Raw genomic sequence first — 72,089 nt, 5'->3', positions numbered from 1 at the left:
TTAAGTATGTAAAACAGAATTAATGAAAGAAAAAAATGTTTAACTTCTTCTGAAAACATTCAGTATTTACCATGAGCAAGATGAAACAATACAAGCCTAACCATTTGCTCCAGACAAAATGAGGATCCAAGTGCAACGGCTCCCTGGCCCATTGTAATCGAATTAACCCACAGCGCCCTCTGCAGTTCAGAGACGGAACTGCACACAGAGAACAATGAAACAGCAATCAGAAAATCCTTATTCTAGCCACACTACTCACTTCAATATGAATACAATATGTTAAACTACACTGACATCAGAATAACTAACGCCATCTCAGTCTCAGGACAGGGCCTGTAATTGCTGAGGGACTTTGGAAGAGTCCCTGGTCTGTGGGGGGTGTCTGACAGTTTTACAGAGCCCTAGGAGGGGGATCAGTGTGTGTGCCAACCACTGATGTGATGTGATTGAAGCCGTGTTTTCTCCAGACAGCTTGAATAGATGGCACCCTGAGGCGTCTGCGAGAGGTGAGGAGCGCTGGGAGAGAGTGAGAGCGACGGGGTGAGCAGGTTAAATACAGGTCTGGAAGTGTCACTGTGAGAAAAAACACACAGACAAATCCACAGGTAAACACGGGATAACGTGTATCCCTGTCCCATAGGTACTTATGCAGGTCTGACAGGATTGCACCAGTGTATGTGGTCCAAAACGGGGCTTGTCGGAGGGGAAAGCATAGCTACAACCATATTGTTTATACCTGTCCAGTTCTTTCACCTCTAGGCTACGTGATTTGTCTATCTTGGGGGAGGCCAGGGGTAGTTCCCGACTGGACCAGACCTATGACACTCCAACACATGAATCATAGCAGCATCAACTTTCATTATGCCCCTGAAGACAGAGCCCCAGATGTTCAGGGCTAGCTAATGATAGTCATCAGACACACAGCCAGCCTCCCCTCTCTGTGACCATGGAGTCAGATGGTTAAAATCACACACAACAGAACACATAGCCAACATGTACACTCTGTGTGTCCCAAATGGCACCCTATTCCCTATATAGTGCACTACTATGGGCCCTGGTCAAAAGTAGTGCACTATACATTAAAGGGAACAGGCATTGACATGACCACCCCATTTCTCAGAAAAACATATGAAGAACAGACAGAGACAGACACGGGTTCCTCTGTCCAGACGGTCACTTTGGTGTCATGTTAGAACCCCCAACCCCCACCTCCCATGTCCTTACATTCACCACGAGACGAGTGCTTCAGACGAACAGCTAATTACATCATCTAGTGAATGTTCACCTCCAGCCTCACTCTCCCACCAAAAAGACAGTTATTTAATAACTACAGCCTTAATTACCGTTCCAATCAACGGGACAGAAACAGAACAAGAGTAGTGTCGTCTGACTGCGGCTCTGAGGCTAAACTGGGTTAGTTAGAAGAGCCTGGTCTTCATTTCCCTGCTCTCCCTCTAGACCTAGATGGTGTTAACTGTGTCTGCTCGGATTAGGGTCTTGAAGGGACGCTAAAATCTACTTGTCTCCTTGTCTGGGAAAGAGGAGCAGAGGGTTCTTTCATCCCCAACAAGTGTCTATAAGGTTGAACAATTGATGTCTTTTTTCTCATGAGGTGAAGAGTTCACTGCGTTCTCTTAGGGATGTGATTCTCCTGCGTCTCTGTTGACTAGCCTCGCATCTTTTTAACTCACATTTTTTCCTTCATTATATTCAGATTACAAGTATCGTTACATGTCATCTTAACATCTCAAATAAGGCCCTTTTTGAATGAATTGTAGGGCTGAATGGCTTGCCTCAGTCAGTGTTCAGTGTCTGTAGGGCTGAATGGCTTGCCTCAGTCAGTGTTCAGTGTCTGTAGGGCTGAATGGCTTGCCTCAGTCAGTGTTCAGTGTCTGTAGGGCTGAATGGCTTGCCTCAGTCAGTGTTCAGTGTCTGTAGGGCTGAATGGCTTGCCTCAGTCAATGTTCAGTGTCTGTAGGGCTGAATGGCTTGCCTCAGTCAGTGTTCAGTGTCTGTAGGGCTGAATGGCTTGCCTCAGTCAGTGTTCAGTGTCTGTAGTACACTGTAAGGTAGAAAGAGCTGTGACAGATATCTGGCCGGAGCGCACAGCACCATTTAGTTCTGCTTCATTGTGTCAGGTAACAGCTTCTAATGAAGACTGAACAACTGTGGCTGAGTTACAGCAGACAGGGAGGGAGAGGGTGGGGGGAGGGAAGAAGAGAGGGGTAGACGGAGAGCACGAGAGAGAGAGAGAATGAGAGAGAGAGTGAGAGAGAGATTGAGAGAATGAGAGAGAGAGAATGAGAGACAGCGGGAGAGAGAGAGAATGAGAGAGAGAATGAGAGAGAGCGGGAGTGAGAGAGAATGAGAGAGAGCGGGAGTGAGAGAGAATGAGAGAGAGCGGGAGTGAGAGAGAATGAGAGAGAGCGGGAGTGAGAGAGAATGAGAGAGAGCGGGAGAGAGAGAGAATGAGAGAGAGAGAATGAGAGACAGCGGGAGAGAGAGAGAATGAGAGAGAGAATGAGAGAGAGCGGGAGTGAGAGAGAATGAGAGAGAGCGGGAGTGAGAGAGAATGAGAGAGAGCGGGAGTGAGAGAGTGGAGAAAAGAGAGATATATTATTATTATTGTATTATTACAATGTATATTGTTTACATTGTTGCTTTGGCAATATTGACGCAATGTTTTTCATGCCAATTAAGCAGCTTGAATTTGAATGATAATTTAGATAGAGAGAGATGGAGAAGTCAACAGCAGCATTAACCCTGTTCAGGCGGACAGAGTCAGACGTCTGATGAAGCGGTGTCTCTTACGACTCTCTCCCCGCTCTCGCTGCACAGTGGATCCAACATCATTAGCAGCGAGGGAGACAGTATGTTTCGGCCTGTTCTCCTGGTAATGAGCCCTCTCTCCTCATCCTTCACAGTAATTAGTGCCCAGACTGAGACCCAGTGCGCGTCCCAAATGGCAAACCCACTCAACGCTAATGGAGTGAGCCAGGCAGAAAAAGAGCACTATTATGTTGGGCCATGTAGCCACCATATCACAGTGAATGTCCTAACCTAAAACCTCCTTTCTTCATCATTTAGCTCTACTTCTGTCTCCCCACCTCCCTGTCTGTCTCCCCGCCTCCCTGTCTGTCTCCCCGCCTCCCTGTCTGTCTCCCCGCCTCCCTGTCTGTCTCCCCGCCTCCCTGTCTGTCTCCCCGCCTCCCTGTCTGTCTCCCCGCCTCCCTGTCTGTCTCCCCGCCTCCCTGTCTGTCTCCCCGCCTCCCTGTCTGTCTCCCGCCTCCCTGTCTGTCTCCCCGCCTCCCTGTCTGTCTCCCCGCCTCCCTGTCTGTCTCCCCGCCTCCCTGTCTGTCTCCCCGCCTCCCTGTCTGTCTCCCCGCCTCCCTGTCTGTCTCCCCGCCTCCCTGTCTGTCTCCCCACCTCCCTGTCTGTCTCCCCACCTCCCTGTCTGTCTCCCCGCCTCCCTGTCTGTATCCCCGCCTCCCCACCTCCCTGTCTGTCTCCCCACCTCCCCGCCTCCCTGTCTGTCTCCCCGCCTCCCTGTCTGTCTCCCCGCTTCCCTGTCTGTCTCCCCGCTTCCCTGTCTGTCTCCCCGCTTCCCTGTCTGTCTCCCCTCCTCCCTGTCTGTCTCCCCGCCTCCCTGTCTGTCTGTATTTTGTAGGACCAGTGTATTGTCTTAGAATTCCGATCAAAGCTGCACAAACCGGATGATTCCCAGCAAGATATCTTGTCTCTTCAGCTTCAAGAGAGAGGCTTCAAAAAGAGCTAGCGAGGCTGGTCTGTCTGTCTGTGCACTAGAACATTCCCAATGAGATGGTTTAATGGTGCGTTTTCAAGTGGACCTTTACAACATTCTATTGTGTGAATTTCAAATGTTATAACAATCCATGTTAATACCTTCATACTTAAGACACTGTTTATTTTAATTTATGATTGTGAGCGTGTGTCTGTGTGAGCGTGTGTCTGTTTGTATGAGCATGTCTGTATGAGCGTGTGTCTGTGTGAGCGTGTGTCTGTTTGAGCATGTGTCTGTGTGAGCATGTGTCTCTGTGAGCGTGTGTCTATGTGAGCGTGTCTGTGTGAGCATGTGTCTGTGTGTCTGTATGAGCGAGTGTGTGTCTGTGTGAGCGTGTGTCTGTGTGAGCATGTGTCTGTGTGTCTGTGTGATCGTGTGTCTGTGTGAGCGTGTGTCTGTATGAACGTGTGTCTGTGTGAGCGTGTGTCTGTGTGAGCGTGTGTCTGTGTGAGCGTGTGTCTGTGTGAGCGTGTGTCTGTGTGAGCGTGTGTCTGTGTGAGCGTGTGTCTGTGTGTCTGTGTGAGCGTGTGTCTGTGTGTCTGTGTGAGCGTGTGTCTGTCTGAGCGTGTGTCTGTGTGAGCGTGTGTCTGTGTCTGTGTGAGCATGTGTCTGTGTGTCTATGTGAGCGTGTGTCTGTATGAGCGTGTGTCTGTGTGTCTGTATGAGTGTGTGTCTGTGTGTCTGTGTGTCTGTGTGAGCGTGTGTCTGTTTGTCTGTATGAGCGTGTGTCTGTATGAGCGTGTGTCTGTGTGTCTGTGTTAGCGTGTGTCTGTGTGTCTGTGTGAGCGTGTGTCTGTATGAGCGTGTGTCTGTGTGAGCGTGTGTCTGTATGAGCGTGTGTCTGTGTGAGCGTGTGTCTGTATGAGCGTGTGTCTGTGTGTCTGTGTGAGCGTGTGTCTGTGTGAGCATCTGTCTGTGTGAGCGTGTGTCTGTGAGTCTGTGTGTCTGTGTGAGCGTGTGCAATGTATGAGCAACTGTCTGTGTGAGCGTGTGCTTGTATGTGTGGGAGGATTGAAGATGTCTCCTCTACGTGATACGTGACAGAGGGCGTGGAGATGTAATGACATGACTGGTCAAGGTCACCAAGGTGATTGGGTCCATGATCCCTCCATGATGACATCACATCAGGGTGTCAAGGTTACGGTGGATGAGGGTTCTGATGATGCAGAGATGTGTGTGTGATGCAGAGACGGGTGGGAGGACATATAGGGGATTGAGGTGAGTATAATATGAAGCTGTATCCTATGTAGGCTGCTATAGTAACCTTGTTAAACACAGTGCAGGCTAAGGAACCATTTAAAGAGACTGTTTCTGTGTCATATCTGGGATGAATTTAAACACGATTCAGTGTTCCCTGTCTCGTTCAAAAACATACAGTAGTATTTCTCTCACACTGCCCCAGTAGGGACCAATATGGACCATCTGAACATGATGTAACGATGTCACTATACAGTAGTATTTCTCTCACACTGCCCCAGTAGGGACCAATATGGGCCGTCTGAACATGATGTAACGATGTCACTATACAGTAGCTCCATGTGATGTCACACAGGTAACACATGACCTGTGATGTCATGAGGAGAGAAGACAAACTATTTTACAATTATTAAAGACAGACGACACTTTGTATTACAGTGTCAAAGTGAAAATGGTGGGTTGTCAAATGGTGGGTTGTGGTGTCCTAGGTTAACGGCATGGGTTGTCTGTCTCCCAGGAGTCAAATGGTGGGTTGTGGTGTCCTGGGTTAACGGCATGGGTTGTCTGTCTCCCAGGAGTCAAATGGTGGGTTGTGGTGTCCTGGGTTAACGGCATGGGTTGTCTGTCTCCCAGGAGTCAAATGGTGGGTTGTGGTGTCCTGGGTTAACGGCATGGGTTGTCTGTCTCCCAGGAGTCAAATGGTGGGTTGTGGTGTCCTGGGCTAACGGCATGGGTTGTCTGTCTCCCAGGAGTCAAATGGTGGGTTGTGGTGTCCTGGGTTAACGGCATGGGTTGTCTGTCTCCCAGGAGTCAAATGGTGGGTTGTCGTGTCCTGGGCTACCTGCATGGGTTGTCTGTCTCCCAGGAGTCAAATGGTGGGTTGTGGTGTCCTGGGCTAACAGCATGGGTTGTCTGTCTCCCAGGAGTCAAATGGTGGGTTGTGGTGTCCTGGGCTAACAGCATGGGTTGTCTGTCTCCCAGGAGTCAAATGGTGGGTTGTGGTGTCCTGGGCTAACGGCATGGGTTGTCTGTCTCCCAGGAGTCAAATGGTGGGTTGTGGTGTCCTGGGCTAACGGCATGGGTTGTCTGTCTCCCAGGAGTCAAATGGTGGGTTGTGGTGTCCTGGGCTAACGGCATGGGTTGTCTGTCTCCCAGGAGTCAAATGGTGGGTTGTGGTGTCCTGGGCTAACGGCATGGGTTGTCTGTCTCCCAGGAGTCAAATGGTGGGTTGTGGTGTCCTGGGTTAACGGCATGGGTTGTCTGTCTCCCAGGAGTCAAATGGTGGGTTGTGGTGTCCTGGGCTAACGGCATGGGTTGTCTGTCTCCCAGGAGTCAAATGGTGGGTTGTGGTGTCCTGGGCTAACGGCATGGGTTGTCTGTCTCCCAGGAGTCAAATGGTGGGTTGTGGTGTCCTGGGCTAACAGCATGGGTTGTCTGTCTCCCAGGAGTCAAATGGTGGGTTGTGGTGTCCTGGGTTAATGGCATGGGTTGTCTGTCTCCCAGGAGTCAAATGGTGGGTTGTGGTGTCCTGGGTTAACGGCATGGGTTGTCTGTCTCCCAGGAGTCAAATGGTGGGTTGTGGTGTCCTGGGCTAACGGCATGGGTTGTCTGTCTCCCAGGAGTCAAATGGTGGGTTGTCGTGTCCTGGGCTACCAGCATGGGTTGTCTGTCTCCCAGGAGTCAAATGGTGGGTTGTGGTGTCCTGGGCTAACAGCATGGGTTGTCTGTCTCCCAGGAGTCAAATGGTGGGTTGTGGTGTCCTGGGCTAACAGCATGGGTTGTCTATTTTCCTGGAGTATACTGCTACCTTGGGCTGGGGAAGAAAAGACACTCTGCCTCAGAGGGAGGGGAGGAGGAAGCTATGTAGATAATTACCACGAGCTTCTGTTTTGGACAGCCATAAAAATATACATTCAAATGAACTCCGTCCCAGCCGTCCCACCCCTGCCCATGAAGGCCGCCGCGGCCCTGTGATTTCCCAAAGTGCCCTGCTGGAGCTGTGACCTTCGCTGGACGGACGCCAATTAGTGTGGCCTGACGCAGTGTAATTGAGGAGTGGAACATCTGGGGTTTAACGGCGTCTTCATCTGGTTCAGAAATACAAACGGTCTCACAACAAAAGGTCTGGTTGCCCTGTGTATGACCCAGGACCCAGTCAAGCCTACTAACCTTCACTGATAGCCTTTTACAGGTATTTAAAAGAGCTGGACTCTCTCTCTCTGTCTCTCTGTGTGTGTGTGTCTCTCTCTCTCTCTCTGTCTCTCTGTGTGTGTCTCTCTCTGTCACTCTCTCTGTCACTCTCTGTCTCTCTCTCTCTCTCTCTCTCTCTCTGTCTCTCTCTCTCTGTCTCTCTCTCTGTCTCTCTCTCTGTCACTCTGTCTCTCTCTCTCTCTCTCTGTCACTCTCTCTCTCTCTCTCTCTCTCTCTCTCTCTCTCTGTCTCTGTCTCTGTCTCTGTCTCTGTCTCTGTCTCTGTCTCTCTGTCTCTGTCTGTCAATTCAATTCAATTCACTTTATTGGCATGACGTAACAATATACATATTGCCAAAGCTTATTTTGGATATTTACAAAATAAAAATAAATAAAAATGAGAGAATCAAAATTGTCAACGGGACAACAGTAACAACAATAACCAAGGGTCAAAATAACCAGACATTCAACAATAACAATAAGCATACAGTAGAGGACATGTGCAGGTTGATTGGTCTGTCAGACACTGTCCCTCATCTTATGGCAGGCAGCAATGTAGTGCGCTGCCAACCTACAGCTCTCTGCTTCCTCCCCCAACAGGATGGGTAGACTATTCTCATCAGAGAGGTCTTTGAAACCTTGAATAAGGTTTTCAAATGTGAGAAAATGACACTCTCTAATTGTTTTATATTTTTGACATTTTGTCAGGAAATGCAGCTCTGTCTCAGGTTCTGCTGTTGTGCAGTGGTTGCACAACCTTTCCTCTACAGGAAGCCAGGTTTTCCTGTGTCTACCCTTCTCAATGGCAAGGCTGTGCTCACTGAGCCTGTCAAGGTTTTTCTAAGGTTTTGATCAGTAACCATGGTCAAATATTTAGCCACGGTGTACTGTCTATTTAGGGCCAGATAGCACTGCATTTAGCTTTGTGCTTGTGTTTGTGTTTCCCAATAAGCAATATAGTTTTGTTTTGACTGTGTTGTAAGTTGGTTTATCCTGATTGGTTGGATGTTCTGGTCCTGAGGCTTCAGTGTGTTAGTAGAACAGGTTTGTGAATTCAGGACCAGCTGGATGAGGGGACTGAGGCTTCAGTATGTTAGTAGAACAGGTTTGTGAACTCAGGACCAGCTGGAAGAGGGGACTGAGGCTTCAGTGTGTTAGTAGAACAGGTTTGTGAACTCAGGACCAGCTGGATGAGGGGACTCTTTTCTTTGCTCAGCTCTTGACATTGCAGGGCTTGGTAGTGATATGAGAGGGGGTCACTGTATTTTAGATGTTTCCAAAACTTAATTGCTCTTTTTTGAGTTTTTATTATTAGTGGATATTGGTCTAATTCTGCCCTGCATTGTTTGTAGTTTTCCTCTGGACATGTAGGAGAATCTTACAGAATTCTGCATGCAGGGTTTCAATGGTTTCAATTGTCCCATTTAATGAAATCTTGTTTTGCAAGTGGACCCCACACCTCGCTGCCATAGAGGACAATTGGTTCAATGACATATTCAATTAGTTTTAGCCAAATTTTAATAGGTATTTCAATTTGAATGAGCTTTTTAATGGCGTAGAATGCCCTGCGTGCTTTCTCTCTCAGTTCATTCACTGCCTCATTAAGGTGTCCAGTTGAGCTTATTTTTTAAACCTAAGTAATTGTAGTAATTGTATTTTGAGAACGTTGGTCTAATTCCCTGAGATCTTCTCTGGAAAATCATTATTTTAGTCTTTTTGGGGTTTTACTGCCAGGGCCCAGGTCTGGCAGTACTGCTCTAGCAGGTCCAGGCTCTGCTGTAGGCCATGTGCTCTGGGTGACAGCAGGCCTAGGTCATCTGCGAAGAGTAGGCATTTAACTTCTGAATTGTGGAGACTAACACCAGGGACTGAGGATTTTTCTAGAATAGTAGCCAATTCGTTAATGTAAATATTGAAGAGTGCAGGGCTCAGATTACAACCCTGATGAAGGCCCCGCCCCTGTTTAAAGAATTCTGTTATTTTCTCACCACTTTTAATGCGTATTGCCAGTATACATTGATTTAATTATGTCACATCTCTCTCTCTCTCTCTCTCTCTCGCTCTCTGTGTGCAGGGTCTGTGGTCTCTATATTCTGGTGTCCATCCTAGCCCTACTTGTCCCTACTTGTCCAACTAAACCACTGTGATGAATGCCTGTCTACTCAACACGCTAAAGGCCCTTTAGGCAGATTTCTGGGATACGTCAAAAAGTGTCCCTTGCAGCAATGAATGTATATTTTTATATGCAGTTGAGTTTCTTTTAATTTCCTACCGTAAACATGATTTTGTTATAGAGTCTTCTTTTCAGTGTGTATGACCCAGGGCAAGGTAAATGATCCCAGTGGATGAGACCAGGCACCCCAGGACTATGGTAATGATATGTCATAGGAGAGAGCAGAGGATGGTAATAGGACTATCACTGAGGGGAAAGGAGAGTAGGGGACCTTCATCCCACTCAACATCTGAAATTCAATTCCATCCCAGACCTGCATGGCTGTCCCCAAGGAGAGAAAGCAAGCAAGCAATCATCCTCATTAACACATTTAATGTGACAAACAACCTAGTTGAATCAAGGAAAAAAGGACATACAGTATCTTAGAGTTAGAGGATCCCATAGTAATGAAACGTAGGCTAGATAGTGAGTATTACGCTGCTGTCGCTGAAGGTTTACATTGTCCCAGAGACCTCATGTGTTGTCCCAGAGACCTTGTGTGTTGTCCCACAGACCTCATGTTGTCCCAGAGACCTCATGTGTTGTCCCAGAGACCTCGTGTGTTGTCCCAGAGACCTCGTGTGTTGTCCCAGAGACCTCGTGTGTTGTCCCAGAGACCTCGTGTGTTGTCCCAGAGACCTCGTGTGTTGTCCCAGAGACCTCGTGTGTTGTCCCAGAGACTTCGTGTGTTGTCCCAGAGACCTCGTGTGTTGTCCCAGAGACCTCATGTTGTCCCAGAGACCTCGTGTGTTGTCCCAGAGACCTCGTGTGTTGTCCCAGAGACCTCATGTTGTCCCAGAGACCTCGTGTGTTGTCCCAGAGACCTCGTGTGTTGTCCCAGAGACCTCGTGTGTTGTCCCAGAGACCTCGTGTGTTGTCCCAGGAATATGATACACTAGAGGACATGGTTGTAAAAGTGTCTCAATGGAGTTTGACTTTTCATAACAGCAATTACGATCACAGCAGGAAGGAACAGAACTCTCAACTGCTGCCGAGAGAGTTTGTTAAATACCAGAATCTGTCTGTTCATTAATCTCTCATAAATTGATGCACTAAAAAGTCAGACTAATTAACAAATAATTAGCAAATGATCGACAATTGCTGGAAATTCTCCTTATTAGCATACCATGAATTGCTTTGTTTTATAATACCCAGCTGGCTAATTGTTCTTTTTTCCACTCCATAATTATTCTGGAATTGAGGTAAGCAGTTCTCTCCTCCCCGCCAACACGATGGAGTGTGTGACTACACTTGCTGTGACACACACACACACACACACACACACACACACACACACACACACACACACACACACACACACACACACACACACACACACACACACACAAAGAGATAAAGAGAGAGTGATAAACAGAGAGAGACACACAGGGAGGTTGTGGACCTGTAGAGGGAGGGCTAATGTCCTTGGACTGGAGGCCATAACAACAACAGGTGAGTGTTACAACCAATCAATTTCTGTCCCCAGACCTCTGATCTGTCATCAAACCAGCAGTAACAATACTGTCCCCAGACCTCTGATCTGTCATCAAACCAGCAGTAACAATACTGTCCCCAACCAAATAATACTAACAATCCACATAATACTAACCAACCATATAATACTAACCAACCAGATAGTACTAACCAACCACATAATACTAACCAACCAGATAGTACTAACCAACCACATAATACTAACCAACCACATAATACTAACCAACCACATAATACTAACCAACCAGATAATACTAACCAACCAGATAATACTAACCAACCAGATAATACTAACCAACCAGATAATACTAACCAACTAGATAATACTAACCAACCAGATAATACTAACCAACTAGATAATACTAACCAACCACATAATACTAACCAACTAGATAATACTAACCAACTAGATAATACTAACCAACCAGATAATACTAACCAACTAGATAATACTAACCAACCACATAATACTAACCAACTAGATAATACTAACCAACTAGATAATACTAACCAACCAGATAATACTAACCAACCAGATAATACTAACCAACTAGATAATACTAACCAACTAGATAATACTAACCAACCAGATAATACTAACCAACCAGATAATACTAACCAACCAGATAATACTAACCAACCAGATAATACTAACCACCTAGAGAATACTAACCAACCAGATAATACTAACCAACCAGATAATACTAACCACCTAGAGAATACTAACCAACCACATAATACTAACCAACCAGATAATACTAACCACCTAGAGAATACTAACCAACCACATAATACTAACCAACCACATAATACTAACCAACCAGATAATACTAACCAACCAGATAATACTAACCAACCAGATAATACTAACCAACCACATAATACTAACCAACCACATAATACTAACCAACTAGATAATACTAACCAACCAGATAATACTAACCAACCAGATAATACTAACCAACCAGATAATACTAACCAACCACATAATACTAACCAACCACATAATACTAACCAACTAGATAATACTAACCAACTAGATAATACTAACCAACTAGATAATACTAACCAACTAGATAATACTAACCAACCACATAATACTAACCAACCACATAATACTAACCAACTAGATAATACTAACCAACTAGATAATACTAACCAACCACATAATACTAACCAACCACATAATACTAACCAACCAGATAATACTAACCAACCACATAATACTAACCAACCACATAATACTAACCAACTAGATAATACTAGTCAACCACATAATACTAACCAACCACATAATACTAACCAACCACATAATACTAACCAACAGATAATACTAACCAACCACATAATACTAACCAACCACATAATACTAACCACCTAGAGAATACTAACCAACCACATAATACTAACCAACCACATAATACTAACCACCTAGAGAATACTAACCAACCACATAATACTAACCAACCACATAATACTAACCAACTAGATAATACTAACATGCCACATAGTACTAACCAACCAGATAGTACTAACCAACTAGATAATACTAACCAACCAGATAGTACTAACCAACCAGATAATACTAACCAACCACATAATACTAACCAACCACATAATACTAACCAACCAGATAGTACTAACCAACCACATAATACTAACCAACCAGATAATACTAACCAACCACATAATACTAACCAACCAGATAGTACTAACCAACCAGATAATACTAACCAACAGATAATACTAACCAACCACATAATACTAACCAACTAGATAATACTAACCAACCAGATAGTACTAACCAACTAGATAATACTAACCAACCAGATAATACTAACCAACTAGATAATACTAACCAACTAGATAATACTAACCAACCAGATAATACTAACCAACTAGATAATACTAACCAACCAGATAATACTAACCAACTAGATAATACTAACCAACCAGATAGTACTAACCAACCAGATAATACTAACCAACCAGATAATACTAACCAACCACATAATACTAACCAACCAGATAGTACTAACCAACCAGATAATACTAACCAACCAGATAATACTAACCAACTAGATAATACTAACCAACCAGCTCAAATTGGCCTAGCTTCCTGAGTTTGTCTCAAATGTCATCAGCATAACGTTTCAACTATAAATCTATGTATATGGTATACATCTATTTTATTACAATAGAACAGTGGAATACAGGAAAGATCTCAAACATTATTTGAAGGTTTCATGGTTATAAAGTGGATGCTGCCTTGAAAAAGAGTATTGGAACTTTGTGATAGTTTGTGATAGTATGTGACAGGCAGTGAGGTGGAGGGGGGACCCCCCTGAGCCTGTGTCCCCCTCCAGAGCTCCTAGCTGTCACTCTGTCCCAGTACAGGGCCCCAGTAGACCAGGGGATCGCAAAGCAAATGAGCCTGTCAGAGCATCACTCCCCCTGGGCTACAGAGGAAGGCTGGTGCTGGGGTTGGGAATAGGAATGGAGCTGGGAATGGGGCTGGGACCTGAGCTGAACATTTTCTAGGTCATATCAGCATTTCTTCCCACCTCTGGCTGAGGACTGGGTGGAAAGACTGGATACATCACCATAAAAAGGAACACTGGGTCAGGGGTTGAGAGAGAAAGTATGGGTGTATGGAGAACTGGGCCCTCAAGCCAAGAGACAGGGACATAAATAGGAATTGCAAAATAATGGTTAAAAGTCTCCAAGAGTCGACAGTGGTCTTGATTTTATTACTGCCATGACCACAGGGTTGAATCACCCTTGACTCTGTCATCACAAAACACAGAAATTAAAGAATGATTAATCTAATCAAATAATGCTTCATTATCATCGCCACAAAATTGCGGAGAGAAATCCAGTGTTATGGAAATGAAGCATGAAGGAGGAGAAGATGGGCAAAATCAAAAAAATAAGTCTGTCTGAGATACAGATCAGCTGATAACAACACTAGTAACCATCACACTGTGAGCAATTAACCAAATACAATGCTGTCTTTCCGCATTTGCTAATTATCTGTGCATTAAGACATTGTGAATGTGTTATTCTGGATAAATGCACGTCGTGGTTCACCTCAGTCATACTACAGTAAATAGATCCCAAAGGGAACACCACTGGAGTAAAAAACAGCTTGGTCGTCACATAAAAGACTGCTTAAGGGCCTGTTGTTGGGTGAGAAGGCGGTGGTCCACACACATGAATCATTCAATTAGATGTTGGTTTAAGCTACAAGGAGCAGGAAAGGTGACAGTGTTTGTCACGCTCTGTAAACACACCTGGCAGGAGGACAGATGGGACGGAGAAGAAGAAGAGAGAGATAAAGAGAGAAAATGAGAGAGCGATGGGATGGGACAGTGAGAGAAAGACAGACAGAAAGGGAAGGTAGAGGATGACAATAAAGACCGGGACAAGAGAGAGTGTGGAGTGTGTAGACCCAGACACCCAAAAGACAGAGGGGTACAGATGCATGGTTAGGGTTATGCTGTGGTGGACAATGGGGATCTGGTTTCCCATTGACTAATACTTGATTAAAGATGGCCAGTGAACGGGGGTAGTTGGTCCTTGGGGAGCTAGTAGAGGCTTGCTGGAGCTGGGAAGTGGGTCAGCCGCTTGGCAGGGCAGGCTGGCTTGTTAGCGCTAACTGGGTGTAAACAGTAACACAGGGCGACCTGGGACAAGGTGCTGCTACATTGCACAGTGTCTCTCTGCCTGAAGCCCCCTGGCTGTAACTGGCAACAATGACAATTACACAGGCTAATTAACAGACTCTTATGGCACAGAAGCCACGCAAACCCAACGATGGCTGAGGAAAGGGAGAGAGTGAGAGAGAGAGAGAGAGAGAGAGAGAGAGAGAGTGAGAGACAGAGAGAGAAGAAGAGAGAGAAAGGAAGACTGACAGGAAATACAAGGCACCGTTGCTGTGCTTTTTCATCATTACGGTTAGCAGCTAACATTTGAGAGGAATCACTCCATCGTTGCACGGTCTCGTGGTTCTGGGGATGGTTAATGATGATTTGTCTCAGGACAGGGGAGAGAGGGGAGCCCGGGGCTCGGATGCGACTGGGTGTATTTTGGGGGGGTTGTGAGTCTCAGTACGCCCCCCCTCCCACTGCAGCTCAGAGCCCCCAGTTTAAACAACTCAGCGCTCATCAACAAGGCTAATTAGCTTCTAATGGGCAAAATAGAATCTCATGAAATTATACTGCTGGGATCCATTTGGACTCAAATCAAAACACTTATTTCCATCTTAAATGTTTACACTGCGATAACAATGATTTATTCTACATACTTTATATCTGGTCTCATACAAGATAAACAGCTACTTTTGTCATTATGATCATAACATGATCGACTGTTACCGTTATACTGTTGTCATGATATTTACAGTCATAGACTGGTAGTAAATGTATCGTCCATCATATCTAAGAAGTAGGAATGTAAATCACATCCCCTGAAAGTCCCTATCTGTAGACCTCCCCAAATGTTGCCGACGTCTATCTCTTGTATTTGACATTTACTTATTTTTCTTCTTGCTTTTCTCTTCTTTCCCTGTCTTCTTCCCAGTGCCCCGCTTGTCTTTGTCCTTGCCAGACTCTCCCTCCTCCTCGATGGCCTTGGCCGCCCGTGCCCTCTTCTTACCCAAAGGTGTCCTGCCGTACCACATCTGAAACACATTCACAGCCATCAATCCACGGTCGGAGGAAATAAAACCTGTTATACAGTGGCATTTCCTTCCCAACTGTAGGAACGCAGCACCCTCATGTGGTGATTGTTGGAGCACGACTCTCAAATGTATATATGGAGCTCATCGGATAATACTGAATTGATATCTGATTATAATACTGAATTGATATCTGATTGTAATACTGAATTGATATCTGATTATAATACTGAATTGATATCTGATTATAATACTGAAATGATATCTGATTATAATACTGAATTCATATCGGATTATAATACTGAATTGATATCTGATTATAATACTGAATTGATATCTGATTATAATACTGAATTCATATCGGATTATAATACTGAATTGATATCTGATTATAATACTGAATTCATATCAGATTAAAGTACTGAATTGATATCTGATTATAATACTGAATTGATATCTGATTATAATACTGAATTGATATCTGATTGTAATACTGAATTGATATCTGATTGTAATACTGAATTGATATCTGATTGTAATACTGAATTGATATCTGATTGTAATACTGAATTCATAATACAATAATGTTAATAGTAATAATACTGAATTCATATCTGATTATGATAATAGATGTAGACCAATCAGCACAACAAAGGCAAAAACATGTTTTAATATAATAATATACCATTTAGCAGATGCTTTCAACCATAGCCACTTACATATTATTGTTTTACATGTGTGTGGTCCCGGGAATCAAACCCACTATCCTAAGATGCAAGCATCACCTACTGTACCACCTACTGAGATACAGAGGACCATTTTAACTGTTATAATGGCAAAATAACCCCTTCCTTCCTCCTACATAGGAGCTTTCCAATTGTCGCCTCTGATTTCTGTGGGAGTAAGGCTATCCTGAGCACTTTGGTGATAAACATATGTAAAAAAATATTTATGCAAATCAAAGGTGATTAATTGATTGATGCTACTGAACCTTAAAGGCCTCCTCCTCCTCTTTGTAGACGGGGTCCTGTCTGGCCAGTGGAGGGATGAACTCTTCAGCAGTCAGTGGTCTGGTAGTCTGCTGGGCCAGCCTGCGAGGGGTCAGCACCTGCCTCACAGCCTGCAGGATGTGGCCCTGGGTGTAGCCATCTGTCACCTTGGCCAGGGAGCTCAGGTCCAGGCTGGGGGTGAGGCGAGCACCGCCGCCACACAGCAGCTCCCTCCACAGCACTGGAGAACACATCACAGACAGGGATAGAAAGGTTAGAGTTCAAACCAGAAGCGGGCAATGAATACAACATTTTTTTTAAAGATGTGTGTTTACTGGTGGGCCTATCATATGAATTCATTCCACCAGTATTTTTCATGTCAACTCATTTCTGGTGGCTTTAGGGAATAAAACCTCCACAGATTCTGTCTGTCCATAGCCAACAGGTTGGCCTAGATATAGACCACTATAAAGCAATATAGACCACTATACATCACTAGAAACCACTAGAAACCACTATGGACCACTATAAACCAATATCAACCACTGTAAACCAATATAAACCACTATAAACCAATATAGACCAGTATATACCACTATAAACCAATATAAACCACTATAGACCACTATAGACCTCTATAAACCACTATAAACCAATATAGACAAATATAGACCACTATAAACCAATATAGACAAATATAGACCACTATAGACCACTATAGACAACTATAAACTACTATAAACCAATATAGACCACTATAAACCACTATAAACCAATATTAACCAATATAGACCACTGTAGACTACTATAAACCAATATAGACCACTATAAACCACTATGGACAATTATAAACCAATATAGACCACTATAAACCAACATAAACCACTATAGATCACTATAAACCAATATAGAACACTATAGACACTATAAACCACTATAAACCACTATAGACCACTAAAGACCACTATAAACCAATATAGACCACTATAGACTCCTATAAACCAATATAGACCAATATAGACCACCATAAACCAATATAGACAAATATAGACCACTATAAACCAACATAAACCACTATAGATCACTATAAACCAATATAGAACACTATAGACACTATAAACCACTATAAACCACTATAGACCACTAAAGACTCCTATAAACCAATATAGACCACCATAGACTCCTATAAACCAATATAGACCAATATAGACCACCATAAACCAATATAGACAAATATAGACCACTATAGACCACTATAGACAACTATAAACCAATATAGACCAATATAGACCACTATAAACCACTATAAACTAATATAAACCGATATAGACCACTATAAATCAATTTATAGCACTATAAACCAATATAGACCACTATAGACCACTATAGACCACTATAAACCAATATAAACCAACATAGACCAATGCAGACCACTATAGAACACTATAAACCAATATAAACCGATATAGACTACTATAGATAACCCACCCAGTCTGGAGGCATAGTCAGGTCTGGGGATGAGGATGATCTTCCTATAGACTTTACAGAAGGGCTTGAGGTCTGCGTCAAAGGGCCTCCGGGACGTCCCTACGACCAGAACACGATCCTCAGGCTTCACAGACTTCAGCACCTTTACTAGGTCCTTCTTCAGACGCTTAGGCTCCATCTAGAGAGGGAGAGAGGGAGGAGAGAGAGAGGAGAGGGAGATGGAGAGGAAGTGAGGAGAGAGAGAGGGAGGAGAGGAAGAGTAAGTGAGGAGAGAGAGATGGAGATAGAGGGAGATGGAGAGGGGTATGGAGATAGAGAGAGAGAGAGGGAGATGGAGAGGAAGTGAGGAGAGAGAGAGAGAGAGCGAGGGAGGAGAGGAAGAGTAAGTGAGGAGAGAGAGATGGAGGGGTATGGAGATAGAGGGAGATGGAGAGGGGTATGGAGATAGAGGGGTATGGAGATAGAGAGAGACCACTATAAACCACTATAAACCAATATTAACCAATATAGACCACTGTAGACTACTATAAACCAATATAGACCAATATAGACCACTATATATATGTATAGTATATATATAATATGACATTTGTAATGTCTTTATTGTTTTGAAACTTCTGTATGTGTAATGTTTACTGTTAATTTTTATTGTTTATTTCACTTTATATATTCACTTTATATATTATCTACCTCACTTGCTTTGGCAATGTTAACACATGTTTCCCATGCCAATAAAGCCATTGAATTGAATTGAATTGAATTGAATTGAGAGAGGAAGGAGAGGGTATGGAGATAGAGAGAGAGCGGGAGGAGAGGGAGAACAAGGAAGAGGGGGTAGAGTTATGACCGGCCACATGAGGGCAGCATAAACTTATTTGTAAATTCAAGATGTCCCCATTTTCAACTGCTCACAGCTGTCATCTCATATAACCCATGTTACCCAACAATGGATGTGAGTCCCACTTTAGTTCATTCACAAACAATACAATAATGGAGAAGGTTACTTGACAATCTGCTATGTAAACATTCTTGTCAAAACAAGTCCCTTGATTACACTGTTTGTCAATGTGCACTGTAGTGTCTTTATTTATTTCACCTTTATTTAACCAGGTAGGCTAGTTGAGAACACCTTTATTTAACCAGGTAGGCTAGTTGAGAACACCTTTATTTAACCAGGTAGGCTAGTTGAGAACACCTTTATTTAACCAGGTAGGCTAGTTGAGAACACCTTTATTTAACCAGGTAGGCTAGTTGAGAACAAGTTCTCACTTACAACTGCGACCTGGCCAAGATAAAGCATAGCAGTGTGAACAGACAACACAGAGTTACACATGGAATAAACAAAACACACAGTCAATAATACAGTAGAACAAAAGAAAACAAAAAGTCTATATACAGTGAGTGCAAATGAGGTAAGATGAGAGAGTTAAGACAATAAATAGGCCATGGTGGCGAAATAATTACAATATAGCAATTAAAACACTGGAATGGTAGATGTGCAGAAGATGAATGTGCAAGTAGAGATGAGGTAAATAGATGGGCTGTTTACAGATGGGCTAAGTACAGGTGCAGGGATCTGTAAACTGTTCTGACAGCTGGTGCTTAAAGTTAGTGAAGGAGATGTGAGTCTCCAGCTTCAGAGATTTTGCAGTTCGTTCCAGTCATTGGCAGCAGAAAACTGGAAGGAAAGACGACCAAAGGAGGAATTGGCTTTGGGGGTGACTAGTGAGATATAACTGCTGGAGCGCGTGCTACGAGTGGGTGCTGCTATGGTGACCAGTGAGATATAACTGCTGGAGCGCGTGCTACGAGTGGGTGCTGCTATGGTGACCAGTGAGATATAACTGCTGGAGCGCGTGCTACGAGTGGGTGCTGCTATGGTGACCAGTGAGATATACCTGCTGGAGCGCGTGCTACGAGTGTGTGCTGCTATGGTGACCAGTGAGCTGAGATAAGGCGGGGCTTTACCTAGCAGAGACTTGTAGATAACCTGTAGCCAGTGGGTTTGGCGACGAGTATGAAGCGAGGGCCAACCAACGAGAGCGTACAGGTCGCAATAGTGGGTAGTATATGGGGCTTTGGTGACAAAAAGGATGGCACTGTGATAGACTGCATCCAGTTTGTTGAGTCGAGTGTCGAGGGCTGGTATTGAACAGTACTAATAACTGGACTCTTTTTTTACATTCAGTCTAGTCTTAGTCATTTTGACTAAAATATCATTAAGTTTTAGTCAAGTTTTTGTCGATTGAATAATGATTTAGTCTAGTTATTGTCAAAATGACAAAAACAGTGAGCCATTTTAGTCAACTAAATGCCCTTTAATTTTAGTCACATTTTAGTCACATCACATTTGCATTGCCTCATTAACCTATAGTAAACATACATCACTGACTTCTATGTGACCAAACAGCCTTATCCTACCAACACATATATATAAGAATATATAACAATTATCTGGCCGTATGAATTCTTAGTTCAGACTACATAGATATTACATACAGAGCATTCAGACCCCTTCCCCTTTTCCACATTTTGTTACCTTACAGCCTTATTCTAAATGGATTAAATAAATGTTTTTCCTCACCAATCTACACACAATACCCATAACGACAAAGTGAACATAAAACTGAAATGCCTTATATTTAGAAGTATTCAGACCCTTTGCTATGAGACTCAACATTGTGCTCAGGTGCAGAAGATAGCTGTAGAAGATAGCTGTACAGTGACACTCCCCATCCAACCGGACAGAGCTTGAGAGGATCAGCAGAGAAGAATGGGAGAAACTCCCCAAATACAAGTATGCCAAGCTTGTAGCGTCATACCCAAAAAGACTCAAGGCTGTAATCACTGCCAAAGGTGCTTCAACAAAGTACTGAGTAAAGGGTCTGAATAGTTATGTAAATGTCATATTTCAGTGTTTTATCTTTAATAAATTAGCAAAATGTCTAAACAGTTTTTGCTTTGTCATTATGGGGTATTGTGTGTAGATTGATGAGGAAAAACATATTTTAGAATAAGGCTGTAACGTAACAAAATGTGGGAAAAGTCTCGGGGTCTCAATACTTTCTGAATGCACTGTACACATCAAACAGGCACACACAAGCGCAGAGAGAGAGAGAAAGAGAGAGAGAGAGAGACAAAGAGACATAGACAGAGAGAGTCAGAGACAAAGAGAGTCAGAGAGAGAGACAGAAAGACAGATAGATAGATAGAGAGAGAGAGCGAGCGCGCGAGAGACAAGGAGAGAGAGAGAGAGACAGAGAGAGAGAGAGACAGAGAGAGAGAGACACAGAGAGAGAGAGAGACAGAGAGAGAGAGACACAGAGAGAGAGACAGAGAGAGAGAGAGAGACAGACAGAGAGAGAGAGAGACAGAGAGAGAGAGACAGAGAGAGAGAGACAGAGAGAGAGAGAGACAGAGAGAGAGAGAGACAGAGAGAGAGAGAGACAGAGAGAGAGAGAGACAGAGAGAGAGAGAGACAGAGAGAGAGAGAGACAGAGAGAGAGAGAGAGAGAGAGAGAGACAGAGAGAGAGAGACACAGAGACAGAGAGAGAGAGACAGAGAGAGAGAGACAGAGAGAGACACAGAGAGAGAGAGAGAGAGACAGAGAGAGAGACAGAGAGAGAGAAGAGAGAGACAGAGAGAGAGTGATGTAAAGTATTGGTAAAGTAGTGTTGCACCTCCGTCACTCTGAGGTGTCATCGTTATCATCGTTCCACAGACACACTCAGGTCCAGAAGTAGTACAATACGAGGGATAATGACTCTGAATGGGAGCTAATGACTGTTTCACCCAGTGATGTAGCCGATCCACTTAACTTCGAGTCCGCAAGTAGCCTAGTTGTGGAACGGCCCGCCACGACAGAAAGAAAACAAATGTAGTGCTGGTATTATGAGTCATATCTTTTGAAAGGTAATGGCTACAATAGAGCCATTTTCTCTGAGGAGAAGGGGGAGACTTGGCTAGAAGTCGGAGACAGAACCTGGCTATGAAATGCAGTGGGGAAAGTGTGAGTGTTGAGCGAGACTACAAATTCAAAAGCGTTTCTATACTCAAGAGAGAGAAAAACATAGCTAGACTGTTGTTTTACTATTAAACTTAATGTTGCTTTGTTTTTATTTTGTAAAGCACCTTGTGTTTGTTAACCTGGCAAAAGGTGGTATCTAACTAGAAGGCTGGTGGTGACTGGTTAGCTACGAGGAAGCAACAGAGTCGCCTGCACAATGTGTTTGATCGGAGGCGGAGCCGGAGTGGAGCCTGTCTGCCCAGACTCTTGAACAGAACTGGACTGGGCATCTGTTCTGCTAATATTAACAGTACGTATCACTGAATAGCGATCAATCTGTCTAAAAACTCTTGTTCAGTTCAACAGATTTTAGTCACAGAGATAATTTAGTGTCTTCTTTTTTGTTTAGTTACAGTTTTTTCTGGGTCTATTTAGTCAGTTATAGTCTCGTTAATTGCCACTGAAAAATACATGTTTGCCGAATATTCTATTCACTATTTCTGTTGACGAGATGAACAGTGGTATTGAGATATGCTGCCGTTGTGTAGAGAACATACCTCTTTCTCCAGCTTCGGGACTTTCTTATAAAAGGTTTTCTCTGCATCTCCGATCCATATTACAGAGGGCTGCAGCTGGCGAGCCACCTACCACAGCAGAACAACACAAAGAAACACACCTCTTTATTTCACACATCAAGGCCAATGTTCAAACAACTGTCTCCCATATGGGAAGATTAGTAACCTCAACAAAACAAACAGTCTAACCAGCAGAAACATCAGTCTCACACAAACACACAAACAAAATAACACCCACACGCACAAGTCACACATTAACTGGACTATCAGTAACATTTAAACTACAGTGTATCTCATAACCTTAACCATAACCCTAAACCTAACCTTAACCATAACCCTAAACCTAACCTTAGCCCAAACCATAACCCTAAACCTAACCTTAACCATAACCCTAAACCTAACCTTAACCATAACCCTAAACCTAACCTTAGCCCAAACCATAACCCTAAACCTAACCTTAACCATAACCCTAAACCTAACCTTAACCATAACCCTAAACCTAACCTTAGCCCAAACCATAACCCTAAACCTAACCTTAACCATAACCCTAAACCTAACCTTAGCCCAAACCATAACCCTAACCCTAACCATAACCCTAAACCTAACCTTAGCCCAAACCATAACCTTAACCCTAACCATAACCCTAAACCTAACCTTAGCCCAAACCATAACCCTAACCCTAACCATAACCCTAAACCTAACCTTAGCCCAAACCATAACCCTAACCCTAACCATAACCATAACCCTAAACCTAACCTTAGCCCAAACCATAACCCTAACCCTAACCATAACCATAACCCTAAACCTAACCCCTAGCCCAAACCATAACCCTAACCCTAACCATAACCCTAACCCTAGCCCAAACCATAACCCTAACTCTAAACCTAACCCTAACCATAACCCTAAACCTAACCCTAGCACAAACCATAATCCTAACCCTAACCCTAACCCTAACCATAACCCTTATCCCAAAAAGGTGGACTCTACCAGGGAGAAGAAGAATTCCTGGTGCAGAACTGTGACAGAGGAGCTGGCCAAGATGAACATCTCGTATCACGAGGCACAACACGTGGCCAAGGACCAAGAGTGTTGGAAGGAGCTCATTGTTGCCTTATGTCCCATAGGGGAGGAGAGCTAGTAAGTCTTTAGTTAATGACACCACAGGCTTATGGAGAAACAGTATTGTGGACTTGCAGTGTTTCCATGGCTGGCATTGACAAAAACAACTTGGGGTGAGGGAGGCAGCCACACCCAAATGTTACAAGCCTTTTAGAAACCAACACTGTCTTAGCAAGCAGGAAGTGCTGTCAGGACACGCTCCTGATCCCAGAATGCACTTAGAGAGGGTGCCGACCAATGAGGTGCTGACAGGCGATGTCACTAGTGGCTATGGCTCCTGACTTGTTTGCCTCTCAAGACAGCTGCATAGAGAGGTGTCCAAGCGAGACAAATATCTCTCTCCCCCCGCCCCCTCTCTCTCTCCCCCGCCCCCTCTCTCTCTCCCCCCGCTCCCTCTCTCTCTCTCCCGCTCCTCCCGCCCCTCTCTCTCTCCCCCCCGCCCCCTCTCTCTCTCCCCCCGCTCCCTCTCTCTCCCCCTCCGCCCCCTCTCTCTCTCCCCCCGCCCCCTCTCTCTCTCCCCCCGCCCCCTCTCTCTCTCTCCCCCCGCCCCCTCTCTCTCTCCCCCCGCCCCCTCTCTCTCTCCCCCCCCCACCCCCTCTCTCTCTCCCCCCGCCCCCTCTCTCTCTCCCCCCACCCCCTCTCTCTCTCCCTCCGCCCCCTCTCTCTCTCCCCCCCACCCCCTCTCTCTCTCCCTCCATGTCTCTCTCTTCTCTCATGTCCCTCGTCCCCCCTCCATGTCTCAGATGAGTCAGTGGTGCAGAATGTCACAGGGGAACCGTGAACAGTAACTGTGTTAACCGATAGACAACTATGTTGATCTGATAAACATCGAGCTGACAGAGCAACACATAGCAACATCAAGCTGACAGAGCAACACATAGCAACATCAAGCTGACAGAGCAACACATAGCAACATCAAGCTGACAGAGCAACACATAGCAACATCAAGCTGACAGAGCAACACATAGAAACATCAAGCTGACAGAGCAACACATAGAAACATCAAGCTGACAGAGCAACACATAGCAACATCAAGCTGACAGAGCAACACATAGCAACATCAAGCTGACAGAGAAACACATAGCAACATCAAGCTGACAGAGCAACACATAGCAACATCAACCAGACAGAGCAACATCAAGCTGACAGAGCAACACATAGAAACATCAAGCTGACAGAGCAACACATAGCAACATCAAGCTGACAGAGCAACACATAGCAACATCAAGCTGACAGAGCAACACATAGCAACATCAAGCTGACAGAGCAACACAAAGCAACATCAAGCTGACAGAGCAACACATAGCAACATCAAGCTGACAGAGCAACACATAGCAACATCAAGCTGACAGAGCAACACATAGAAACATCAAGCTGACAGAGCAACACATCAAGCTGACAGAGCAACACATAGCAACATCAAGCTGACAGAGCAACACATAGAAACATCAAGCTGACAGAGCAACACATAGAAACATCAAGCTGACAGAGCAACACATAGAAACATCAAGCTGACAGAGCAACACATAGCAACATCAAGCTGACAGAGCAACACATAGCAACATCAAGCTGACAGAGCAACACATAGCAACATCAAGCTGACAGAGCAACACATAGCAACATCAAGCTGACAGAGCAACACATAGCAACATCAACCAGACAGAGCAACATCAAGCTGACAGAGCAACACATAGAAACATCAAGCTGACAGAGCAACACATAGAAACATCAAGCTGACAGAACAACACATAGAAACATCAAGCTGACAGAGCAACATCAAGCTGACAGAGCAACACATAGAAACATCAAGCTGACAGAGCAACACAGAGCAACATCAAGCTGACAGAGCAACACATAGCAACATCAAGCTGACAGAGCAACACATAGAAACATCAAGCTGACAGAGCAACACATAGCAACATCAAGCTGACAGAGCAACACATAGCAACATCAAGCTGACAGAGCAACACATAGCAACATCAAGCTGACAGAGCAACACAAAGCAACATCAAGCTGACAGAGCAACACATAGAAACATCAAGCTGACAGAGCAACACATAGCAACATCAAGCTGACAGAGCAACACATAGAACATCAAGCTGACAGAGCAACACATAGAAACATCAAGCTGACAGAGCAACACATAGAAACATCAAGCTGACAGAGCAACACATAGCAACATCAAGCTGACAGAGCAACACATAGCAACATCAAGCTGACAGAGAAACACATAGCAACATCAAGCTGACAGAGCAACACATAGCAACATCAACCAGACAGAGCAACATCAAGCTGACAGAGCAACACATAGAAACATCAAGCTGACAGAGCAACACATAGAAACATCAAGCTGACAGAGCAACATCAAGCTGACAGAGCAACACATAGCAACATCAAGCTGACAGAGCAACACATAGCAACATCAAGCTGACAGAGCAACACATAGAAACATCAAGCTGACAGAGCAACACATAGAAACATCAAGCTGACAGAGCAACACATAGAAACATCAAGCTGACAGAGCAACACATAGCAACATCAAGCTGACAGAGCAACACATAGAAACATCAAGCTGACAGAGCAACACATAGCAACATCAAGCTGACAGAGCAACACATAGAAACATCAAGCTGACAGAGCAACACATAGAAACATCAAGCTGACAGAGCAACACATAGAAACATCAAGCTGACAGAGCAACACATAGCAACATCAAGCTGACAGAGCAACACATAGAAACATCAAGCTGACAGAGCAACACATAGAAACATCAAGCTGACAGAGCAACACATAGCAACATCAAGCTGACAGAGCAACACATAGAAACATCAAGCTGACAGAGCAACACATAGAAACATCAAGCTGACAGAACAACACATAGCAACATCAAGCTGACAGAGCAACACATAGAAACATCAAGCTGACAGAACAACACATAGCAACATCAAGCTGACAGAGCAACACATAGAAACATCAAGCTGACAGAGCAACACATAGAAACATCAAGCTGACAGAGCAACACATAGCAACATCAAGCTGACAGAGCAACACATAGCAACATCAAGCTGACAGAACAACACATAGCAACATCAAGCTGACAGAGCAACACATAGCAACATCAAGCTGACAGAGCAACACATAGAAACATCAAGCTGACAGAGCAACACATCAAGCTGACAGAGCAACACATAGCAACATCAAGCTGACAGAGCAACACATAGAAACATCAAGCTGACAGAGCAACACATAGAAACATCAAGCTGACAGAGCAACACATAGAAACATCAAGCTGACAGAGCAACACATAGCAACATCAAGCTGACAGAGCAACACATAGCAACATCAAGCTGACAGAGCAACACATAGCAACATCAAGCTGACAGAGCAACACATAGCAACATCAAGCTGACAGAGCAACACATAGCAACATCAACCAGACAGAGCAACATCAAGCTGACAGAGCAACACATAGAAACATCAAGCTGACAGAGCAACACATAGAAACATCAAGCTGACAGAACAACACATAGAAACATCAAGATGACAGAGCAACATCAAGCTGACAGAGCAACACATAGAAACATCAAGCTGACAGAGCAACACAGAGCAACATCAAGCTGACAGAGCAACACATAGCAACATCAAGCTGACAGAGCAACACATAGAAACATCAAGCTGACAGAGCAACACATAGCAACATCAAGCTGACAGAGCAACACATAGCAACATCAAGCTGACAGAGCAACACATAGCAACATCAAGCTGACAGAGCAACACAAAGCAACATCAAGCTGACAGAGCAACACATAGAAACATCAAGCTGACAGAGCAACACATAGCAACATCAAGCTGACAGAGCAACACATAGAAACATCAAGCTGACAGAGCAACACATAGAAACATCAAGCTGACAGAGCAACACATAGAAACATCAAGCTGACAGAGCAACACATAGCAACATCAAGCTGACAGAGCAACACATAGCAACATCAAGCTGACAGAGAAACACATAGCAACATCAAGCTGACAGAGCAACACATAGCAACATCAACCAGACAGAGCAACATCAAGCTGACAGAGCAACACATAGAAACATCAAGCTGACAGAGCAACACATAGAAACATCAAGCTGACAGAGCAACATCAAGCTGACAGAGCAACACATAGCAACATCAAGCTGACAGAGCAACACATAGCAACATCAAGCTGACAGAGCAACACATAGAAACATCAAGCTGACAGAGCAACACATAGAAACATCAAGCTGACAGAGCAACACATAGAAACATCAAGCTGACAGAGCAACACATAGCAACATCAAGCTGACAGAGCAACACATAGAAACATCAAGCTGACAGAGCAACACATAGCAACATCAAGCTGACAGAGCAACACATAGAAACATCAAGCTGACAGAGCAACACATAGAAACATCAAGCTGACAGAGCAACACATAGAAACATCAAGCTGACAGAGCAACACATAGCAACATCAAGCTGACAGAGCAACACATAGAAACATCAAGCTGACAGAGCAACACATAGAAACATCAAGCTGACAGAGCAACACATAGCAACATCAAGCTGACAGAGCAACACATAGAAACATCAAGCTGACAGAGCAACACATAGAAACATCAAGCTGACAGAACAACACATAGCAACATCAAGCTGACAGAGCAAACACATAGAAACATCAAGCTGACAGAACAACACATAGCAACATCAAGCTGACAGAGCAACACATAGAAACATCAAGCTGACAGAGCAACACATAGCAACATCAAGCTGACAGAGCAACACATAGCAACATCAAGCTGACAGAACAACACATAGCAACATCAAGCTGACAGAGCAACACATAGCAACATCAAGCTGACAGAGCAACACATAGAAACATCAAGCTGACAGAGCAACACATCAAGCTGACAGAGCAACACATAGCAACATCAAGCTGACAGAGCAACACATAGAAACATCAAGCTGACAGAGCAACACATAGAAACATCAAGCTGACAGAGCAACACATAGAAACATCAAGCTGACAGAGCAACACATAGCAACATCAAGCTGACAGAGCAACACATAGCAACATCAAGCTGACAGAGCAACACATAGCAACATCAAGCTGACAGAGCAACACATAGCAACATCAAGCTGACAGAGCAACACATAGCAACATCAACCAGACAGAGCAACATCAAGCTGACAGAGCAACACATAGAAACATCAAGCTGACAGAGCAACACATAGAAACATCAAGCTGACAGAACAACACATAGAAACATCAAGCTGACAGAGCAACATCAAGCTGACAGAGCAACACATAGAAACATCAAGCTGTCAGAGCAACACAGAGCAACATCAAGCTGACAGAGCAACACATAGCAACATCAAGCTGACAGAGCAACACATAGAAACATCAAGCTGACAGAGCAACACATAGCAACATCAAGCTGACAGAGCAACACATAGCAACATCAAGCTGACAGAGCAACACATAGCAACATCAAGCTGACAGAGCAACACAAAGCAACATCAAGCTGACAGAGCAACACAAAGCAACATCAAGCTGACAGAGCAACACATAGAAACATCAAGCTGACAGAGCAACACATAGCAACATCAAGCTGACAGAGCAACACATAGAAACATCAAGCTGACAGAGCAACACATAGAAACATCAAGCTGACAGAGCAACACATAGAAACATCAAGCTGACAGAGCAACACATAGCAACATCAAGCTGACAGAGCAACACATAGCAACATCAAGCTGACAGAGAAACACATAGCAACATCAAGCTGACAGAGCAACACATAGCAACATCAACCAGACAGAGCAACATCAAGCTGACAGAGCAACACATAGAAACATCAAGCTGACAGAGCAACACATAGAAACATCAAGCTGACAGAGCAACATCAAGCTGACAGAGCAACACATAGCAACATCAAGCTGACAGAGCAACACATAGCAACATCAAGCTGACAGAGCAACACATAGAAACATCAAGCTGACAGAGCAACACATAGAAACATCAAGCTGACAGAGCAACACATAGAAACATCAAGCTGACAGAGCAACACATAGCAACATCAAGCTGACAGAGCAACACATAGAAACATCAAGCTGACAGAGCAACACATAGCAACATCAAGCTGACAGAGCAACACATAGAAACATCAAGCTGACAGAGCAACACATAGAAACATCAAGCTGACAGAGCAACACATAGAAACATCAAGCTGACAGAGCAACACATAGCAACATCAAGCTGACAGAGCAACACATAGAAACATCAAGCTGACAGAGCAACACATAGAAACATCAAGCTGACAGAGCAACACATAGCAACATCAAGCTGACAGAGCAACACATAGAAACATCAAGCTGACAGAGCAACACATAGAAACATCAAGCTGACAGAACAACACATAGCAACATCAAGCTGACAGAGCAACACATAGAAACATCAAGCTGACAGAACAACACATAGCAACATCAAGCTGACAGAGAAACACATAGAAACATCAAGCTGACAGAGCAACACATAGCAACATCAAGCTGACAGAGCAACACATAGCAACATCAAGCTGACAGAACAACACATAGCAACATCAAGCTGACAGAGCAACACATAGAAACATCAAGCTGACAGAGCAACACATAGAAACATCAAGCTGACAGAGCAACACATAGCAACATCAAGCTGACAGAGCAACACATAGCAACATCAAGCTGACAGAGCAACACATAGCAACATCAAGCTGACAGAGCAACATCAAGCTGACAGAGCAACACATGGAGCAGCTCATAGTGCAGCTTATTCCTGACTTCACCAGCAGGCATTTCATTCACAACACTGATACCTATGTACACTGCCAAAGTGTTTTTGTGGGGCATACAGTATGTGTGCATATACTATCTGAATCAAACCAGACAATGACCTCTACCCTCGTACATGGCACCATTTTGCTGCCTTCCTCACTATGTACAGTAGCAGATTGACAAAAACCTTGAAGACCATGTGCAGTAGGTACTGGAGGCAGCTCCTGCCGGGGTACTTCCCAGCCAGGTTTCTGGGGGACAGGTTGAAGAGGTTGGCCCCGGTCTCAGTGCACAGAGCATGGACCAGCATCCTCTTCCCTACGCCTCCAGGACCAGCCAGCAGCAGAGTCTTCATCAGGGGAGCCTTCTGATGGACGGACTGGGAACCTGGGAGGGAGAGAGAAAGAGAGTGAGAGAGAGAGAGAGAGAGATATGATAATAACAGGATAATAACATGTAGATGGTGATGGTTAGGTGGTAGTAAATTTCAATCACAACATAATGCTAAACTGTTAAAGCTGATCTTCCGCCATGCAGATTGAACAGAGCCGTAAGGTCACTATAGGTGTTTGTAGCCCCTGTGAGGTCTCTGAGGGACTCAGCAGCAGCAGTGCTGCTTAACTGGTATTAACTGATTCAGCCAGGTTAACCTCCTACCATAGGGAAAATTGTTGAATTACCCAGCTGGATGATACTGGGGTTAGGCTGGGCTGAGGCTGGGGTTAGGCTGGGATGAGCCTGGACTGAGGCTGGACTGAGGGCGGGGTGAGGGTGGGCTGAGGCTGGGGTGAGGGTGTGCTGAGGCTACAGTGAGGGTGCGCTGAGGCTACAGTGAGGTTGCAGTGAGGCTGGGCTGAGGGTGCAGCATTGTGTGCTCTCTGATACTAACTGTGATTAAAAGTCCAGGCTGGACAGAGGCCAGGACACAGAACGTGAGAGTAAACACATCCAATCACAACACCCCTCCATTAACCTCTAGACCCAGAGACCCAGAGCAGGTGCAGCCGTGTAACCCTTATCCCCAGGAATCCCCTCCTGTCCCTGGGGTAGGTCCAGCCAAGAAGTCCCGCTCCTGCTGCTCTGACCGGAACTCATTAAAACTACAATAGCTGGCAACAGGCTCTGGCCTCTGTTCTCTCTCTCTCTATGCTGCAGGCTGTTTATAGGGTCAGTTCACTCTCTGTTAGATCAGGTCACAGTGTTAGTTCATTAGGTACACTATGAGCACTGATTAGAAGACTACTCCTCCCATTAAGGTCTAATGATGATCTCCTTCCTGCCTCTAACCCATCTGGGACAGATTAGCCGATCAATTGACTAGTGCAACGTGCACTTGTCCTTTTCCATAGGAAAGGAAATGTAGAAGCTTGAACAATAAGGTCAAACACAGGTTAAAAGAAGGAACACTATCATTTTCAAATGTTGTCACTTTCTTGTGAAAATAACAGACACCACTGAGAATGAGATAGCAGCCAGTCTGGATAATTGGCTGTGAATCGCTAACAAAGGGAGTACACAGAGATATCTCTCTACCAAGGACACGATCTAGCCAGCCTCCCTCCAATATACAATGCTTATACTTCAGAAAATCAAACCAGTCTCTAAGGAATCTCTGAATCATCACAGAGTAACTGAAACTGAGCCAACTCTTGGTGAGAATGACAATAAAGTTCCGGGAACAACAAAACAAAACAATGTCCTGTTGTGATTCATTTCATAAAAAGAGGTGGAAGCTTAGGCAGTGTTGTGTGTTCACAGTGCAGGTATAAATAAATTGTAGTATGTGACGATGGAGGTGATGGTAGTGGTGGTGATGGTAGTGGTGATGGTAGTGGTGGTGGTAGTGGTGGTGATGGTAGTGGTGGTGGTGATGGTAATGGTGGTGGTGGTGGTGATGGTAGTAGTGGTGGTAGTGGTAGTGGTGGTGGTAGTGAGGGATGATGGTGGTGGTGGTGGTAGTAGTGATGATGGTAGAGGTAGTGGTGGTGGTGGTAGTGGAGGTGGTGGTAGAGGTGGTGATGGTGATGGTAGAAGTGGTGGTGGTAGTGAGGGATGATGGTGGTGGTGGTAGTAGTGATGATGGTAGAGGTAGTGGTGGTGGTGGTAGTGGAGGTGGTGGTAGAGGTGGTGATGGTAGAAGTGGTGGTGGTAGTGAGGGATGATGGTGGTGGTGGTAGTAGTGATGATGCTAGAGGTGGTGGTAGTGGTGGTGATGGTAGTGGTGGTGGTGGTAGAGGTGGTGATGGTAGTGGTGGTGGTGTTAGTGAGGGATGATGGTGATGATGGTAGAGGTGGTAGTGGTGGTGATGGTGGTGGTAGTTGTGGTAGAGGTGGTAGTGGTGGTGGTGGAGGTGATGGTGGTAGTGGTGGTGGTGGTGATGGCAGTGGCGGTGTAATTGGTGGTGGGAGTGGTGGTGATGGTGGAGGTGATGGTGGTAGTAGTGGTGGTGGTTGTGGTGGTAGTGGTAGTAGTGGTGGTGGTAGTAGTGATGATGGTAGAGGTGGTGGTGGTGGTAGTGGTGGTGGTGGTGGTAGTGATGGTAGTGATGGTAGAGGTGGTAGTGATGGTAATGGTGGTGGTAGTAGTGGTAGTGGTGGTGATAGTGATGTGGTGGTGATGCTGGAGGTGATGGTGTTGGTGTTGGTGGTAGTGGTGATGATGGTGGCGGTGGTGATGGTAGTGGTGGTGATGGTAGTGGTGGTGATGGTAGTGTTGGTAGTGATGGTAGTGTTAGTGACGGTGGTGGTGGTGTTGGTGATGGTTGTGATGGTGGTGTTAGTGATGGTAGTGGTGGTGGTGGTGATGGTAGTGGTTTTAGTGGTGGTGGTGATGGTGATGGTAGGGGTGCTAGTGGTGGTAGTGGTGGTGATGATAATAGTGATGGTGGTGAGGGGGCGGTGTTGCAGGTGACGAAGGTGGTGGTGGTAGTGATGATGGTGGTGATGGACATCCACACCAGCCCATCCAGGCCTCTGGTAGTCATATTGCCTTTGATTAGGTCTGAGGTGCTGAAAGACATCATCTTCTTCTCCAGGGTGGGTGGCCTGTTTGTTCAGTAACCCTCCCCTCTTCGGGAGCTACGTCTGGGGGTCCACGACGCTGGCGTAGGGGGATGGGATGGAAATGGGTCTTAACGCCAGGTGACATGAGACGTGTTGGGGAGAAAGATCACGTCCCTTCAGGGTTGGGGTGAACTTCAGTGAGCTGTATTCTATTACCATTAGGATCCCTGGTTTAGCATCAGCCCACTAGCTGCTTCTAGATGATCTAGTGGTGTGGAATATTCTATTCTGTTCTGTATTTCTGTTCTGTATTCTGTATTTCTGTTCTATTCTGTTCTATTCTATTCTGTTCTACTTTCCTCTAGTATTCTATGTTCTTCCCTGTGCTGTTCTATTCTATTCTGTGTTCTGGACCACTGTTACCCGACTCCCCTGTGTTCTGGACCACTGTTACCCGACTCCCCTGTGTTCTGGACCACTGTTACCCGACTCCCCTGTGTTCTGGACCACTGTTACCCGACTCCCCTGTGTTCTGGACCACTGTTACCCGACTCCCCTGTGTTCTGGACCACTGTTACCCGACTCCCCTGTGTTCTGGACCACTGTTACCCGACTCCCCTGTGTTCTGGACCACTGTTACCCGACTCCCCTGTGTTCTGGACCACTGTTACCCGACTCCCCTGTGTTCTGGACCACTGTTACCCGACTCCCCTGTGTTCTGGACCACTGTTACCCGACTCCCCTGTGTTCTGGACCACTGTTACCCGACTCCCCTGTGTTCTGGACCACTGTTACCCGACTCCCCTGTGTTCTGGACCACTGTTACCCGACTCCCCTGTGTTCTGGACCACTGTTACCCGACTCCCCTGTGTTCTGGACCACTGTTACCCGACTCCCCTGTGTTCTGGACCACTGTTACCCGACTCCCCTGTGTTCTGGACCACTGTTACCCGACTCCCCTGTGTTCTGCAGCTGCAGCATAGTGGTGGCAGAGACAGTGACAGAAAAGCTCAGCCAGGAGAGAGTGGCTGAAGGATCAAAGCCCCCCCCCCACACACACACTCTGGGAGCTGTTGTGCCCACTCTTAATCCTGCTAAAGCAGGGAGACATGGGCAGGGAGTGAGGTGGATTATGAGGTGGTCATGGTCAATTTCTTGTACCTATCCTCGCAGTCAAATTGCTTCATAGGGAAGCAGTCCTGAACTGACTTTCATACAGACATCACAAATGAACCCGAACTGTTATCATGGGCCACATGGCATCAAAGGAAGGTGGCTTTAAAAGAGAACTGATCCAGCTCACACATCCAGATATTACTGAGTAATGTTATACTGTATAGTATGTAGGGTGTGTGTGTGTGTGTGTGTGTGTGTGTGTGTGTGTGTGTGTGTGTGTGTGTGTGTGTGTGTGTGTGTGTGTGTGTGTGTGTGTGTGTGTGTGTTGCAAGTACAATAAGTATGAATCAGACTAGCCAGGTTGTGGGGTGATGTGATCACAGTCACAATGATGAGTGGATGGGATGGGCTCTCTCTCACTCACCCAGAGGCAGGATCCCATAAAGGGCAATGAGCTGTCTGACGTCTGACAGAGAGGGCATGGGCTCAATGTCTGCCTGGCGCAGGGTCGTACCCAGGTAGCTGAACTCACCTGGAGGGAGGGAGGGGGAGGGAGAGAAAGAAGGGGGAAGGGGGAGGGAGAGAAGTCAGACATCCATCAGACAATAGTCTTGTTCTTTGAGGTATGGAATTTGCTCTTTGTACATTGGCTGATGCATATCTTCAGACATAAATCAACTCAGCAGAAACCTGTACTAATGCAACTTAGACATTAATTTGCTGTAATTCAGGAGCCTCTAGGCATCAAGGCATCTAGCTATACTGTGGCTAGAACTGAAATAAGGGAAGGTATTTAGGCCACTATCATAGACAAGACATCAACATCTATTTCTCTGTCCCTCTTGCCGGACTCTCCTCCTCAACCATTCCAAACTCCCTCCCAACATCAAAGGCACTGTATGTGGATATAATTGAAACCAACAGTAACTGGTTTTGGGGAGCCAGGCGTGTGTGTCTGTCTGTTCAACATGATAGAGTGTGGTGTCATCCTGACCCTTATTGCAACATGGCCGCAGCGAGACATCTAGGGCGGGAGGCAGGGAGGGAATGAGGCACAGAGTGGGATATTGAGTCATAAATCCCTGTGGAGATGAGGCAGGCTCCCTGTCTGATATCCAGCTGGCTCTACTAGACACTCGAGGGGAAACACACCTTTTCATACACACACCAAAGCATGCAGACACACACCAAAGCATGCAGACACACACACCAAAGCATGCAGACACACACACCAAAGCATGCAGACACACACACACCAAAGCATGTAGACACACACACCAAAGCATGCAGACACACACACCAAAGCTTCAGACACACACACACCAAAGTACACAGACACACACACCAAAGCAAGTAGACACACACACCAAAGCATGCAGACACACACACACCAAAGCATGCAGACACACACACCAAAGCACGCAGACACACACGTATGCATGAACATTCATATAGCTGTGACTAAGGATTATCCAATTGACTGAAGCCAGACCTAAGTCACCAACATTTTATATGTACAGCGCATTGGGAAAGTATTCAGACCCCTTGACTTCTTCCACATTTTGTTGCGTTACAGCCTTATTCTAAAATGTATATATACACACAATACCCCATAAATACAAAGCAAAAACAGGTTTTTAGACATTTTTGGAAAATGTACATAAAATACACAACAGAAATACCTTATTTACATAAGTATTCGAACACTTTACTAGGAGACTCAACATTGAGCTCAGGTGCTTCCTGTTTCCATTGATCCTCCTTCAGATGTTTCTACAACTTGATTGGAGTCCACCGGTGGTAAATTCAATTGATTGGACATGTTTTGGAAAGGCACACACCTGTCTATATAAGGTTCCACAGTTGACAGTGCATGTCAGAGGAAACACCAAGTCATGAGGTTGAAGGTATTGTCTGCAGAGCTCCGAGAAAGGATTGTGTCGAGGCACAGATCTGGGGAAGGGTACCAAAACATTTCTGTATCATTGAAGATCCTCAAGAACACAGTGGCCTCCATCAATCTTAAATGGGAAAAAAATGGAATCACCAAGACTATTCCTGGAGCTGGCCGTCCGGCCAAACTCAGCAATCGGGGGAGAAGGGCCAGAGTTCCTCTTTGGAGATGGTTGTATTTCTGGAAGGTTCTCCCATCTCTGCAGCACTCCACCAATCATGCCTTTATGGTAGAGTGGCCAGACGGAAGCCACTCCTCAGTAAAAGGCACATGACAGCCTGCTTGGAGTTTTCCAAAAGGCACCTAATGACTCTCAGACCATGAGAAACAAGATTCTCTGGTCTGATGAAACCTGAATGCCAAACATCACGTCTGGAGGAAACCTGATACCATCCTTACGGTGAAGCATGCTGGTGGCAGCATCATGCTGTGGGGATGTTTTTCAGCGGCAGGGACTGGGAGACTAGTCAGGATCGAGGGAAAGAAGAACGGAGCGATCCTTGATGAGATAGAGATCAGAGAGATCCTTGATGAAAACCTGCTCCAGAGCGCTCAGGACCTCAGACTGGGGCAAAGGTTTACCTTCCAACAGGACAACGACCCTAAGAAAACAGCAAAGACAACACAGGAATGGCTTCGGGACAAGTCTCTGAATGTTCTTGAGTGGCCCAGCCAGAGCCCGGTCTTGAACCCAATCGAACATCTCTGGAGAGACCTGAAAATAGCTGTGCAGCGACGCTCCCCATCCAACCTGACAGAGCTTGAGAGTATTTGCAGAGAAGAATGGGAGAAACTCTCCAAATACAGGTGTGCCGAGAAGACTTGAGACTGTAATCACTGACAGTGCTACGGTGCTTCAACAAAGTACTGAGTAAAGGGTCTGAATAGTTATGTAAATGTGATATTTCAGTTTTATTCATTTTTTTAATACATCTGCAATCATTTCTAAAAACCCGTTTTTGCTTTGTCATTATGGGCTATTGTATGTAGATTGATGAGGGGAAAAAAGGTAACAAAATGTAAAAAAATGGGTCTGAATAGTTTCCGCGCTGTGTGTGTGTGAGATGTCAGTACCGTACCAATGTACTCAGAGAGCTTGATGTTCAAGGGTCTAATCAAGAAGCCTTCCAGCACCAGCTCTTCATACAGAGACTCAAGGGTTCTGGAGAGAGAGACAGAGAGAGAGAGGAGGGAGAGAGAGGAGGGAGAGAGAGGAGGGAGAGAGAAGGAGGGAGAGAGAGTAAGACACAGAGAGAGAGAGAGAGAGAGACGGAGAGAGTAAGACACACAGAGAGAGAGAGAGTTACAGAGAGAGAGAGTTAGAGAGAGAGAGTTACAGAGAGACACAGAGAGAGTTACGAGACACAGAGAGTTACAGAGAGAGGAGGGAGGGAGAGAGAGAATGGTAAGACGGGTGAGAGGGAGGGAGAGAGAAAGATGGTGTTAAACTGAGGGCGGGGGAGCAGGTCACAAACACACTAATCCTTAACCAGGCCTATTGAAGTGGTGGTCACTCCATGACATCATACTCCTGCCCTCTGCCAACCAATCATCTGCTCCATATGTCAGACTGATATTATCAGACACTGACCTGTCGGCAGTCAGATCCTTCTCTTTCTTCTTCTTCTTCTTACTGCCCTTCTTTCCTTTCTTCTTTTTCTACAATGGAGACATGTAACTAAGCAGAGGAGGCTGGTAGTAGGAGCTATAGGAAGACAGGCTCAGTGGAGGCTGGTAGTAGGAGCTATAGGAAGACAGGCTCAGTGGAGGCTGGTAGTAGGAGCTATAGGAAGACAGGCTCAGTGTAGGCTGGTAGTAGGAGCTATAGGAAGACAGGCTCAGTGTAGGCTGGTAGTAGGAGCTATAGGAAGACAGGCTCAGTGTAGTGGCTGGGATGGAATCAATGTACCAGAGTCAAACATGTGGTTTCCATATATTTGACACGGTTCCATTTAATCCATTCCAGCCATTACAATGAGCCCGTGCTCCTATAGCTCCTCACACCAGCCTCCTCTGGAACTGAGGGTTCTTCCAAAACCACAACCAAGTTGGCAGAGCAGCCAAGGAATGTCCTACAAGATAGTCAGATATGCACATAAGACAGCTGAAAACATTGAGATGAATGTAGCTCATAGCTCCACTAAAACGGCATCCAGAGGGAACCTAAAGTTAACAACATGGAAGATGTTGAGTTCAGAAAGGAAAAACTGAGTCACAGTCTTTGGGGATAACAACATGTTCCTGGTCTATAATAACAGAGAGATGATCTTACACAACATATGAACTAAAATACATGTGTTCTTTCATTTAGTAAATACACCACCTCCCTGTTGCTATGAGAGGGTGTTCCTCTCTCAGAAATATTTAAGAATTCCCCTCTCTTTCTTCAGGGATTTTGGACCACTGTGAAACTATGTTTAATCGTAGCCTACAGTGCTGGCAGCAAACCATAAATTAACACCTCTCAAAGAAGTGTAGATGGTTATGTTGGGTGGTTTAGGATTTGACATTCTTTGTTTACGACATTACTTTCATTACAGTATGGACACAAACAAGAGATAAACAGGCCTACTGATTCAATAATCAACACGCTCAGCTACTCTGGCTGAGGTAAATCCCAAAATATTCTGCCAAATATGACTGGAGATCCATATGAAAAAATACTATAGTATAAACTGAGTGGTTTGAGCCCTGATTGCTGATTGGCCGACAGCCGTGTTATATCAGACCGTATACCAGGTGGATGACAAAACATGTATTTTTACTGCTCTAATTACATTGTTAGCCAGTTTATAATAGCAATAAGGCACCTCATGGTTTGTGGTATATGGCCAATATACCATGGGGGAGGGGAATGTGCAGGGCATATGCAAACTGAGATATGGGGGAGGGGAATGTGCAGGGCATATGCAAACTGAGATATGGGGGAGGGGAATGTGCAGGGCATATGCAAACTGAGATATGGGGGAGGGGAATGTGCAGGGCATATACAAACTGAGATATGGGGGAGGGGAATGTGCAGGGCATATGCAAACTGAGATATGGGGGAGGGGAATGTGCAGGGCATATGCAAACAGATATGGGGGAGGGGAATGTGCAGGGCATATACAAACTGAGATATGGGGGAGGGGAATGTGCAGGGCATATACAAACTGTGGGGATGAACTGACACTGGTGTAGAAATGTAATGACTGTTCTCATATCTACTTAGTTTGTTTGGAAAAGGACAAACAGAACCCAGAGAAGACAACTGTGAAGTACATTAAAATGACATTTACACCAACAGACAACGAAGCCAATGGCTGATGAAAGCATTACATGGGCTTGCTCCTACCTATCTCTCTGATTTGGTCCTGCCGTACATACCTATACGTACGCTACGGTCACAAGACGCAGGCCTCCTAATTGTCCCTAGAATTTCTAAGCAAACAGCTGGAGGCAGGGCTTTCTCCTATAGAGCTCCATTTTTATGGAACGGTCTGCCTACCCATGTCAGAGACGCAAACTCGGTCTCAACCTTTAAGTCTTTACTGAAGACTCATCTCTTCAGTGGGTCATATGATTGAGTGTAGTCTGGCCCAGGAGTGGGAAGGTGAACGGAAAGGCTCTGGAGCAACGAACCGCCCTTGCTGTCTCTGCCTGGCCGGTTCCCCTCTTTCCACTGGGATTCTCTGCCTCTAACCCTATTACAGGGGCTGAGTCACTGGCTTGCTGGGGCTCTCTCATGCCGTCCCTGGAGGGGGTGCGTCACCTGAGTGGGTTGATTCACTGTTGTGGTCATCCTGTCTGGGTTGGCGCCCCCCCCCCCCCTTGGGTTGTGCCGTGGCGGAGATCTTTGTGGGCTATACTCAGCCTTGTCTCAGGATGGTAGGTTGGTGGTTGAAGATATCCCTCTAGTGGTGTGGGGGCTGTGCTTTGGCAAAGTGGGTGGGGTTATATCCTTCCTGTTTGGCCCTGTCCTGACCCCTCCTGTCTCAGCCTCCAGTATTTATGCTGCAGTAGTTTATGTGTCGGGGGGCTGGGGTCAGTTTGTTATATCTGGAGTACTTCTCCTGTCCTATTCGGTGTCCTGTGTGAATCTAAGTGTGCGTTCTCTAATTCTCTCCTTCTCTCTTTCTTTCTCTCTCTCGGAGGACCTGAGCCCTAGGACCATGCCCCAGGACTACCTGACATGATGACTCCTTGCTGTCCCCAGTCCACCTGGCCATGCTGCTGTTCCAGTTTCAACTGACCTGAGCCCTAGGACCATGCCCCAGGACTACCTGACATGATGACTCCTTGCTGTCCCCAGTCTACCTGGCCATGCTGCTGCTCCAGTTTCAACTTCCACCTGACTGTGCTGCTGCTCTAGTTTCAACTGTTCTGCCTTATTATTATTCGACCATGCTGGTCATTTATGAACATTGAACATCTTGACCATGTTCTGTTATAATCTCCACCCGGCACAGCCAGAAGAGGACTGGCCACCCCACATAGCCTGGTTCCTCTCTAGGTTTCTTCCTAGGTATTGGCCTTTCTAGGGAGTTTTTCCTAGCCACCGTGCTTCTCCACCTGCATTGCTTGCTGTTTGGGGTTTTAGGCTGGGTTTCTGTACAGCACTTTGAGATATCAGCTGATGTACGAAGGGCTATATAAATACATTTGATTTGATTTGATTTGATTTGATTACTTTCATTTCATTACATTAATTCATAACGCTCATTTTATTTTGAGATTATGGATGTCCATTTTATATTATTCCTACATTAAGCAATGGTAGAAATGCCATATGGAAGCTATTATTGCTTACCTACGAAATGTGTAATCCTTCATCCCAACCATACATACGTCTGATCATATGACTTGGATTAACCCCATATCTCACCATCACCATCCAAACTATCCAGACCCCACATCCACACGAGTTCAGAGCAGAGCGACTCTTTACCTTCTTGCCACCTTTCTTTCCCTTCTTCTTCTTCTTCCCTTTCTCTCGGTCCACAGCCAGCTTGAGATTCTTCACTTCCTGTCTCATCAGCTCATCGACCTGTGGAGAGATTGAGAGATTTTTTAACATGCACGCTCACCAGTCACCATAACCACTCAGCTTGTCTCATAGTTGGAAATCGTTCACAGATGTGCAGCATTTCAAGTCCGCTTCTGATGTATTGCAACAGGGTAAAGGTGAATTCTGTTTCATTTGAGGTAATATTATCTTCAGGTGATGAACAGATTTTTTTTAAAGGTTAATAATGCATTTTCATTTTTTAATAGGGATGGACTGACATGAATGCATGGGCTAAACTGCGTTTTCATTGCAATTTAAAGCGTACTGTTCACTATCTAACAAACATTACCTTGCTGGCTCGCTAGCTAACGTTACGTGTATGATCTGTGTAGTAATATTATTTGTATCTCAGAATCCATTTGCATTGCTAGTTATAGCCTAATGTTAGCTAGCTAGCTAACATTGAGCCTAATTGGTTAGCTTTAGCTATATTCAGATTCATACTACAGCATTTCATGCATGGTGGCTAGCTATGACAAACCGTTTGTATTGCCAGTAGTATGGGTTGGGATTATGGTTAATTGTTTAGCTAGCTAGCTCGCTACATGTCTAAACAAAAGACTCCACTTCGCCAGATGATTACATGACCCATCAAGTTAGCCAGCTGTGTCTGAGGGTGATTACAGCCACCTATTGGATTTCATGAACACGTGTACATGTCTAGACAATAGGGCCCCATTCACTTAGCTAGATGTGGCTGGGGGTTGGTTTTAGCATTTCTTTCACATGACCCATCAATTTAGAAAATTGTGTATGGGGGTTGGTTGGTGTGTCTGGGGGTTGGTTGGTGTGTCTGGGGGTTGGTTGGTGTGTCTGGGGGTTGGCTAGTGTGTTTGGGGGTTGGTTAGTGTGCCTGGGGGTTGGTTGGTTAGTGTGCCTGGGGGTTGGCTAGTGTGTCTGGGTGTTGGTTAGTGTGTCTGGGGGTTGGTCGATATGTCTGGAGGTTGGCTAGTGTGTCTGGGGGTTGGCTAGTGTGTCTTGGGGTTGGTCAGTGTGGTTCTGGGGGTTGGTTAGTGTGTCTTGGTGTTGGTTAGTGTGTCTGGGGGTTGGTTAGGGGGTCTGGGGGTTTGTTTTAGCATTTAGTTCACATGACCCATCAATTTAGATAAGTGTGTCTGGAGGTTGGTTAACGTGTCTGGGGGTTGGTTAGTGTGTCTGGGGGTTGGATAGTGTATCTGGGGGTTGGATAGTGTGTCTGGGGGTTGGCTAATGTGTCTGGGGGTTGGTCAGTGTGACTGGGGGTTGGTTAGTGTGTCTGGGGGTTGGATAGTGTGTCTGGGGGTTGCCTAATGTGTCTGGGGGTTGGTTAACGTGTCTGGGGGTTGGTTAACGTGTCTGGGGGTTGGTTAACATGTCTGGGGGTTGGTTAGTGTGTCTGGGGGTTGGCTAATGTGTCTGGGGGTTGGATAGTGTGTCTGGGGGTTGGCTAATGTGTCTGGGGGTTGGTCAGTGTGACTGGGGGTTGGTTAGTGTGTCTGGGGGTTGGATAGTGTGTCTGGGGGTTGCCTAATGTGTCTGGGGGTTGGTTAATGTGTCTGGGGGTTGGTTAACGTGTCTGGGGGTTGGTTAACGTGTCTGGGGGTTGGTTAACGTGTCTGGGGGTTGGTTAACATGTCTGGGGGTTGGTTAGTGTGTCTGGGGGTTGGCTAACGTGTCTGGGGGTTGGCTAATGTGACTGGGGGTTGGTCGGTGTGTCTGGGGGTTGGTCGGTGTGTCTGGGAGTTGGTCGGTGTGTCTGGGAGTTGGTCGGTGTGTCTGGGGGTTGGTCGGAGTGTCTGGGGGTTGGTTGGATTGTGGGGGATGGTCAGTGTGTCTGGGGGTTGGTCAGTGTGTCTGGGGGTTGGTCAGTGTGTCTGGGGGTTGGTCAGTGTGTCTGGGGGTTGGCTAGTGTGTCTGGGGGTTGGCTAGTGTGTCTTGGGGTTGGTCAGTGTGGTTCTGGGGGTTGGTTAGTGTGTCTTAGTGTTGGTTAGTGTGTCTGGGGGTTGGTTAGGGGGTCTGGGGGTTTATTTTAGCATTTAGTTCACATGACCCATCAATTTAGACAAGTGTGTCTGGAGGTTGGTTAACGTGTCTGGGGGTTGGTTAGTGTGTCTGGGGGTTGGATAGTGTGTCTGGGGGTTGGCTAATGTGTCTGGGGGTTGGTCAGTGTGACTGGGGGTTGGTTAGTGTGTCTGGGGGTTGGATAGTGTGTCTGGGGGTTGCCTAATGTGTCTGGGGGTTGGTTAACGTGTCTGGGGGTTGGTTAACGTGTCTGGGGGTTGGTTAACGTGTCTGGGGGTTGGTTAACATGTCTGGGGGTTGGTTAGTGTGTCTGGTGGTTGGCTAACGTGTCTGGGGGTTGGCTAATGTGACTGGGGGTTGGTCGGTGTGTCTGGGGGTTGGTCGGTGTGTCTGGGAGTTGGTCGGTGTGTCTGGGAGTTGGTCGGTGTGTCTGGGCGTTGGTCGGTGTGTCTGGGCGTTGGTCGGTGTGTCTGGGGGTTGGTCGGAGTGTCTGGGGGTTGGTTGGATTGTGGGGGATGGTCAGTGTGTCTGGGGGTTGGTCAGTGTGTCTGGGGGTTGGCTAGTGTGTCTGGGGGTTGGCTAGTGTGTCTGGGGGTTGGCTAGTGTGTCTTGGGGTTGGTCAGTGTGGTTCTGGGGGTTGGTTAATGTGTCTTAGTGTTGGTTAGTGTGTCTGGGGGTTGGTTAGGGGGTCTGGGGGTTTGTTTTAGCATTTAGTTCACATGACCCATCAATTTAGACAAGTGTGTCTGGAGGTTGGTTAACGTGTCTGGGGGTTGGTTAGTGTGTCTGGGGGTTGGATAGTGTGTCTGGGGGTTGGCTAATGTGTCTGGGGGTTGGTTAGTGTGTCTGGGGGTTGGTTAGTGTGTCTGGGGGTTGGATAGTGTGTCTGGGGGTTGGCTAATGTGTCTGGGGGTTGGTTAACGTGTCTGGGGGTTGGTTAACGTGTCTGGGGGTTGGTTAACATGTCTGGGGGTTGGTTAACATATCTGGGGGTTGGTTAGTGTGTCTGGGGGTTGGCTAATGTGTCTGGGGGTTGGCTAATGTGACTGGGGGTTGGTTAGCGTGACTGGGGGTTGGTCAGTGTTTCTGGAGGTTGGTAAGTTTGTCTGGGGGTTGGTCGGTGTGTCGGGGGGTTGGTCGGTGTGTCTGGGGGTTGGTCGGTGTGTCTGGGGGTTGGTCGGTGTGTCTGGGAGTTGGTCGGTGTGTCTGGGCGTTGGTCGGTGTGTCTGGGCGTTGGTCGGAGTGTCTGGGCGTTGGTCGGAGTGTCTGGGGGTTGGTCGGAGTGTCTGGGGGTTGGTTGGATTGTGGGGGTTGGTCAGTGTGTCTGGGGGATGGTCAGTGTGTCTCGGGGTTGGTCAGTGTGTCTGGGGGTTGGTCAGTGTGTCTGGGGGTTGGTCAGTGTGTCTGGGGGTTGGTCAGTGTGTCTGGGGGTTGGTCCGTGTGTCTGGGGGTTGGCTAGTGTGTCTGGGGGTTGGCTAGTGTGTCTGGGGGTTGGCTAGTGTGTCTTGGGGTTGGTCAGTGTGGTTCTGGGAGTTGGTTAGTGTGTCTTGGTGTTGGTTAGTGTGTCTGGGGGTTGGTTAGTGTGTCTTGGTGTTGGTCAGTGTGTCTGGGGGTTGGTCAGTGTGTCTTGGGGTTGGTCAGTGTGGTTCTGGGGGTTGGTTAGTGTGTCTTGGTGTTGGTTAGTGTGTCTGGGGGTTGGTTAAGGGGTCTGGGGGTTTGTTTTAGCATTTATTTCACATGACCCATCAATTTAGACAAGTGTGTCTGGAGGTTGGTTAACGTGTCTGGGGGTTGGATAGTGTGTCTGGGGGTTGGCTAATGTGTCTGGGGGTTGGTTAGTGTGTCTGGGGGTTGGTTAGTGTGTCTGGGGGTTGGTTAGTGTGTCTGGGGGTTGGTTAGTGTGTCTGGGGGTTGGATAGTGTGTCTGGGGGTTGGCTAATGTGTCTGGAGGTTGGTTAACGTGTCTGGGGGTTGGTTAATGTGTCTGGGGGTTGGTTAACGTGTCTCGGGGTTGGTCAGTGTGTCTGGGGGTTGGTCAGTGTGTCTGGGGGTTGGTCAGTGTGTCTGGGGGTTGGTCAGTGTGTCTGGGGGTTGGTCCGTGTGTCTGGGGGTTGGCTAGTGTGTCTGGGGGTTGGCTAGTGTGTCTGGGGGTTGGCTAGTGTGTCTTGGGGTTGGTCAGTGTGGTTCTGGGAGTTGGTTAGTGTGTCTTGGTGTTGGTTAGTGTGTCTGGGGGTTGGTTAGTGTGTCTTGGTGTTGGTCAGTGTGTCTGGGGGTTGGTCAGTGTGTCTTGGGGTTGGTCAGTGTGGTTCTGGGGGTTGGTTAGTGTGTCTTGGTGTTGGTTAGTGTGTCTGGGGGTTGGTTAAGGGGTCTGGGGGTTTGTTTTAGCATTTATTTCACATGACCCATCAATTTAGACAAGTGTGTCTGGAGGTTGGTTAACGTGTCTGGGGGTTGGATAGTGTGTCTGGGGGTTGGCTAATGTGTCTGGGGGTTGGTTAGTGTGTCTGGGGGTTGGTTAGTGTGTCTGGGGGTTGGTTAGTGTGTCTGGGGGTTGGTTAGTGTGTCTGGGGGTTGGATAGTGTGCCTGGGGGTTGGCTAATGTGTCTGGAGGTTGGTTAACGTGTCTGGGGGTTGGTTAATGTGTCTGGGGGTTGGTTAACGTGTCTGGGGGTTGGTTAACGTGTCTGGGGGTTGGTTAACATGTCTGGGGGTTGGTTAGTGTGTCTGGGGGTTGGCTAATGTGGACTGGGGGTTGGCTAATGTGACTGGGGGTTGGTTAGTGTGACTGGGGGTTGGTCAGTGTTTCTGGAGGTTGGTAAGTTTGTCTGGGGGTTGGTCGGTGTGTCGGGGGGTTGGTCGGTGTGTCTGGGGGTTGGTCGGTGTGTCTGGGGGTTGGTCGGTGTGTCTGGGGGTTGGTCAGTGTGTCTGGGGGTTGGTCAGTGTGTCTGGGCGTTGGTCGGTGTGTCTGGGGGTTGGTCGGAGTGTCTGGGAGATGGTCAGTGTGTCTGGGGGTTGGTCAGTGTGTCTGGGGTTGGTCAGTGTGTCTGGGGGTTGGTCGGTGTGTCTGGGGGTTGGTCGGTGTGTCTGGGGGTTGGTCGGTGTGTCTGGGGGTTGGTCGGTGTGTCTGGGGGTTGGTCGGTGTGTCTGGGGGTTGGTCGGTGTGTCTGGGGGTTGGTTGGAGTGTCTGGGGGTTGGTTGGATTGTGGGGGTTGGTTAGTGTGTCTGGGGGTTGGTTGGTGTGTCTGGGTGTTGGTTGGAGTGTTTGGGGGGTTGTTAGTGTGTGTCTGGGGGGTTGGTTAGTGTGTCTGGGGGTTGGTCGTAGTGTCTGGGAGATGGTCAGTGTGTCTGGGGGTTGGTCAGTGTGTCTGGGGGTTGGTCAGTGTGGTCTGGGGGTTGTCGGTGTGTCTGGGGGTTGGTCGGTGTGTCTGGGGGTTGGTCGGTGTGTCTGGGGTTGGTCGGTGTGTCTGGGGTTGGTCGGTGTGTCTGGGGGTTGGTCGGTGTGTCTGGGGTTGGTCGGTGTGTCTGGGGGTTGGTTGGAGTGTCTGGGGGTTGGTTGGATTGTGGGGGTTGGTTAGTGTGTCTGGGGGTTGGTTGGTGTGTCTGGGTGTTGGTTGGAGTGTTTGGGGGTTGGTTAGTGTGTCTGGGGGTTGGTTAGTGTGTCTGGGGGTTGGTTAGTGTGTCTGGGGGTTGGTCGGTGTGTCTGGGGGTTGGTCGGTGTGTCTGGGGGTTGGTCGGTGTGTCTGGGGGTTGGTCGGTGTGTCTGGGGGTTGGTTGGAGTGTCTGGGGGTTGGTTGGAGTGTCTGGGGGTTGGTCGGTGTGTCTGGGTGTTGGTTGGAGTGTTTGGGGGTTGGTTAGTGTGTCTGGGGGTTGATCGGTGTGTCTGGGGTTGGTCGGTGTGTCTGGGTGTTGGTTGGAGTGTTTGGGGGTTGGTTAGTGTGTCTGGGGGTTGGTTAGTGTGTCTGGGGGTTGGTTAGTGTGTCTGGGGGTTGGTTAGTGTGTCTGGGGGTTGGTTGGAGTGTCTGGGGGTTGGTTGGAGTGTCTGGGGGGTTGGTTGGAGTGTCTGGGGGTTGGTTAGTGTGTCTGGGTGTTGGTTAGTGTGTCTGGGGGTTGGTCGGTGTGTCTGGGGGTTGGTTGGAGTGTCTGGGGGTTGGTTAGTGTGTCTGGGGGTTGGTTTGGAGTGTCTGGGGGTTGGTTGGAGTGTCTGGGGGTTGGTTGGAGTGTCCTTGGGGTTGGTCAGTGTGTCTGGGGGTTGGTCGGAGTGTTTGGGGGTTGGTTAGTGTGTCTGGGGGTTGGTCGGTGTGTCTGGGGGTTGGTCGGTGTGTGTCTGGGTGTTGGTTGGAGTGTTTGGGGGTTGGTTAGTGTGTCTGGGGGTTGGTTAGTGTGTCTGGGGGTTGGTTAGTGTGTCTGGGGGTTGGTTGGAGTGTCTGGGGGTTGGTTGGAGTGTCTGGGGGTTGGTTGGAGTGTCTGGGGGTTGGTTGGAGTGTCTGGGGGTTGGTTGGAGTGTCTGGGGGTTGGTTAGTGTGTCTGGGGGTTGGTTGGAGTGTCTGGGGGTTGGTTGGAGTGTCTTGGGGTTGGTCAGTGTGTCTGGGGGTTGGTTGGAGTGTCTGGGGGTTGGTTGGAGTGTCTGGGGGTTGGTTGGAGTGTCTTGGGGTTGGTCAGTGTGTCTGGGTAAGCACTAAGCATCATCTACTAAATGTTAAATATTTATACAATATTTTTTGTGGAACTTTTTTTTGTTTTTTTTGCTACTATACAAATATGCACATAACCATTTCACTGTACCGTTTACACCTTCTGTATCCTGTGTGACAAATAAGCATTGATTCTAGTTGATATAGTGTGTGTTTACCAGAGACAGTAATGTGAAGAACAACATGGCCTGCACCAAAGTTAGACTAGGATACAGGCCAGGGATGAGATCAAGTGTATTTCCTTATTGTAGGCTACTACTTTTACCACTTTTAGTCTTCACATTTTTGGTTGTTTACTAAACTACGCACTCTGTTTAGCAAATGGTCTCAAGTGAATCCTTAATGAAGAGCTCTCCAGTAGGTACCAAAACATTCAAGGACCATTTTCTCAAAAGGGTGGGTTACAAGTTTATCAACTTTCAAAGCAGAATTTCTTTCCCGTTGTTCCACAACTGCAGTGTCTGTCCTACCATTTTCTAGTTCCGAATCTCTACTTTTATCCAATGTAAAAAAACACAATTTCAAATTTTTCAACATAAGACCGAATTGAGGCGGTCACATATGATTGAAGTGTTTGTGTGTAAGTGTTTGTGTGTGTAAGTGTGTGTGTGTGTGTGTGTGAATGTTTGTGTGTGAGTGTGTGTTGAGACCAATGGCCTAGTCTCTCACCTGAACTCTGACCTCCTCCTCCACCTCCAACCTCTTCTCCTCACGCACCAGCTGGGCATCAAACCGCTGCAGGAAGTTATGTGTTTCATCACGCCCCTGCCACACGTCTACACACACACACACGCACGCACGCACGTAGACACGTACACATGTATACACACACACACACACACACACACACACACACACACACACACACACACACACACACACACACACACACACACACACACACACACACACACACACACACACACACACACACACCATCACTGACAGTAGAGCATGAGGAAGCATGCTGGAGTGGTCAGCAGGGAAAGCAGACAGGACCAGAGAGAGAGGCAGGTGGAGGAGTGTATGTGTTTTTGTGTGGGACTAAGGCAATGCATATTGTCCTTTCCAAGTTGCTCTGTCCGCTCTCAGGCACCACTTCCTGGTCAGGAAAAGAACTTCCTGTTCCTGCTACCGGCCTGTCACAACGCCAAGCAAAGATTTCCACATCAAGCCAGACAGGTGGGGGAATGGGATCTGAGCCTTCAAAACAACCATTCAAAATGCCGGACACGACTAAACACTGGTACAGCCAAAGGCCATTACAGACAGAAGACCACAGCTGCTCTGTCTTCTCTCTTCTAAAATCCTCCTTCGGCCTCTGCATTGGCATGGTAATGGTTGTGGTCAAAATGTGCCATTTTGTGAGACCTTTTTGTTAACATGGTAACATGGTTTCACAAGATAATTACCAACATCCGACTTGTTTTCACATTTGACAGATAAATCCCCCCCCCCCCCTTTCGAATGCAGACCTGTCAAGTTCAGGCAGGAGTCAAAGGCCATTGGTTTAACAGCTTGCGTCGGTGGCACCTCTATATACGCCGTCTCTTTGAAATGAGATCTGCTCAGAAGGTCAGAGATCAACCTTTCCTCTCCTCCTCCACAAGGCCCCCTTTTTAAAGTCCCCCGTTTCAAAACATCCCCCAGGCAATCTGATACATGTAATTACCTTTTCTCTTGTCTCGTGTGTGTGTTCCCAAAAGTCAATCTGTCTGTTTGTTTAAAGAGGGCATCCTTTCTATGCCTCTGAAAGTAGAAGGGTGTGAAGAGAAAGCAGTGGTGCAAGTGGTAGAAAGGTCAGCATTTAAAGTCTATATTGCCATTAGGAGAATTTAAGAGAAAAAGTCTCACTAGGTCTGAGGATAAGCCAACGGCAATTTAATCAGTTCACTTGACCAAGCTGACTATTGGACAAGCTCAAGACACACACACACACACGCTCACGACACACACACACACACCACACACACACACCTACCTGTAAGAACAGGCTGCTCTGTCATTGGATACACTATGTTGGCCATATATATATATACCACCTGGCTGGTGAAAGACACATTAGAACTGAATTGTGATCAACAGCGTTTTCTTTGCCAAGGCCACAGTCTGCTACACCGACAGTATGTGCTTCGGCTTCCAATATATATCTAGCCATTAGTATGCTGCTGCACACCTTTCTACCACAGAGCCCCCTTTTCTGCTTGTTCACTCTGGGAAAAACAAGGTGTTTTGAGCTGAGCTGCAAACAGGAAGAGTGAGTCTGCTAAGTAAAGAATGCTTCCTATTGCACGGTCCTCTGGACAGGAAATTGAAATGATATCCATGGTTCATATCTAACCGCTGCTCCGTGACGCTGGGCCTGGCTTGTCTGGGCACACAGGAAGAGAGGGCCAGTTCCAGTCACACTCCCAGGGTTTGTCCGTCCATGGTTCCCTTCCAGCTCCCAGCCCAGCTGGGATGTATGGGGGGAAGTAGAGGAGGTAGTGGGAAAAAAGTGATATAAACAAAACAAAAAGTACCCAACGAGAGAGACGGAAACAAAACAAAACAAAAATAACAGGATAAAGTAGCACACAATGAACGATCACCTCAATGAAACACTTATCCGTGACTAGTGTATGGACAAGATGCCAAAGTAAAAGTCTCACACTACCGAGAAAGTCAAGCGTCTTTTGTTTTCCAAACAAACACAAACTCTCAGAGGAACGGACCTATAGACCTGAACCCTCATTGAATTCTGGGTAAATATTTGCTTCACCTTTTCCGCTTCATTACATCTAAATCAACCTAACGAGCCAGTCATTAAACCATTTTCCAATTACACACACCTGATAAAACAGAGCTGATGTGACAGGACCACCGTTTACAAAGCGCCCTGACGTTTATTATTATTATTTTTAATCAGGCCTTTGACAGGCTGGATGTTTTACATGGGTTTAAGAGCTATATTCTGCTCTTTATTAATGTTAATGACAAACGGTGTTTAAGGATCTTTAATGCTGAGGTTTAAGGGAGATGAAGAGAGGGAGGAGGAGTGAGGAGGGAGAAGGATTAGAAGAGAGGGAGGGAGGAGGAGACGAGAGACAGGAGAATAAGAAAGGGAGAGGGAGGAGAGGGAGTGGGAGGAGAGGTAGGAGAGGGAGGAGAGGGAGTGGGAGGAGAGGGAGGAGAGGGAGGAGAGGGAGAGGGAGAAGAAGAGAGGGAGGGAGGAGGAGACGAGAGACAGGAGAATAAGAAAGGGAGAGGGAGTGGGAGGAGAGGTAGGAGAGGGAGGAGAGGGAGGAGAGGGAGAGGGAGGACAGGGAGGAGAGGGAGTGGGAGGAGAGGTAGGAGAGGGAGGAGAGGGAGTGGGAGGAGAGGGAGGACAGGGAGGACAGGGAGGACAGGGAAGAGAGGGAGTGGGAGGAGAGGTAGGAGAGGGAGGAGAGGGAGGACAGGGAGGAGAGGGAGTGGGAGGAGAGGTAGGAGAGGGAGGAGAGGGAGTGGGAGGAGAGGTAGGAGAGGTAGGAGAGGGAGGAGAGGGAGAGGGAGGAGAGGGAGAAGAGAGAGTGGGATGAGAGGGAGAGGGAGGAGAGGGAGAGGGAAGACAGGGAGGAGAGAGAGTGGGAGGAGAGGGAGAGGGAGGAGAGGGAGGAGGAAGGCAGGGAGGAGAGAGAGTGGGAGAAGAGGGAGGAGGACCAGCTGCAGTGTTTTAGTTCCTGTCCTTCCCCATTACTGCACTAAGAGGAGAGGTCACTCCTAATAAAAACCTCAAAATCAATCACTCCCCTCTCATGTTGGAGTCTAGACTCCTTCAACCTACAGCTACCTTAGACCGGGGCGAGTTTGGGCTAATAAGAGAGACTGGCCCCTGATATAGGCAACGCCGCTCTATGGCCTTGTAGAAACCGCTGACCTCACTACACAGTGCACACACACACACACACACACACACACACACACACACACACACACACACACACACACACACACACACACACACACACACACACACACACACACTACACATACATATACACACACACATAACGTTATAAACGTTGTGGAGGTCAGGTGGTGAGGTGTAAAGCGCTGGGCCAGCATCTGGTCTTCATTACATCTCAAAGGTCTGTGTGTGTGTGTTGCTTCTAACAGGAATGTAACCTAAAGCCCTGTGTTGTACCAGTTGACATTCTGAGGTGAATCATAACGAGGAGAGAATTGAACACTTTTGACTGGGAATATAATTACGTCCTGCTAACTCTACAGCTGCTGACTGACTATTGGTTGTAGGTTCTGTTACCCTCTCCTTCACCCTCTCAATGCTGAACTAAAGGTGACGCAGAGCAGAGGTGGAGCAGAGACCTTCTACGGTCTCTGACAGACTAGGGTTGGACACAAGTAAGATGTTAATTTCTCCAGCTGGTTCTGTTGGTTGGAGCATGATTCTGATCAAAAGACCATTGAGCTGTCCCAAAAAAAGTGGAGTTTGTAAAACCAGTGCTGGCAAGACCAACGTTGTGGCTTCAATTGAATTCCCACATGGGTCACCTGCTCTGAATATGTGTGTTTAATATTGGACTTTAGGTATCTTTGAATAAAGGTGTTGTTGTGTTGTTATGACACATCTCATTAAGCTGGGAACACTGAGAAGGCTGTATCTTTGTCCTCCATAGGGATGTCAACAGGATATCCCAGTGATTTGACTCTAATGCTCTCATTGTGTAGATTAGGAAGTAGCGCAGCAGCTTGAAAGGGCTGAATTTGACACTGTGGCACAGATATACACACAGCGACTATTCACTCACTTCCCTTCAGCCTCATTCACCTACCTTTCATCCAAGGATATCACAGGCCCATGAACGTTCAATGAGCCGAGATATTGACTGGTCACTTTGTATCAGAGAGGGAGTCAATTCCATTTCAACTACTAAACTGCCTGGAATTCAGAATGGAACTATTGAGTTCCTAGACGTTTAAATGAAACTACTGTGCTATCCATAATACTCCCCACAGCTTTGGGCGATAAGCCTGTGTAATATAATAATCAGGCCATTTCTCCTCTGAATAATGTTTGTTGTTTTGGCACCAACCTTGTGGACCTTTGAGCCACGCCTGGAGAGCAGTGATGACTGATCCCGCATATTTCCCTCAGTGACTTGTGGGTGTTTGTGCAGCAGTGGAACCGCCTGCGAGAAGCCAAATAACACATGCTGCCCCCAGAGAAGCATTCCACCATTCCACCTAGAACCCTTCCACCTCAGGTGACTGGGTCAGATAAGTTAAATGAAGGGAGGGAGAGGGGAGAGAAAGGAGTGATGAGACCCAGGATGTATGTGGTCGGAGGATGCAGACTCCTCCAGAGAGAGAGAGAGATCCCTCCCTACTCGGGACCGAGAAGCTTCATCTGGTTGCTGAAACATTGTTGAAAGGGTTTGAGTCTTTAAGGAGTAAAATATTGAAGCCAGATGAGCTCAAATGGAGAGTTACTCCTGGATGTTTGACCTGTATCTGGCAGCAACAGGAGGGAAGCAGCAGCTTCTGGCATTTCTCTTCATTGTTTCTCCATTACTTCAGTACTCAACATTCTGTTGATATCTCCCTTGGTCGCCAAAATGTGGAAAGAGTCAAACTGACTTAACCAGAAGAGGGGATAGCTGTCAAAGGGCTAATGACTAAACCTGCGAAAAGCTAAAACACCAAAAGAAAGTCAGTCATCCATCTCCATTGGGTTTGGAGGAAGCAGGGTGGTTGACTTGAAACAACAATCTGGAGGCTCCAGGTCCAACTGCTCCTCACTGAGTCATTACGTATAGACAGATATGGGGGTTGGACACACGCCCCTCCACGGGTCACTGAGAGACAGGAGTCTGGGCGGCACGCATCACTTCCTTGTTAAGGGCCCAGGGTACCATGGGAGACAGGAAGTCTGTCAGGTGATCAGATTGATTTGTGGTCCCACACTGATTCAAAAAAACACCAACAACAGGCCCATGGTAAAGATTCAGAAACCACTAGCCTCTCAAGCTGTGACTCCTGTCACTATACACCGCTGTCTTCAGTGAGACATCATGAACCATCACAGAGAGAAACACTGTGGAAGGTAGACTTCAGATCTGTGCATATCAGCTCGACCCTTTAGCAATGCTGTGCCTCTTATCACCACATTACTATGGTCATCATACCTACTCTCTAACTCACCTTTATACATTACTATGGTTCTCATACCTACTCTCTAATTCACCTTTATACATTACTATGGTCCTCATACCTACTCTCTAACTCACCTTTATACATTACTATGGTCCTCATACCTACTCTCTAACTCACCTTTATACATTACTATGGTCCTCATACCTACTCTCTAACTCACCTTTATACATTACTATTGTCCTCATACCTACTCTCTAACTCACCTTTATACATGACTATTGTCCTCATACCTACTCTCTAACTCACCTTTATACATTACTATTGTCCTCATACCTACTCTCTAACTCACCTTTATACATTACTATGGTCCTCATACCTACTCTCTAACTCACCTTTGTACATTACTATGGTCCTCATACCTACTCTCTAACTCACCTTTATACATTACTATTGTCCTCATACCTACTCTCTAACTCACCTTTATACATTACTATGGTCCTCATACCTACTCTCTAACTCACCTTTATACATTACTATTGTCCTCATACCTACTCTCTAACTCACCTTTATACATTACTATGGTCCTCATACCTACTCTCTAACTCACCTTTATACATTACTATGGTCCTCATACCTACTCTCTAACTCACCTTTATACATTACTATTGTCCTCATACCTACTCTCTAACTCACCTTTATACATTACTATGGTCCTCATACCTACTCTCTAATTCACCTTTACACATTACTATGGTCCTCATACCTACTCTCTAATTCACCTTTACACATTACTATGGTCCTCCTACCTACTCTCTAACTCACCTTTATACATTACTATGGTCCTCATACCTACTCTCTAACTCACCTTTGTACATTTTGTTTCCCTCCACAACAGTAGGGAGGAAGTTGCTCGGGGGCATTTTCCAGCCCTTCTCCTCCTCCTTCAAGAGACAAGAAATTAATCAATCAATTACATTACATTACATTACATTACATTACATGTATTACAGCTGGACACAGTTTTAAAGCTTTATAAGTAGGTTCATTCCATATTATTTTCTCAAAGTCCTATGTATTTTAGGATAGATGAACGGTAGAAAGGAAATAGGACCTTGTAGTTTTTTTTAACCTTTATTTAACTAGGCACGTCAGTTAAGAACAAATTCTTGTTTTCAATGACAGCCTAGGAACACATGCACCTTGTCAGCTCAGGGATTTGAACTTGCAACCTTTCGATTACTAGTCTAACACGCTAACCACTAGGCTACCCTGCCACCCCAGTTTAAGATAATTACAGTGGTCTCAGGTCTTATGGCTAATTTAGTGGAGAGAGTTGAGGTTTTCAGAGACTCCACATGACTTGGATAGAGTTCAAAGCTGCTCTACAGATGACCTGCCCTCCGCTGTGCTGTGACACCAGATCAGATCCAGAACTATCCATGCTGTGATACCAGGTCAGATCCAGAACTATCCATGCTGTGATACCAGGTCAGATCCAGAACTATCCATGCTGTGACACCAGATCCAGAACTAACTATGCTGTGACACCAGGTCAGATCCAGAACTAACTATGTTGTGACACCAGATCAGATCCAGAACTATCTATGCTGTGACACCAGATCAGATCCAGAACTATCTATGCTGGGACACCAGATCAGATCCAGAACTATCTATACTGTGACACCAGATCAGATCCAGAACTAACTATGCTGTGACACCAGATCAGATCCAGAACTATCCATGCTGGGACACCAGGTCAGATCCAGAACTAACTATGCTGTGACACCAGATCAGATCCAGAACTATCCATGCTGGGACACCAGGTCAGATCCAGAACTAACTATGCTGTGACACCAGGTCAGATCCAGTACTAACTATGCTGTGACACCAGGTCAGATCCAGAAATATCCATGCTGTGACACCAGGTCAGATCCAGAACTATCCATGCTGTGACACCAGGTCAGATCCAGAACTAACTATGCTGTGACACCAGGTCAGATCCAGTACTAACTATGCTGTGACACCAGGTCAGATCCAGAAATATCCATGCTGTGACACCAGGTCAGATCCAGAACTAACTATGCTGTGACACCAGGTCAGATCCAGTACTAACTATGCTGTGACACCAGGTCAGATCCAGAAATATCCATGCTGTGACACCAGGTCAGATCCAGTACTAACTATACTGTGACACCAGGTCAGATCCAGAAATATCCATGCTGTGACACCAGGTCAGATCCAGAACTATCCATGCTGGGACACCAGGTCAGATCCAGAACAAACTATGCTGTGACACCAGGTCAGATCCAGAACTAACTTTGATGATGTGGATAAACAGTAGCAGACAGAGAGATGCTGGGTGGATGACTTCTAGAACTAGATGTTGTCTTAATGCATAGTCAGGGGTACAACATCAACATCCAGTCCCTTTACACATGCACGCATATGAAAACACACGTGCTCATGCACGCACACGCACAGTTTCTCTTCCATTCAATGAGGAGAGTTGTAGACAGGTAGGGAGTGGACTGGGGTGTGGTGGGGGGGGGGGTCGTCTATCAGTTATTCAGACATGGCATGTTTTATGTTCCCTCTCATTCTTTAATACATTCCTCCAGTAGCATTTAATGGCTCACAAAAGAGGAGAAATCCATTGGAAAATATTGTAGGAATCTTAAGTGCCTCATAATACGCTTCAACGTTGGATGACGATACTCATGGTGCGAGGCAGGAAGCGTCCTTATGGATCGACCAGAACCAGAACCAGCACCAGGACAGGAATGATCCGAATGTCAGATGTTGCGTTTCAGGGCTGTGAGAACCAGGGTTTTAATAGAGACGGATCAGGTAGTGAGGAACTGATGTCGATAATTGTGCTTTAGACTGGGGGGTTTTAGTGACCTGGTAAACCAGTGTTAATCTATAGACAACACTTCTTTGTTTCTCTTTGTAGGACTGTTCAGGATTGTTCAGGACAAGGTTAAGGAAGTCCCATAGAAGTCCAATAACAAATCAGGGCACAACCATAGGGTTTAAAATATAACCGTTCACACCACCATGGGTCAATGTGTAACTTAACCTCCGTTACAGATGTATCGGTCATAGAAAGCAGTATAGAGATGGAGTGTCTATTTGATGAGTTCAACCATCTGGAATAATCTTCTAGGAACCTCTAAAGTGATGTCCCCTTCTAGCCATGCTATTTCTCTGGTTCATGAGCTGTCTCCAACGTAGTCAGTTGGATGTGACATGTTCCTCCACAGCAAATTAAAGGGGCATTTCTTGGTTTTTACGTGAACAATGCTTCCATTCTAGTCTGTGGGATCAGAGCCAGACAATGTGAGTGAGGACCTGTAAATCCTCTTTCTGTTGCACGGTAACCACTAGTCATGACATCATCCTGATTCTAGAACATTGTAAGGTCCCCAGTGTACAGGATTAGCCTTACTGTAAAACGAGAAGTCTCATGCCCTTTTCAACTCTATCCGTCTCCGGTAAAGGCCTGAGTGACAGACTAAGACACATTGGTTTTATCTCTGAGACGGTCAGTCTGGTTTTAGAGTCTGACAGACTGCAGAGTGCTAGTTTAATCACACACCTCACTCAGAAGCACGCTGTGCCATTCTGTCTGAGAGGCTAAAGTGACTCCCAACTACAAAGGAGAGAAGCCCTGCCAAGGCTCAGCTCTGTTCTCCTGAACATCTCTTATCAGTTCTTTTGGCTTTAACCCTACATTATCCCCCTCAACCATTATCACAGCTATTCTAAGAGCCCTATTCAAGCAAACTCTGTAACCGGATGTCCAGGACTGTACGGTAAACCCAGTTAAATAGACTGATTGAAAACAAGTGACCTCCGTGTCCAATAGCTGTTGCTATTCTGTTCAGGAACACATATGAGCTACTTCAATAAGAGATTAAAGTCATAGAGAAGTCATTCAACAAAACAGTCATGAATAATCTTAATGCTCTATCCAATCCGTATCCAGGAAACACAGTGTTACAGAGAGATTTAAATCGAAAGGCAATGTTCCAGCATTAGCTGAGCCTGCATTAAACGCTGCACATGTCAGCTCAATCGGAATTTCCCTCTACATTTATACTGCGTAATCTGTAACGCTTCAGCACTACAGAATGAATATAGCCCTTAGTTTGATTGGCTTGATCTAGGACAACGAGAGACATATTGTTGTTCCACAGGGTATGTTCATGCAAGGGGGATGTGGACTGGGACTAAATCCTTGGCTTGAACAAACCATTTTGAGGAACACTTGACTGAAATCAGAAACATTTCCTCACAGAGTCTTCACAGTCTTCAGCAGTAAACATCTCTTTCGTTCCACCACACCCTCAATCATCTGAGAAGACAAAGCTCTACCGCCTAGCTTCTGATTTAGTAGCGGAGGTGTATTTTATGGTCTTAATTGTGCACGTCCAGTGGGATTGGGCCTTCATGAGGAAAACAGGTGGAGAGAGGCTGCAACACAGCACATACTTCCATTCGTTTAAGAGGAAAAGCACACGATGATTGCCCGACACTTTCTGTCTACTGGTTTGACTTGGAGACTCTGTGGTCTTCTGAAGGTTTTGGGTGTTTCACTTTGTTTTAAGAATGGCATTAAGACCAGACTCAGATCAGTTATGTTTCACTTTGTTTTAAGAATGGCATTAAGACCAGACTCAGATCATTATGTTTCACTTTGTTTTAAGAATGGCATTAAGACCAGACTCAGATCATTATGTTTCACTTTGTTTTAAGAATGGCATTAAGATCAGACTCAGATCAGTTATGTTTCAGGGGAAGAGAATAAACTGAGCTCTTCTTATCAAAAGCCTGGATAAAGCAATTCTGAAGCTACCATTGGCCATCAAGCCTTGTCTGTTTAATAGCATGAGCCACTATTGGCCAAGCCTTGTCTGTTTAATAACATGAGCCACTATTGGCCAAGCCTTGTCTGTTTAATAACATGAGCCACTATTGGCCAAGCCTTGTCTGTTTAATAACATGAGCCACTATTGGCCAAGCCTTGTCTGTTTAATAACATGAGCCACTATTGGCCAAGCCTTGTCTGTTTAATAACATGAGCCACTATTGGCCAAGCCTTGTCTGTTTAATAACATGAGCCACTATTGGCCAAGCCTTGTCTGTTTAATAACATGAGCCACTATTGGCCAAGCCTTGTCTGTTTAATAACATGAGCCACTATTGGCCAAGCCTTGTCTGTTTAATAACATGAGCCACTATTGGCCAAGCCTTGTCTGTTTAATAACATGAGCCACTATTGGCCAAGCCTTGTCTGTTTAATAACATGAGCCACTATTGGCCAAGCCTTGTCTGTTTAATAACATGAGCCACTATTGGCCAAGCCTTGTCTGTTTAATAACATGAGCCACTATTGGCCAAGCCTTGTCTGTTTAATAACATGAGCCACTATTGGCCAAGCCTTGTCTGTTTAATAACATGAGCCACTATTGGCCAAGCCTTGTCTGTTTAATAACATGAGCCACTATTGGCCAAGCCTTGTCTGTTTAATAACATGAGCCACTATTGGCCAAGCCTTGTCTGTTTAATAACATGAGCCACTATTGGCCAAGCCTTGTCTGAGCCCACCTCTCCTTCTTCTTTTCCTCCTTTCTTCTGTTTGCTTCTCCGCTTCTTGTCTTTCTTCTGATCCTTGCGGTCCTTCCCACCCTTCTTATCTTTATTTATGTTGTCTTTCCTCTTCTTCTCCTTCTCTTCCTCTTTCGCTGCTAATTCTGCAGCGACCTATCAGGAACAGACATGAGATGAGCATAGAAAAGGAAACAGAGTTTTTGTTAACTGTCTGTACATTAGATGAGGACCATGGGTCATTAGTCTACCTGGTCAGGTGTCTTCTGTGCAAATATGGCTGTTGATCCCCCATCCTCAGCATTGGGGAAGTCAGGAAACTTTCCAGTGGCATCTCTACAATAAATAGCATGTTTTAAAGGCGCAATCTGAGATATTTCCTGTTCTTAAATGATCATTACAGATGTATCATTCTTGATGAATTGTACTATGTCACACTGAGAGTTAGATGGCAGACCTCCAACAAGGTCACCAGAGGGCAGACCCTCCTAATGGTTTACTAAATGCCTCAGATACTTCCACTAATTAGGGGTGGTTCATGTCATGGAGCAGTTATCTCAATGTGGAGAGAAAATAATCACCCGACCAGGAATTGCTCTTTGGAACGCCAAACTATGTATCCCTCACTTCCCTTCCAGCTCTCATTATCCTAAACCTTAGAGCAACCCTGTGAACCAACGTTTAGCTTCCAACTTCCTACAAATCTGGTCCTCTCCTCTTGGCCTCAAAATGTTTGTGTTCTCATCAGACAGGTTGAGGAAGCTGTACCAACGGGGTTTAGATTCTCATCAGACAGGTTGAGGAAGCTATACCGACAGGGTTTAGATTCTCATCAGACAGGTTGAGGAAGCTGTACCGACAGGGTTTAGATTCTCATCAGACAGGTTGAGGAAGCTGTACCGACAGGGTTTAGATTCTCATCAGACAGGTTGAGGAAGCTGTACTGTACCGACAGGGTTTAGATTATCATCAGACAGGTTGAGGAAGCTGTACCAACGGGGTTTAGATTCTCATCAGACAGGTTGAGGAAGCTTTACCAACAGGGTTTAGATTCTCATCAGACAGGTTGAGGAAGCTGTACCGACAGGGTTTAGATTCTCATCAGACAGGTTGAGGAAGCTGTACCGACAGGGTTTAGATTCCCATCAGACAGGTTGAGGAAGCTGTACCGACAGGGTTTAGATTCTCATCAGACAGGTTGAGGAAGCTGTACTGTACCGACAGGGTTTAGATTCTCATCAGGCAGGTTGAGGAAGCTGTACCGGCAGGGTTTAGATTCTCATCAGACAGGTTGAGGAAGCTGTACTGTACCGACAGGGTTTAGATTCTCATCAGACAGGTTGAGGAAGATGTACCAACGGGGTTTAGATTCTCATCAGACAGGTTGAGGAAGCTTTACCAACAGGGTTTAGATTCTCATCAGACAGGTTGAGGAAGCTGTACCGACAGGGTTTAGATTCTCATCAGACAGGTTGAGGAAGCTGTACTGTACCGACAGGGTTTAGATTCTCATCAGACAGGTTGAGGAAGCTGTACCAACGGGGTTTAGATTCTCATCAGACAGGTTGAGGAAGCTTTACCAACAGGGTTTAGATTCTCATCAGACAGGTTGAGGAAGCTGTACCGACAGGGTTTAGATTCTCATCAGACAGGTTGAGGAAGCTGTACCGACAGGGTTTAGATTCCCATCAGACAGGTTGAGGAAGCTGTACCGACAGGGTTTAGATTCTCATCAGACAGGTTGAGGAAGCTGTACTGTACCGACAGGGTTTAGATTCTCATCAGGCAGGTTGAGGAAGCTGTACCGGCAGGGTTTAGATTCTCATCAGACAGGTTGAGGAAGCTGTACTGTACCGACAGGGTTTAGATTCTCATCAGACAGGTTGAGGAAGCTGTACCGGCAGGGTTTAGATTCTCATCAGACAGGTTGAGGAAGCTGTACCAACGGGGTTTAGATTCTCATCAGACAGGTTGAGGAAGCTGTACCGACAGGGTTTAGATTCTCATCAGACAGGTTGAGGAAGTTGTACGGGCAGGGTTTAGATTCTCATCAGACAGGTTGAGGAAGCTGTACCGACAGGGTTTAGATTCTCATCAGACAGGTTGAGGAAGCTGTACCAACAGAGTTTAGATTCTCATCAGACAGGTTGAGGAAGCTGTACCGACAGGGTTTAGATTCTCATCAGACAGGTTGAGGAAGCTGTACCGACAGGGTTTAGATTCTCATCAGATAGGTTGAGGAAGCTGTACCAACAGGGTTTAGATTCTCATCAGACAGGTTGAGGAAGCTGTACCGACAGGGTTTAGATTCTCATCAGACAGGTTGAGGTAGCTGTACCAACAGGGTTTAGATTCACATCAGACAGGTTGAGGAAGCTGTACCGACAGGGTTTAGAGTTTAGACTACCCTGGAGGGTGTGACCACCTCATCCATCCGTCACGGTGCGTATAATGTTGTCAGCAGCTCAGCCGAGGTCACAGCAGAGGGCAGGGCCGTGGAGGCCAGGCTGGAGCCTGAGACACTGGGGATGCGTCCCAAATGGGCCCATAGGGCTCTGGTCAAAAGTAGTACACTATTTAGGGAATAGGGTGCCTTTTGGGATGCAGACTGGGGCTGAATGTGGAGGCCAGGGCCATTGTGGGTCATTGCTTCGTCCCCATGGGAGCTGTTCTCTCTCTGTTCACTCCCCAGGGCTGTCCAGCCTGGATGACTTATGTCCATTGTTCCTGCTCTACTGGGTAGGCAGGCAGCACCCACCGCTGGCCAACCATAAATCACCCTGGAATTCACTAATAGGCAGCTAGCATGGAGGGGAAGACACACACATGGAGGGAAGACACACATAGAGGGAAGACACACATAGAGGGAAGACACACATAGAGGGAAGACACACATAGAGAGAAGACACACATAGAGGGAAGACACACAGAGGGAAGACACACATAGAGGGAAGACACACATAGAGGGAAGACACACATAGAGGGAAGACACACATAGAGGGAAGACACACATAGAGGGAAGACACACATAGAGGGAAGACACACATAGAGGGAAGACACACATAGAGGGAAGACACACATAGAGGGAAGACACACATAGGAGGGACAGACACACATAGAGGGAAGACACACATAGGAGGGACAGACACACATAGAGGGAAGACACACATAGAGGGAAGACACACAGAGGGAAGACACACATAGAGGGAAGACACACATAGAGGGAAGACACACATGGAGGGAAGACACACATAGAGGGAAGACACACATAGGAGGGACAGACACACATAGGAGGGACAGACACACATAGGAGGGACAGACACACATAGAGGGAAGACACACATAGAGGGAAGACACACATAGAGGGAAGACACACAGAGGGAAGACACACATAGAGGGAAGACACACATGGAGGGAAGACACACATAGAGGGAAGACACACATAGGAGGGACAGACACACATAGAGGGAAGACACACATAGGAGGGACAGACACACATAGAGGGAAGACACACATAGAGGGAAGACACACATAGAGGGAAGACACACAGAGGGAAGACACACATAGGAGGGAAGACACACAGAGGGAAGACACACAGAGGAGGGACAGACATAGAGGGAAGACACACATAGAGGGAAGACACACATAGAGGGAAGACACACATAGAGGGAAGACATACATAGAGGGAAGACATACATAGAGGGAAGACACACATAGAGGGAAGACACACATGGAGGGAAGACACACATAGAGGGAAGACACACATAGAGGGAAGACACACATAGAGGGAAGACACACATAGAGGGAAGACACACAGAGGGAAGACACACATAGGAGGGAAGAAACAAAGAGGGAAGACACACAGAGGAGGGACAGACATAGAGGGAAGACACACATAGAGGGAAGACACACATAGGAGGGACAGACACACATAGGAGGGAAGACACACATAGGAGGGACAGACACACATAGAGGGAAGACACACATAGAGGGAAGACACACATAGAGGGAAGACACACATAGAGGGAAGACACACATGGAGGGAAGACACACATAGAGGGAAGACACACATAGGAGGGACAGACACACATAGAGGGAAGACACACATAGAGGGAAGACACACATAGAGGGAAGACACACATAGAGGGAAGACACACATGGAGGGAAGACACACATGGAGGGAAGACACACATAGAGGGAAGACACACATAGGAGGGACAGACACACATAGAGGGAAGACACACATAGGAGGGACAGACACACAGAGGGAAGACACACATAGAGGGAAGACACACATAGAGGGAAGACACACAGAGGGAAGACACACATAGGAGGGAAGACACACAGAGGGAAGACACACAGAGGAGGGACAGACATAGAGGGAAGACACACATAGAGGGAAGACACACATAGGAGGGACAGACACACATAGGAGGGAAGACACACATAGGAGGGACAGACACACATAGAGGGAAGACACACATAGAGGGAAGACACACATAGAGGGAAGACACACATGGAGGGAAGACACACATAGAGGGAAGACACACATAGGAGGGACAGACACACATAGAGGGAAGACACACATAGGAGGGACAGACACACATAGAGGGAAGACACACATAGAGGGAAGACACACATAGAGGGAAGACACACATAGAGGGAAGACACACATAGAGGGAAGACACACATAGAGGGAAGACACACATGGAGGGAAGACACACATAGAGGGAAGACACACATAGGAGGGACAGACACACATAGAGGCAAGACACACATAGGAGGGACAGACACACATAGAGGGAAGACACACATAGAGGGAAGACACACATAGAAGGAAGACACACAGAGGGAAGACACACATAGGAGGGAAGACACACAGAGGAGGGACAGACATAGAGGGAAGACACACATAGAGGGAAGACACACATAGGAGGGACAGACACACATAGGAGGGACAGACACACATGGAGGGAAGACACACATGGAGGGAAGACACACATAGAGGGAAGACACACATAGGAGGGACAGACACACATAGGAGGGACAGACACACATAGAGGGAAGACACACATAGAGGGAAGACAGACATAGAGGGAAGACACACAGAGGGAAGACACACATAGGAGGGAAGACACACAGAGGGAAGACACACAGAGGAGGGACAGACATAGAGGGAAGACACACATAGAGGGAAGACACACATAGAGGGAAGACACACATGGAGGGACAGACATAGGAGGGACAGACACACATGGAGGGAAGACACACATAGAGGGAAGACACACACAGGAGGGAAGACAGACATAGGAGGGAAGACAGACATAGGAGGGAAGAAAGACATAGGAGGGACAGACACACATGGAGGGAAGACACACATGGAGGGAAGACAGACATAGGAGGGACAGACACACATGGAGGGAAGACACACATAGAGAGAAGACACACATAGAGGGAAGACACACATGGAGGGAAGACACACATATAGAGAAGACACACATAGAGGGAAGACACACATGGAGGGAAGACACACAGAGGAGAAGACACACACACATAGAGGGGAGACACACCTAGAGGGAAGACACACACAGAGGGAAGACACACATAGAGGGAAGACACACACAGAGGGAAGACACACATAGAGGGAAGACACACACAGAGGGAAGACACACATAGAGGGAAGACACACATGGAGGGAAGACACACAGAGGAGAAGACACACACACATAGAGGGGAGACACACCTAGAGGGAAGACACACACAGAGGGAAGACACACATAGAGGGAAGACACACACAGAGGGAAGACACACATAGAGGGAAGACACACACAGAGGGAAGACACACACAGAGGGAAGACACACATAGAGGGAAGACACACATAGAGGGAAGACGCACACACATGGAGGGAAGACACACACAGAGGGAAGACACACATAGAGGGAAGACACACAGAGGGAAGACACACATAGAGGGAAGACACACATAGAGGGAAGACACACATAGAGGGAAGACACACATAGAGGGAAGACACACATAGAGGGAAGACACACATAGAGGGAAGACACACATGGAGGGAAGACACACATAGAGGGAAGACACACATGGAGGGAAGACACACATGGAGGGAAGACAGACATAGGAGGGACAGACACACATGGAGGGAAGACACACATAGAGAGAAGACACACATAGAGGGAAGACACACATGGAGGGAAGACACACATATAGAGAAGACACACATAGAGGGAAGACACACATGGAGGGAAGACACACATGGAGGGAAGACACACAGAGGAGAAGACACACACACATAGAGGGGAGACACACCTAGAGGGAAGACACACACAGAGGGAAGACACACATAGAGGGAAGACACACACAGAGGGAAGACACACATAGAGGGAAGACACACATGGAGGGAAGACACACAGAGGAGAAGACACACACACATAGAGGGGAGACACACCTAGAGGGAAGACACACACAGAGGGAAGACACACATAGAGGGAAGACACACACAGAGGGAAGACACACATAGAGGGAAGACACACACAGAGGGAAGACACACACAGAGGGAAGACACACATAGAGGGAAGACACACATGGAGGGAAGACACACATAGAGGGAAGACGCACACACATGGAGGGAAGACACACACAGAGGGAAGACACACATAGAGGGAAGACACACATAGAGGGAAGACACACATAGAGGGAAGACACACATAGAGGGAAGACACACATAGAGGGAAGACACACATAGAGGGAAGACACACATAGAGGGAAGACACACATGGAGGGAAGACACACATAGAGGGAAGACACACATAGGGGGAAGACACACATAGGAGGGACAGACACACATAGGAGGGACAGACACACATAGAGGGAAGACACACATAGGAGGGACAGACACACATAGAGGGAAGACACACATAGAGGGAAGACACACAGAGGGAAGACACACATAGGAGGGAAGACACACAGAGGGAAGACACACAGAGGAGGGACAGACATAGAGGGAAGACACATAGAGGGAAGACACACATAGGAGGGACAGACACACATTGGAGGGACAGACACACATGGAGGGAAGACACACATGGAGGGAAGACACACATAGAGGGAAGACACACATAGGAGGGACAGACACACATAGAGAGAAGACACACATAGAGGGAAGACACACAGAGGGAAGACACACATAGGAGGGAAGACACACATAGGAGGGAAGACACACAGAGGGAAGACACACAGAGGAGGGACAGACATAGAGGGAAGACACACATAGAGGGAAGACACACATAGGAGGGACAGACACACATAGGAGGGACAGACACACATGGAGGGAAGACACACATGGAGGGAAGACACACATAGGAGGGACAGACACACATAGAGGGAAGACGCACACACATGGAGGGAAGACACACACAGAGGGAAGACACACATAGAGGGAAGACACACATAGAGGGAAGACACACATAGAGGGAAGACACACATAGAGGGAAGACACACACATAGGAGGGAAGACAGACATAGGAGGGAAGACAGACATAGGAGGGAAGACAGACATAGGAGGGACAGACACACATGGAGGGAAGACACACATGGAGGGAAGACAGACATAGGAGGGACAGACACACATAGAGAGAAGACACACATAGAGGGAAGACACACATGGAGGGAAGACACACATATAGAGAAGACACACATAGAGGGAAGACACACATGGAGGGAAGACACACATGGAGGGAAGACACACAGAGGAGAAGACACACACACATAGAGGGGAGACACACCTAGAGGGAAGACACACACAGAGGGAAGACACACATAGAGGGAAGACACACACAGAGGGAAGACACACATAGAGGGAAGACACACACAGAGGGAAGACACACATAGAGGGAAGACACACATGGAGGGAAGACACACAGAGGAGAAGACACACACACATAGAGGGGAGACACACCTAGAGGGAAGACACACACAGAGGGAAGACACACATAGAGGGAAGACACACACAGAGGGAAGACACACATAGAGGGAAGACACACACAGAGGGAAGACACACACAGAGGGAAGACACACATAGAGGGAAGACGCACACACATGGAGGGAAGACACACACAGAGGGAAGACACACATAGAGGGAAGACACACACAGAGGGAAGACACACATAGAGGGAAGACACACATAGAGGGAAGACACACATAGAGGGAAGACACACATAGAGGGAAGACACACATAGAGGGAAGACACACATGGAGGGAAGACACACATAGAGGGAAGACACACATAGGGGGAAGACACACATAGGGGGAAGACACACATAGGAGGGACAGACACACATAGGAGGGACAGACACACATAGAGGGAAGACACACATAGGAGGGACAGACACACATAGAGGGAAGACACACATAGAGGGAAGACACACAGAGGGAAGACACACAGAGGGAAGACACACAGAGGGAAGACACACAGAGGAGGGACAGACATAGAGGGAAGACACATAGAGGGAAGACACACATAGGAGGGACAGACACACATTGGAGGGACAGACACACATGGAGGGAAGACACACATGGAGGGAAGACACACATAGAGGGAAGACACACATAGAGGGAAGACACACATAGGAGGGACAGACACACATAGAGAGAAGACACACATAGAGGGAAGACACACATAGGAGGGACAGACACACATAGAGGGAAGACACACATAGAGGGAAGACACACAGAGGGAAGACACACATAGGAGGGAAGACACACATAGGAGGGAAGACACACATAGGAGGGAAGACACACAGAGGGAAGACACACAGAGGAGGGACAGACATAGAGGGAAGACACACATAGAGGGAAGACACACATAGGAGGGACAGACACACATAGGAGGGACAGACACACATGGAGGGAAGACACACATGGAGGGAAGACACACATAGAGGGAAGACACACATAGGAGGGACAGACACACATAGGAGGGACAGACACACATAGAGGGAAGACGCACACACATGGAGGGAAGACACACACAGAGGGAAGACACACATAGAGGGAAGACACACATAGAGGGAAGACACACATAGAGGGAAGACACACATAGAGGGAAGACACACATAGGGGGAAGACACACATAGGAGGGACAGACACACATAGAGGGAAGACACACATGGAGGGAAGACACACATAGAGGGAAGACACACATAGGAGGGACAGACACACATAGAGGGAAGACACACATAGGAGGGACAGACACACATAGAGGGAAGACACACATAGAGGGAAGACACACAGAGGGAAGACACACATAGGAGGGAAGACACACAGAGGGAAGACACACAGAGGAGGGACAGACATAGAGGGAAGACACACAGAGGGAAGACACACATAGGAGGGACAGACACACATAGGAGGGACAGACACACATAGAGAGAAGACACACATAGAGGGAAGACACACATAGGAGGGACAGACACACATAGAGGGAAGACACACATAGAGGGAAGACACACAGAGGGAAGACACACATAGGAGGGAAGACACACAGAGGGAAGACACACAGAGGAGGGACAGACATAGAGGGAAGACACACATAGAGGGAAGACACACATAGGAGGGACAGACACACATAGGAGGGAAGACACACATGGAGGGAAGACACACAGAGGAGAAGACACACACACATAGAGGGGAGACACACCTAGAGGGAAGACACACACAGAGGGAAGACACACATAGAGGGAAGACACACACAGAGGGAAGACACACATAGAGGGAAGACACACACAGAGGGAAGACACACATAGAGGGAAGACACACATGGAGGGAAGACACACAGAGGAGAAGACACACACACACAGAGGGAAGACACACATAGAGGGAAGACACACACAGAGGGAAGACACACACAGAGGGAAGACACACATAGAGGGAAGACACACATAGAGGGAAGACGCACACACATGGAGGGAAGACACACACAGAGGGAAGACACACATAGAGGGAAGACACACATAGAGGGAAGACACACATAGAGGGAAGACACACATAGAGGGAAGACACACATAGAGGGAAGACACACATAGAGGGAAGACACACATAGAGGGAAGACACACATAGAGGGAAGACACACATAGAGGGAAGACACACATAGAGGAAGACACACATGGAGGGAAGACACACATAGAGGGAAGACACACACATAGGAGGGAAGACAGACATAGGAGGGAAGACAGACATAGGAGGGACAGACACACATGGAGGGAAGACACACATGGAGGGAAGACAGACATAGGAGGGACAGACACACATGGAGGGAAGACACACATAGAGGGAAGACACACATAGAGGGAAGACACACATGGAGGGAAGACACACATATAGAGAAGACACACATAGAGGGAAGACACACATGGAGGGAAGACACACATGGAGGGAAGACACACAGAGGAGAAGACACACACACATAGAGGGGAGACACACACACATAGAGGGGAGACACACCTAGAGGGAAGACACACACAGAGGGAAGACACACATAGAGGGAAGACACACACAGAGGGAAGACACACACAGAGGGAAGACACACATAGAGGGAAGACACACATGGAGGGAAGACACACAGAGGAGAAGACACACACACATAGAGGGGAGACACACCTAGAGGGAAGACACACACAGAGGGAAGACACACAGAGGGAAGACACACACAGAGGGAAGACACACATAGAGGGAAGACACACACAGAGGGAAGACACACACAGAGGGAAGACACACATAGAGGGAAGACACACATGGAGGGAAGACACACATAGAGGGAAGACGCACACACATGGAGGGAAGACACACACAGAGGGAAGACACACATAGAGGGAAGACACACAGAGGGAAGACACACATAGAGGGAAGACACACATAGAGGGAAGACACACATAGAGGGAAGACACACATAGAGGGAAGACACACATAGAGGGAAGACACACATAGAGGGAAGACACACATGGAGGGAAGACACACATGGAGGGAAGACACACATAGAGGGAAGACACACATAGGGGGAAGACACACATAGGAGGGACAGACACACATAGGAGGGACAGACACACATAGAGGGAAGACACACATAGGAGGGACAGACACACATAGAGGGAAGACACACATAGAGGGAAGACACACAGAGGGAAGACACACACAGGAGGGAAGACACACAGAGGGAAGACACACAGAGGAGGGACAGACATAGAGGGAAGACACATAGAGGGAAGACACACATAGGAGGGACAGACACACATTGGAGGGACAGACACACATGGAGGGAAGACACACATGGAGGGAAGACACATAGAGGGAAGACACACATAGGAGGGACAGACACACATAGGAGGGACAGACACACATAGAGAGAAGACACACATAGAGGGAAGACACACATAGGAGGGACAGACACACATAGAGGGAAGACACACATAGAGGGAAGACACACAGAGGGAAGACACACATAGGAGGGAAGACACACATAGGAGGGAAGACACACAGAGGGAAGACACACAGAGGAGGGACAGACATAGAGGGAAGACACACATAGAGGGAAGACACACATAGGAGGGACAGACACACATAGGAGGGACAGACACACATGGAGGGAAGACACACATAGAGGGAAGACACACATAGAGGGAAGACACACATAGAGGGAAGACACACATAGGAGGGACAGACACACATAGAGGGAAGACGCACACACATGGAGGGAAGACACACACAGAGGGAAGACACACATAGAGGGAAGACACACATAGAGGGAAGACACACATAGAGGGAAGACACACACATAGGAGGGAAGACAGACATAGGAGGGAAGACAGACATAGGAGGGAAGACAGACATAGGAGGGACAGACACACATGGAGGGAAGACACACATGGAGGGAAGACACA

At 46.7% G+C, this 72,089-nt stretch overlaps 1 protein-coding gene across 1 annotated transcript; it reads right to left on the bottom strand.

Annotated features, from left to right (window-relative positions):
• Positions 1–14,373: 14,373 nt before the first annotated feature.
• LOC116364356 (dynein regulatory complex protein 11-like) lies at positions 14,374–60,505 on the bottom strand (the record flags this gene model as incomplete). The annotated part of the gene is made up of 13 exons (XM_031817534.1): positions 14,374–15,575; positions 16,564–16,802; positions 18,050–18,227; positions 22,614–22,700; positions 30,768–30,967; positions 35,124–35,231; positions 37,733–37,815; positions 38,245–38,312; positions 41,581–41,679; positions 49,062–49,168; positions 55,393–55,468; positions 60,138–60,293; positions 60,389–60,505. Coding segments are annotated over 13 exons (1,668 nt in total), but the record flags the coding sequence as incomplete, so codon positions are not given.
• Positions 60,506–72,089: the final 11,584 nt, after the last annotated feature.

The sequence above is a fragment of the Oncorhynchus kisutch genome, unplaced genomic scaffold, assembly GCF_002021735.2.
Source record: "Oncorhynchus kisutch isolate 150728-3 unplaced genomic scaffold, Okis_V2 scaffold1055, whole genome shotgun sequence".
NCBI lineage: Eukaryota > Metazoa > Chordata > Actinopteri > Salmoniformes > Salmonidae > Oncorhynchus > Oncorhynchus kisutch.
The sequence above is the reverse complement of the archived record's forward strand: the minus strand, read 5'-3'. Positions and strand labels throughout refer to the sequence as shown.